Here is a 72,089-nt window from a genome sequence, read left to right as displayed (position 1 = left end):
GTGTGTCAGCCTGATGGAACCATCCTTTCGAACAAACTGGGTTAACATGTCGGACCAGAAAACGTTGAGATGCAGCTGCACATTTAAAGTGGTCTGAACTTTGAATCTCAACACGAGGTAGAGACGATAAACTCACCTCTCGGACAATCACTGGTACGGCTGATTTGCTGTCCTAATTAAAGTATCTTCGAAAGCAAATTTAAGTGGGACCATTCTACTAACGTTACTCTGCTCAAACCATCGTATTACGTTACTCTCACCACCCCACTGGGAACCATCGACCTGGCTGGCTAGCCTATCTTCAAAGAAGCATCTTCAGGAGTGAATGGAAGAATAATCAATTGTAGTTCTGTTCAGGACTACACGACAAGTCACCAGATACTGGACAACTACAGAGAAGAACAACAGTAGAAGACTTGTTGGAACCATTTTGGGACAATCAGAGCCTTACAAGCGTGCCACGTAAAGGCCCAACCCCCTTTCCAAGGCCCTGTCCACCGAGAGAGATCCTGCATTTCATGTAAATACATTCATGATTTCTTGCTCAAAGAGGGTGGTGGTTCGTGTACAAAGTATATGATTACTATAAGTGAGAGTAGTTTCTAAATGTACCAAAGTTAAGTGTCTTTGTCCATCTTTGCCCCCCACCCCTCCATCTCTTTTATAACAAGCAGACATGTTGTTGTCGTTCCGCTAGGGACCTGTTTTAACGTATTAAGTGGGTATGTTTATCCTGTGTTACCATTTAATTAGCTAGTAAATAAATATTTAAACCAACTTGTGTTGTACTGAATAAGTAAGGCTCTGGTTTTTGCAGATGCAAGGAGGTTACGACTGTTCAGAATGATGATATGATACGAGGTTATGGTTAATAAATTGACTGTTTATAGACTTGACAGGTAAAGACCTTTAGAGTTTAATTCGGGAGATGGTAACTCTTTAAAGAACCACTCTCGTGGTGCCCCAGATCCTAGTGAGTTCATTGTTACACGATTAATTGAATAGGGTAACAATTAAACATATTTAGGTAATTAGATAAATAACAGTATTCAGATTGATGTTAAAGTCAAGCCATGACAATATCTACCCACTCTGCTACACCCCTTGGTCAGGTAAAGAGCGACTGAGTGCTTCCACATGTTGGTCCTCAGGCATGTGTGAACAACATTACCCCCCAACGCTCCAAAGAAAAAAACACTCACGCAAACACGCACGCACGCAGGCGCACACATACACACACACACACACACACATACGCACACACACGCACACTTCTCAGGAACCAAACTCACCTTAGGATCAAGGGTCACTGCAAAGCTTACTGGGAAATTAGGCTGCAACTGCACCAGATTCTCTTCACACTTCCACATCTGTCACTGGAGCGCGCGCACACACACACACACACACACACACACACACACACACACACACACACACACACACACACACACACACACACACACACACACACACACACACACACACACACACACACACACACACACAGAGAGTTGAGGACCAGAGTGGAGCCTTACATTCTGTCGTTAAGGACCACAGCTGCAACTCCAATGTTCTTCTGTTGGAGAGAAGAAAAGGGTTCTGGGTTCCAACAATAATGAGCAGAATAATAAGGGCTTCATATTCCCAGCATGCTGCTGTGTTTCTGCCCTCCAGTCTCCCTCCAGGGGATCATAGCTCTACTCAGCCTGACAGTCAGGAACTGAAATCAATAAGCTTCATGGAACCTTCATGAACCAACCTCTGACCATGGAGCAGGTGCTCTGTGTGTGTGTGTGTGTGGCCGTGCATACTTGTGTGCGTACCTGCTTGTGTAACATACATGTGAAATGTGTGTGTGTTTCCAGGTTTGAGAGGAGCGCCAGGTTACTCCCTGGAACAGGCCCACCACCTGCCCATAGAGATGGACCCTCTGATTGGTGAGTGTAACCCTGAGTCCAGGCCAGACCATTGTACTGAATACTAACTAAGTTATCCCTCTGATTGGTGAGTGTAACCCTGAGGCCAGGCCAGGCCAGGCCATTGTACTGAATACTAACTAAGTTATCCCTCTGATTGGTGAGTGTAACCCTGAGTCCAGGCCAGACCATTGTACTGAATACTAACTAAGTTATCCCTCTGATTGGTGAGTGTAACCCTGAGTCCAGGCCAGACCATTGTACTGAATACTAACTAAGTTATCCCTCTGATTGGGTGTAGCCAACAACTCTGGGAGTAACAAGCGTCAGATCACAGACCTGGTGGATCAGAGCATCCAGATCAATACACTCTGCTTCGTGGTTACCGCCGACAACCGCTACATCCTGGTCTGTGGCTTCTGGGACAAGAGTTTCAGAGTCTACTCTACCGAGACAGGTAATACTACCATGGTACTACTAGCTACTATAGTACCACCATAATACTAATACTATACTACTACTATATTACACTGTACTACTTCCACACAGTAGGCCTAGACACAAAGGTTTAAATCATAATACTGTCTCTGTGCAGATAAGCTGACCCAGATAATAGTACAGACCGTATAATACACCTACCTTATTACTACTGTATGTCTACATTACTTTATATTGCTCTCTCTGTCCTGCAGGTAAGCTGACCCAGATAGTGTTTGGACACTGGGACGTGGTGACGTGTCTGGCCAGGTCAGAGAGCTACATCGGGGGAGACTGCTATATCGTGTCAGGGTCCAGAGACGCTACTCTGCTACTGTGGTACTGGAGTGGACGACACCACATCATAGGAGACAACCCCAACAACAGTAAGTCAGAACACACACTCACATGTACACACACACACACAAACAGACAGAGACAGACATACACAAACAGACACACACACACAGTGTAACAGTCCTGTCCATGAGCTGAAGCCAGTAGTTGCCCTCTGTCCAAGGGTAGAGAGAGGAAGCTCTTCATATCAGCTCAAATGAATTACAGCACCTCATTGCGGAGCTGTAGTTCATCAAGGTAGATTATTATATTAATAGAAGTATTCTTTGATCAGCAGTGAAAATTCTGGTTTCCACTCTTATGGAATGATGGACAGAGACAGGGAGCAGGGCTGGCGCCAGAATGAATCAGTTGGACTGCCATTTGATTTCTATAGGCGGGCCCGTTTTTTTCTTCAAATGTTGTTAATGGGTGTTATAATAAAGACCATAGGCAGCTTGTGAGTTTCAAGTTTGGGGAAGTTTACAAGTTATCTTATGTTTTCTACCTATCTGTGTGCCAGTTATTTAAAAAAAATGTATGCGCATTTTTGTGGAACACTTTCACGTCAATAATACCTATTTAGTTTCTCAAAATTATTGTCATGTGGTTAATCATAAAAATCTTAATTAAAATGCAAAAAATCTCAACGTCAACAGTGAAGAGGCGACTCCGGGATGTTGGCCGGTGTCTGTGTTCTTTTGTCCATCATAATCTTTTCTTTTTATTGACCAGTCTGACATATGGCTTTTTCTTTGCAACTCAGCCTGGAAGGCCAGCATCCCGGAGTCGCCTCTTCACTGTTGACGTTGAGACTGGTGTTTTGCGGGTACTATTTAATGAATCTGCCAGTTGAGGACTTGTGAGGGATCTGTTTCTCAAACTAGACGCTCTAATGTACTTGTCCTCTTGCTCAGTTGTGCACCGGGGCCTCCCACTCCTCTTTCTATTCTGGTTAGAGCCAGTTTGCGCTATTCTGTGAAGGGAGTAGTACCCAGCGTTGTACGAGATCTTCAGTTTCTTGTCAATTTCTCACATGGAATAGCCTTCATTTCTCAGAACAAGAATAGACTGACCAGTTTCAGATAAAAGTTATTTGTTTCTGGCCCTTTTGAGCCTGTAATCGAACCCACAAATGCTGATGCTCGTCTAGTCTAAAGAAGGCCAGTTTTATTGCTTCTTTAATCAGAAAACAGTTTTCAGCTGTGCTAACATAATTGCAAAAGGGTTTTCAATTAGCCTTTTAAAATGATAAACTTGGATTAGCTAACACAATGTGCCATTGGAACACAGGAGTGATGGTTGCTGATAATGGGCCTCTTGTACGCATGTATGTAGATATTCCGTAAAAAATCGGCCGCTTCCAGCTGCAATAGTCATTTACAACACTAACAATGTCTACACTGTATTTCTGATCCATTTGATGTTATTTTAATGGACAAAAATGTGCTTTTCTTTAAAAAACAAGGACATTTCTAAGTGACCCCAAACTTTTGAACAGTGTGTATGTAATGTTGAATTGATAAAAATCAACAATCAAAGGGCAAACAATTCACACAATGAAACAATGAATGTGCAAGATTTGGCAAGAGACAGCAGAGCACATTCTGTAGAGTTTAGTGCATGGCCCTTCTTCTTGTACTCAAGACACATTATCTAAACACATTTGAAATGCTTTTCACTCACAGACACAACTCAATGTTCACCTAGGCCTATAGCCACGCACGCTGCACGAATTCTGGCTTCGCAAATAAGCATAGGCTATTTAAAAAGAAGGAGCCAATGATCCTCTGTGGCTAAGTCAAGCTCTCTGGTAAAGTCTTTTGAATGATTTTATTTAGACAGGAGTAATTATATAATTTTGGCAAAACATCAATTTACGTTAGGGGAAGCCAGCATCCGAACAGTGCACTGTGCACCCGCCAACTTTCCTTTCTAATTTTCAAGTGGCTGAAACCAGAGATCTGTATATAATGCCTTTCAACAAGTTTAGGTCTGCATATTGTGCCCATAGAAACGCATTGGGCGTATTCCTCGCTGCAGAAACTAGCGGGCGAAACAGCGACACTCTGTCTTACTATGTGTAGCCCATGTATCTGATGCTGTCTGTCCAGAAAAAGTATAACATACCATACTCCCTTTGCCCAGACAGCGTTAGATACATGGTCTACACATACAGAGACAGAGGGGTGCTGTTTTGCTCACTCGCACGCTTTATCTGAGATTAATGCATTTTCTGTCGGTGCGCATCTCAGTGAAATAAATGATCATTATTTCAATATTTTATTTGGATGGGCAAGGGCGGGCCAGGCCCCCTAGGGCCCCCACATAACGCCGGCCCTGACAGGGAGATGCATCTACTGTATATGCACCTATATGTGTGTTACCTGCGTTCCAGTAAAATACTCCAGATGTCTTGCTATTCAGCTCCAGAGTGTGATTTGATTTCTGCTGCTCTTCTCACTTAGTTCCTCATACTCACTAATTATCTGTGTTCAAAACAACCACTTCACCGTTTGTCTGACTTAGACACAATAACAGTGTGTGTGCGTGCGTGTGTGTGCGTGCGTGTGTGTGTGTGCGCGTGTGTGTGCGCGTGCGCGTACGTGTGTGTGTGTGTGTGTGTGTAAGAGTGTTTGTGTGCGTGTTCGTATATATAATGTATTTGTGTGTACTGTGCATGAACTGGTGTCACATGGGGCTGTGGTTGAGGTGAGTGTTTTTCTCATTATCTTTACTGAAGATAATTAAGAATTTCAGCTTGGTTTGTTCCAATTAATAGAGGGTGCCGCAGCACTATACTGCAGGAGAAAACACTCCCATGGTACACACACACACACACACACACACACACACACACACACACACACACACACACACACACACACACACACACACACACACACACACACACACACACACACACACACACACATGGCTTACTGTACTGTGCACCTTCCCTAGCAAAGGAAGGTTTCTTCTATGGAGAGAACTTCAACTAATCATATTCCATATCAATCAAACCAGGATGTTTGATATCAGTTTTCTTCACTACAGATGAAACACATAGTACCCGTCAAAAGTTTGGACACACCTACTCATTCAAGGGTTTTTCTTTATTTTAACTTTTTTCTAAATTGTAAAATAATAGTGTAGACATCAAAAATATGAAATAACACATATGGAGTCATGTAGTAAACAAAAAAGTGTTAAAATATATTTTAGATTTTAGATTCTTCAAAGTAGCCACCCTTTGCCTTGATAACAGCTTTGCACACTCTTGGTATTCTCTCAACCAGCTTCACCTGGAATGCTTTTCCAACAGTCTTGAAGGAGTTCCCACATATAATGAGCACTTGTTGGCTGCTTTTCCTTCACTCTGCTGTCCAACTCATCACAAACCATCTCAATTGGGTTGAGGTCAGGTGATTGTGGAGGCAAGGTCATCTGATGCAGCACTCCATCACTCTCCTTCTTGGTCAAATAACCCTTACCCATCCTGGAGGTGTGTTTTGGGTCATTGTCCTGTTGAAAAACAAATGATAGTCCCACTAAGCGCAAACCAGATGGGAAGGCGTATCAGTGCAGAATGCTGTTGTAGCCATGCTGGTTAAGTATGCCTTGAATTCTAAATAAATCACTGACAGTGTCACCAGCAAAGCACCATCTCACCTTCTCCTCCATGCTTCATGGCGGGAACCACACATGCGGAGATCATCCGTTCACCTACTCTGCATCTCACAAAGACACAGCGGTTGGAACCAAAAATCTCCAATTTGGACTCATCACACCAAAAGACAGATTTCCACCAGTCTCTTCTTCTTATTGGTGTCCTTTAGTAGTGGTTTCTTTGCAGCAATTCGACCATGAAGGCCTGACTCACGCAGTCTCCTCTGAACAGTTGATGCTGAGATGTGTCTGTTTCTTGAACTCTGTGAAGCATTTATTTGGGCTGCAATTTCTGAGGCTGGTAACTCTAATGAACTTATCCTCTGCTGCAGCAGAGTTAACTCTGTGTCTTCCTTTCCTGTGGCGGTCCTCATGAGAGCCAGTTTCATCATAGCGCTTGATGGTTTTTGCGACTGCACTTGAAGAAACGTTCAAAGTTCTTGACATTTTTGCTGACCTTCATGTCTTAAAGTAATGATGGACTGTCGTTTCTCTTTGCTTATTTGAGCTGTTCTTACCATAATATGGACTTGGTCTTTTACCAAATAGGACTCTCTTCTGTATACCACCCCTACCTTGTTACAACACAAGTGATTGGCTCAAACGCATTAAGAAGGAAAGAAATTCCACAAATGAACTTTTAACAAGGCACACCTGTTTAAGTGAAATGCATTCCAGGTGACTACCTCATGAAGCTTTTTCTGAGAATGCCAAGAGTGTGCAAAGCTGTCATCAAGGCAAAGGGTGGCTACTTTGAAGTAAAAATATATTTTGATTTGGTTACTACATGATTCCATATGTGTTATTTCATAGTTTTAATGTCTTCACTATTATTATACAATGTAGAAAATAGTAAAAAAAACAAGAAAAGAAAAACCCTTGAACGAGTATGCGTGTCCAAACCTTTGACTGGTACTGTATATGAGCTATTTAGTTGTATTATTAATAAAGCACTTAATCATAATTTATGATACAATTTTAAGATGAACAATAATACTTTTTGTCAGACTTCAGTTCACAGCAATCTAGGTAGGAGAGTATTATATGATTCAATTTTGACAGAGTTGAAGATGTTGTAACCGTTGGCAGGAAGAGAACAGTGCCCTCTAATGTACATCAGCCTGCATGTGTCCTTAACACCTCAGGCCTCATTTATCAAGGTCCATGCCCAGTCAGCGCACAGAACAGGCTAAACCTGGCCAGCGCCAGTTTTCCCACAAAGGTGTTTTATCAACATTTATCAATGTTGAACTTGATGGGAAACTTTGCTTATCTCCATGCAAATCTCAGATCATGAGTATTCACCACGTCTAGTGGTTGATCAACTGTATTGCAAGCAAATATTGTTCTTTTGAGGAAAATGGAGGCGTTTGATACACAGGAATGATAATAATGGTAGGCTAATAAAAACATTGAAACATGTGCCTAATGATGGAACAGATGCATTTGCCATTGGTAAGGAGATCTCATGTAGACTGTGTTTCCTTTTATTCCCGCTACACAACAAATATTAGGCTACCATTTATCCATTGCTCAGAATTTAGTGAGAAATGTACGCATTCTTGATAAATAAAAATAACTTACAGCTCAATCCCCCGCCTGCCTCTCAGGCCGAGCTCGGCCCATACCACTGCAATGTGAGACAGGGTGGGGAGGTTGTGTTGGCTAGCTGGGGGGGGGGCTCAGTGTAGGCTGACTGAATCTTTTGTAGGGCAGGTGAGCTGAATGAGTCCGTGGTCTCTCTGGAGGCCTCACGCTGTCCTGGGACTGACAGGTCTGCTCTGGTCCTACCCTCTAAGGGACTGGAGAAGAGAGAGGGGTGAAAGGGAGGAGAGGGGAGAAGAAAGAGGGATGAGAGGAGAGAGGAAGGAAAGGACATATGGGGTGAGAGGAGAGAGGGGTGGAAGGGAGTAGAAGGGAGGAGAGGAGAGAGGGACGAGAAGGGGAGAGACTCCAGGTGTCCAGGACCTCCCTTCACTAGCCTCTCCCCCAGCCGTCATCAATCATGGGACAGTGTGAGGGGAGGGTGGTTGGGGAAGGGGATGATCTGCCGTCACAACATTTTTATGACAATTAACCAGGACCTCGCTGGCAGCAGCTGGGTGAGTGTCACTCACAATGTCTGTGGTCAGTTATTTATCAACATAACAACACATTTGAGTCCTGATGAATGCTCTTATTTCAGACAGTTCTTAGTTCATTACATTCTTCTCAGTCGCTCCTAATAAGTGCATCCTCCAGTGCAGTGCACTCTGTTTCAACGATCCCAAGCCATGGTATGTTGTTCTTAATAAAACCCAACTGTTATGTTGTGTTCCAGGTGACTACCCGGCACCGCGAGCTGTGCTGACCGGCCATGACCATGAGGTGGTGTGTGTCTCTGTGTGTGCCGAGCTGGGACTGGTCATCAGTGGAGCCAAAGGTCAGCAGAGACAGCCTGAGTCCCAAATGGCACTCTATTCCCTGTGTAATGCACTTCTTTTGACCAGGGCCCATATGTCTCTGTTCCAAAGTAGTGCACTACAGTATAATCACCTTCATCTAATAATAATGATTAATCTTGTTTATAAAGTACTTTTCTCGCACCCAAGGCACTATAGAAAGAAGTACTATAAAATTGAAGTCACAGTATTTAAAAAAACATACACTATATAAAAAAAGTATGTGGACACTCCTTCAGATTAGTGGATTTGGCTATGTCAGCCACACACGTTGCTGACAGATGTATAAAATCGAGCACACAGCCATGCAATCTCCATAGATAAACACTGGCAGTAGAATGGTATTCCTGAAGGACTTTTAACGCGGCACAGTTGTAGGATGCCACTTTTTCAACAAGTCAGTTCGTCAAATTTCTGCCCTGCTAGAGCCGCCCCGGTCAACTGTAAGTGCTGTTATTGTGAAGTGGAAACGTCTAGGAGCAACAACGGCTCTTCTGCAAAGTGGTAGGCCACACAATCTCACAGAACGGAACCGCCGAGTGCTGAAGCGTGTAGTGCGTAAAAATTGTCTCTCCTCGGTTGCAACAATCACTACTGAGTTCCAAACTACCTCTGGAAACAATGTCAGCACAATAACCTTTTGTCGGGAGCTTCATGAAATGGGTTTCCATGGCCGTGCAGCCATATACAAGCCTAAGATCCCCATGTGCAATGCCAAGTGACGGCTGGAGTGGTGTGAAGCTCACCGCCATTGGACTCTGGAGCAGTGGAAACGTGTTACACGCTTCAGCACTTGGCAGTCCCTTTCAACGTGTGTGGCTGAAATAGCTGAAATAGCCCAATCCACTAATTTGAAAGTGTGTCCACATACTTTTGTTTATATAGTGTATGTGAGTTGGCTGATAGGATTATAATGTCACATGCCACAGTACATAGTTGAGTTATCTCAGTTGGGAGTGGAATGTTGAGTATCTCAGGAGTGGAATGTTGAGAAACATTCTTGAAATAGTGTGTGTGCACGCGTCCATGCGTGTTAGTGTGTAACTCTATCTTGCTCTCCCTCCAGAGGGGCCATGTCTGGTCCACACTATAACAGGGGACCTGTTGCGGGCCCTGGAGGGCCCAGATAACTGCCTGTGTCCCCGCCTCATATCTGTGTCCAGCGAGGGCCACTGTATCATCTGCTATGAGAGAGGACTCTTCTGTAACTTCAGCATCAACGGGAAACTACTGGCTCAGATGCAGGTCAACGACTCAACACGGGTACGACCACAGACACAATATGTACCTGGTAAAAGTCTATACACGCCTTGCACAGTCTTCACATTTTACTGTCTTAAAATTAAATATAAAAAAGGGATTCAATTGGGGGGGTTTCCACCGATCTACAGAACCTACTCCACATTTTCAAAGTGAAAGAATTATAGAACATTCTCCAAATGAATAATAATATATATATATATATATATATATATTTAAATTAAGATATCTTGATTGCATTCTTGATTGCATATGTCTTCACACCCCTTGGTGGAAGCACCTTTGGCAGCCGTTATAGCTGTGAATCATTTTGAATGAGATTCTACTGACTTTGCACAACATATAGGGCAATATATATATATATATATATATATATATATATATATATATATATATATATATATATACAAATTCAGTAGAATCTCATTCAAAATGATTATATATATATATATATATACAAAGTCAGTAGAATCTCATTCAAAATGATTATATATATATATAAAAATCTAAATTGTTCAAGCTCAGTAAATTGTGTTTGTAATCATTGCTGGACAGCAGTATTCAAACTTAGTGCACTACATAGGGACTAGGGTCTAAATATCTAAAGTAGTTTTCTACATAGGGCCTAGGCTGTGATTTGAGTTAGATGATGTCGTTATTATTATTTATTTTTATGTTATTTATTTTATTTATTATTATATAATTATTATGATGTGCTCCCTAGGCCATTATGCTGAGTAGTGATGGCCAGAACCTGGTGACGGGTGGAGACAACGGGGTAGTGGAGGTGTGGCAGGCCTGTGACTTCAAACAACTCTACATCTACCCAGGCTGTGATGCTGGTGTCCGCGCCATGGACCTCTCTCACGACCAGAGGTTAGTCCTGTTAGTCCACCTAGTCAGGTTGCCTCTACAACAGGATCGTGTGTGTGTGTGTGTGTGTGTGTGTGTGTGTGTGTGTGTGTGTGTGTGTGTGTGTGTGTGGTGTGCACGTGCATGGTAGAGCGGTATGTAGGCTGTAACACTGAAAGGGCCTGTGTGTTTCATGCTTGTCAGGGTACATTTGGGGAAACGGAACGTTTGCAGTTCAGTGAGCTTTGTTTTCTTTAAATAGAACCGGTTGCCATAGAGACAACAAAATTGCAGTGAAAGGTTCTGAAAGCACACTTGCCTTGGAGCAATACACAAGCGTCACTTTCCTCACACACACATACATGCACACACCAGACACACACCACACACACACTCACTCACTCACACACATACACACACACACCTATTGTGTTCATGTTAGTAATGTAATGGGTCATATAGAGGTACATTGTATGTCTACATTGTGTTGATGAGCATACTGTATTGTGTGTGTGTCCCCTCCCCCAGGACTCTCATCACTGGCATGGCATCCGGCAGCATTGTGGCGTTCAACATCGACTTCAACCGGTGGCACTACGAGCACCAGAACAGATACTGAGGGTTACAGAGACAGAGAGGCAGTACAACATGGCTGCTGGTTTGGAGGACACCTGGACACTACTGTTAACCAACTATACAGGTTAGCTGCTGTTAACTACCTATACAAGTTAGCTAACTACGGTATAAGAGTTAACTAATGTTAACTAACCTTACAGGTCAACTACAAGTTAACTACAGGTTAACTAACTAACCATAAACTGTTTACCAGATTAGTAATACAGTGTAGGAATACAGTGGGGTCTGCAATTATTGACACCCTTGATGAAGATGAACAATAATGACTGTATAAAATAAATAATTCAAAAACGGAGCTATATTATATGCTCCCAAAAATGTGAGAATTATTTTATGTTAATACAATTGCTTAGAGAAAGAGATTTTATTTAACAAGTAAAAAACTATTCTCAAAAAGGTAGGAGTGAAAATTAAAGATCCCTAAAGATTCTTATAAATAACGTTGTAGTATTTGGTACCATATTCATAGCATGCATTGACTACATCAAGCTTAGGATTCTACAAACTTGTTGGATGCATTTGCAGTTTGTTTAGGTTGTGTTTCTGATAGATATAGAATGGTAAAAATGAATGGTAAATAATGTATTCTGTCATTTTGGAGTCACTTTTATTGTAAATAAAAATATGATAAGTTTCTAAACACTTCGTAATTAATGTGCATGCTACCATGATTCCAGATAATCTTGAGTGAATAATGATGAGTGGGAAAGTTACAGAGGGTCAAAGATCATCCCCAAGACATGCTAACCTCTCACCATTACCAATAACATGGGAGGTTAGAATGTCTTGGGGTATGATCTTTGACCTGTTATAATCTGAAGTACCCAAAAGGGCCACTAGATGTTGTGTGATAGATTACATAAAATCCTTAAAAGATACCAAAATGCTGGTAGTTTATTGGTAAACTTCAAACATTTCCAGTAATACCCTCCCTTTGCAACCTACATTTAAAATATATATATATATATTACTTGTTAAACAAAATCCCTTTCTCTGAGAAATTTAATTATTATAAAATAATATCTATATTTTTATTATACAATATAGCTCAGTATTTGAATTATTTATTTTATACAGTTATTTTTGCTCATATTTATCAAGGGTGTCAATAATTTCAGACCCCACTGTATATACTAAGGTCTAGAGAGAGACAGGTTAAAATATAGGTTATAAGACGTGGAGAAAAAGCACTTCAATTGATGATCTTAGAAGAAGAGGTCAGTTATAGTGCTACAGTGACAGTTTCTTTCAACACTGATTCAAAAAAATGAATGTACGATTTTATTCAACTGGTCATATTTAAAACTGTGAAAAATACAATAAACAAACCTACGGTTAATAACGTTTATACAACATTTGTATGTCAAATACATATCAAACTTGGGACACTTTTCTAGGAAAAAGGAAAAACTGTTGTATATAAGGGTGATGTAAAGAGTTTATTTCCAGAAAAGATTTGAAAAGAACAAGACGCCCCCATTTAGTCTCCATTTTGACAGTTGAACCATAATTCTATGTTCCAAACCGTGACATGACTCTCTCACATCATATCTTAGTGTGCGTCCAAAATGGTACCCTATTCCCTTTACAGTGCGCAACATTTGATCAGGACCCATAGGGCTCTGGTCAAAAGAAATGCACTATAAAGGGATTAGCATGCCATTTGGGACGTAGATTAGTTGGTTAGTAATAATAACAGATAGTTGGTCTCCCATCACAGTAGTCTATTGATGCAATGTAGGTGTCAAAAACAACAAATTGTTCTATGTTAATTTGATAATGTGTTTACATGTCTGTAAGGGCAATTTCAGAACTCTGCGTACTGTGTGAAATGTGTCCATTGTAATTGTAATTTGTTTCTTAATCACGTTTCACATTATCAGCAGGAAATAACAATCCTTGTAATGATTTCCATCCCATTTGTTGTTCGGTAACTATTTTATTTATATTTCAACAAAGGCAAAGATTTAAAATTACTTTGATCTACTTTTAAAATTACTACCACAGGCTAGTCAGGTTTAGTCGTCATGGTTTGTATTTCCAGCTAATGGATTGATAAGGAAGGCAGTGCAAGACGTCAGTTGTAGAAACTCTGGATGATAACTATGGTAACTCAATATGAAAACTATCAATATCATGAGTTTATTAAGCCTGCAATCCAGACCTGTTTTGTACTACCATTCCACTCATTGTACTCTGTGTCATATGCCAAACATGACATGATATTTGGCATGGCAAGTTGTGGAAAGGAATGGAATGTTAGCGCAAACAGACTGATACCCAGGCTAAATGAAAGGTTGGGGCATGTAGCTAACCTAACCAAGAACAGGCTATAGTCATTCCAAAATTATTCTTAACTATATTGAATAAACAGAACATTTTACAACAATGTTAAATATACCATGTGTGAGTTGACAGTAAGATGAAAAGGAAAAAAAGAAATGACAATATGCTAAGAGTTTGGGTTTGCATTGTAATGGTACAGACAGCAGCCTAGCTAAACCAGGGGATCTGCATGCAGAGACCTACAGTGGCTGTAGGATGGAAAAGCTATCTTACTTTACTGGTTTGATTCATAATAACAATCAATATGAATTTGACATTCTGAGTTTATTTAGAATATTTGACAAATATTTGTGTAAGGAGGATTTTGCTAAATAAATGCATTTTATTTGTGTTGACATTAGCACTGCAATTTGAGTCGTTTTTTTAAATAACATTTCTTATTGCTTTCAAAAACTTTTTTTGATTTGTATGTAATATATTTTGTTGATATAAGTATATCATATGATTTTATAAGTTATTTGTATTTACCTGTTGTTTTTTGCATATGTTGCCATTTCTGAGGTATTTACCTTGTGTTTGTTTGAAGCTGTTTTACATTAAGCTCTGCCAATATATACAGATTGATAAACTGTGCAATATAAAATTGGTTTCCTTTTTGTTGTATTTATAATAAAAATAAATAAAGCAAGCTCTTATGCAAGTGAATTGTCCATTCTTTCTAGCAGTCTGAACATAACTACTACTATGTTTTCCTAATAGTCTGGCATATAGAATAGAGAATGTATATGTATTTTACTTATAAACCTATGCACTAAAAGTTATCTCAAGAGTGGAAGCTCAACGTGCTGAAATGTTTATTGTGTTTCTTGTTGTTTTACTACTAACTTCTGGATCTGGTACAGATTATCCTATACTGCCATCTACTGACTGGATGTTGTTATTGCTGCTGCTGTGGCTGCTGTTTGTAAATCCCTGATTGTTCTACTGTACTCCCCCTGGAACGACGCAGCACAATGACCAGGCTCTCAGATTGAGGAAGTGATTTATTCACAGGTTTGGCTTGCTGATGACCACAGTTAAAGGGTTGCTTCTTCAGGAACAAAGACCATTCACTAACATCGTCAGGAACAAAGACCATTCACTAACATCGTCAGGAACAAAGACGTGCTACTGGTGATGAATCCCAATCAAATTGGCTTGAAATGTAGTCACTGAATCTTATATATTATCGGGTAAAAATGCATATTTTGCACAGTAACATACTTTCAATCAGTACCTTTTCTTTCTCTCACAACAGAAATTTGGTAACAAATGTCTTTTGGACAATTACATTCAACAGATAGATACAGTCAACTCACTGTCCTTCTCCCTCTAGACCTGCCAACTCACTGTGCTTCTCTCTCTTGACCTGTCAACTCACTGTCCTTCTCCCTCTAGACCTGTCAACTCACTGTCCTTCTCCCTCTAGACCTGTCAGCTCACTGTCCTTCTCTCTAGACCTGTCAACTCACTGTCCTTCTCCCTCTAGACCTGTCAACTCACTGTCCTTCTCCCTCTAGACCTGTCAACTCACTGTCCTTCTCCCTCTAGACCTGTCAACTCACTGTGCTTCTCTCTCTTGACCTGTCAACTCACTGTCCTTCTCCCTCTAGACCTGTCAACTCACTGTCCTTCTCCCTCTAGACCTGTCAGCTCACTGTCCTTCTCCCTCTAGACCTGTCAACTCACTGTCCTTCTCCCTCTAGACCTGTCAACTCACTGTCCTTCTCCCTCTAGACCTGTCAGCTCACTGTCCTTCTCTCTAGACCTGTCAACTCACTGTCCTTCTCTCTAGACCTGTCAACTCACTGTCCTTCTCCCTCTAGACCTGCCAACTCACTGTGCTTCTCTCTCTTGACCTGTCAGCTCACTGTCCTTCTCTCTAGACCTGTCAACTCACTGTCCTTCTCCCTCTAGACCTGCCAACTCACTGTCCTTCTCCCTCTTGACCTGTCAGCTCACTGTCCTTCTCTCTAGACCTGTCAACTCACTGTCCTTCTCTCTAGACCTGCCAACTCACTGTGCTTCTCTCTCTTGACCTGTCAGCTCACTGTCCTTCTCTCTTGACCTGTCAACTCACTGTCCTTCTCCCTCTAGACCTGCCAACTCACTGTCCTTCTCCCTCTAGACCTGTCAACTCACTGTCCTTCTCCCTCTAGACCTGTCAACTCACTGTCCTTCTCCCTCTAGACCTGTCAGCTCACTGTCCTTCTCCCTCTAGACCTGTCAACTCACTGTCCTTCTCCCTCTAGACCTGCCAACTCACTGTGCTTCTCTCTCTTGACCTGTCAGCTCACTGTCCTTCTCCCTCTAGACCTGTCAACTCACTGTCCTTCTCCCTCTAGACCTGTCAGCTCACTGTCCTTCTCCCTCTAGACCTGTCAGCTCACTGTCCTTCTCCCTCTAGACCTGTCAGCTCACTGTCCTTCTCCCTGAAGACCTGTCAACTCACTGTCCTTCTCTCTAGACCTGTCAACTCACTGTCCTTCTCCCTCTAGACCTGCCAACTCACTGTGCTTCTCTCTCTTGACCTGTCAGCTCACTGTCCTTCTCTCTCTAGACCTGCCAACTCACTGTCCTTCTCCCTGAAGACCTGTCAATTCACTGCGATTCTCTCTCTAGACCTGTCAACTCACTGTGCTTCTCTCTCTAGACCTGTCAACTCACTGTCCTTCTCTCTCTAGACCTGCCAACTCACTGTCCTTCTCCCTGAAGACCTGTCAATTCACTGCGATTCTCTCTCTAGACCTGTCAACTCACTGTGCTTCTCTCTCTAGACCTGTCAACTCACTGTTCTTCTCCCTCTAGACCTGTCAACTCACTGTGCTTCTCTCTCTAGACCTGTCAACTCACTGTCCTTCTCCCTCTAGACCTGTCAACTCACTGTCCTTCTCCCTCTAGACCTGCCAACTCACTGTGCTTCTCTCTCTAGACCTGTCAACTCACTGTCCTTCTCCCTCTAGACCTGTCAACTCACTGTGCTTCTCTCTCTAGACCTGCCAACTCACTGTGCTTCTCTCTCTAGACCTGTCAACTCACTGTGCTTCTCTCTCTAGACCTGCCAACTCACTGTTTTGTTCTAAACAGAATCATTATTATATCTGTTCCATTCCATTGTTTTGACCAGCAAAATAAAGTTCTGAACCGGTTTGAACCCCCAAAAAAGTAACAGTTTATATCGATCCTTTCTGTTCCTTTTTAAATCTCTGAAATCCTTTTTTTATTTTTATTTAGCTCGACATTAAATTACTTCACCAATCTGTGCAGATATAGCAGCTTGATATGGAGCGGGCAAGCCATAGTTGTTTACATGTATTAGACAGTAGAGCGTGAGATGCAACTGAAATTTTGCATGTTGGGAGAGAGTGAGAGAGGGTGGAGGAGGAGGCTTGCCTTGAAGCATTGGGCATCTTGTTATGACATGCATTATCTGAATTAGGACCAGATTCTGATGCTGGTTTTCGGTTCTGTTCCCTGAACCAGTTCCAACCCCTGGCTTACACACAGCAAGCTGAAAATTCAGGCGGCACTTAAAGCAGCTGCCATGACACCTCTGTTCTGACATACACACATACATGTACGGATTATTTATGGTTAACGATCGCTTTAAAAAGTCTATGTGCTGTCTAATGTTGGTAAGAGATCCAGAACCTAATTGCACTTGATCTATTGTGCTCAGGCCAGGAATTGTACTTTAACTAGGTAATTATTTCACTATCAACATATTGACATATTAACTGAAACAAGGCCATTTTTTTACCAAAATAAAAAGCCATGAAAATGTCCATTAATACTTTACCCAATACACAACCCTTTCCATAGTCCATTAAATGAGGACTTTTCATGAACTGGCACACTGGCTTAACAGTCATGGACAAAAATATATTCCATAAACCACTCCATATGGTATAGCAGAATGCCTGGATAGCTTCTAGCTCCCTTCTCTGGTCCTCTGTAGTGTGTAATATATTATATCTACAGCAGCACCAAGAACTGGAGAATAGCTCAACGCTAGATAGTTAGATAGATGACTGGGCAGGGACGCAGCCATGGGTGGGCCTGGGAGGGCATAGGCCCACCCATATGGGAGACTGGCCCACCCACTGGGGAGCAAGGCCCAGACAATCAGAATGAGTTTTTCCCTACAAAAGGGCTTTATTATAAACAGAAATACTCCTCAGTTTCATCAGCTGGTCTCAGATGATCCCGCAGGTGAAGAAGCCGCATGTGGAGGTCCTGGGCTGGCGTGGTTACATGTGGTCTGCGGCTGTGAGGCCGGTTGGACGTACTGCCAAATTCTCTAAAACGACATTGGAGGCATCTTATTGTAGAGAAATGAACATTCAATTATCTGGCAACAGCTCTGGTGGACATTCCTGCAGTCAGCATGCCAATTGCACGCTCCATCAACTTGAGCCATCTGTGGCATTGTGTTGTATGACAAAACTGCACATTTAGGAGTGGCCTTTTATTGTCCCCAGCACAAGGTGTGCCTGTATAATGATCATGCGGTTTAATCGGCTTCTTGATATGCCACACCTGTCAGGTGGATGGATTATCTTGGCAAAGGATAAATGTTCACTAACAGGGATGTAAACAAATTTGGCAACAACATTTTAGAGAAATAAGCTTTTTATGCGTATAGAAAACGTCTGTAATCTTTTATTTCAGCTCATGAAACATGGGACCAACACTTAACATGTGGCGTTTATATTTTTGTTCAGTATTCATACATTATATCTTCACATTACAGGTGTCATACAGCATGTCTTATTGAATGTTCTGAATCTGAGATTACATCTTTTCACTTGGAAGTGTTTTTCTACAGAATTAACTGAACAAGTTGTAATGAATTGGATGCTATATCACTTCACTGAAATAGATAACTGACTGGATGCATACATTTTCAAAATGAATAATAAATGTTTTTTAATTTATATAGCGCTTTTCAAGGACCCAAAGTCATTACTATTATCATTATTATTTTTCAAAATGTATGTTTAATCACAGAAATACTTAACATGCCCTATTCAGTGCGTATGAGGTCCTGTCAAGTTAAATGGAAGATTTTGATCTGTAGGTTTACGTAGCTGTTGTGTTAGCAGGTTGGTTGCCCTGCAGTACTCATCTCCCAACACCAGGGGACTTCAGCGGACGAGTAGTCAGTGTTTGCTGAAAAAAGGCTTAACTTCTGTATGTCTGTGTGGTGTCTTAGAAAAGATAAGCAGATACAGATTCTCTGCCTTAGTAACATCTCAGGGCCAGAGCAGAACCCATCCAGAATACACCTTTAACCTTGACCCTAACCTCTAACCTTTAACCCTAACTGATTTCTGTGTATGGCTCTGACCCCAGTGAATCTTACAATCTGACAATGTAGTCGGAATGGCAAATCAATGTTTAAGTAATTGGCAGGCATCTTGACGGACTGTCGTCGTGAATACAGGGACATGGGTTAGTGTTAGTACAGGGATACGTGCCCCCTGTCCTTCCTCGTTCTCTTTCCATCCTCCTCTCCCCTTTCTCTTCCCTCGGGGTCTAGAAGTCTAGAAGGGGGAGGTGGGGGAGCGGACGGTGTCAGCGGAGCTAGGGGAGGTGGGGGAGGGGCTGGGGGGAGTAATCGTCTGACTCTGAAGTGAAGTCAGCGGGAGAAAGGGCAGGGTTGTTGGAGCTGTGGGTGGAGCTTTGGCTGGCGCTAGTGGGGAAGCCAGTTGGTTGGGGATGGGGCTGGAGGCGGGGGCGGGGCTTCAATATCACATCCTGCTGGTGTCTTAGTCTGAAAACCTTCCGCTCCTTATCAAGAGGGGTGGTCTGAAAGGGAGAGAGGAGAGAGGGAAAGATGAGAGAGGAAGGAGAGAAGAGAGAAGGGGGAGCGAGAGGAGAGAGAAAGAGAACAAAGAGAGAGAGAGAGAGAGATAGGGGGAGAGAGGGGCAAAGAGAGAGAATCAGGAGCGAGGAGAGAGGCAGAGAAAGAGAGAAGAGGGAGAGAGGTAGAGAGAGGGAGATGAGGTAGAAGAGGACATGCATTAGATGTCAGAGTTACATGTGAAGAACCTAATGTTTTGGGCTGTACACATTCTGAACAGTCCTAAACACCTACACAGCCTTGGTGATGGTAGGTAACAACATCTCCACCCCGCTGATCCTCAACACTCAGCCCTCTCCTGTACTCCCTGTTCACCCATGACTGCATGGCCATGTATACCTCCAACTCAATCATCAAGGTTGCAGACGACACTACAGTGGTAGGCTTGATTACCAACAACGACGAGACAGCCTACAGGGAGGAGGTGAGGGCCCTCGGAGTGTGGTGTCAGGAAAATAACCTCACACTCAATGTCAACAAAACAAAGGAGATGATCGTGGACTTCAGGAAACAGCAGAGGGAGCAGCCCCCTATCCACATTGACGGGTCAGTAGTGGAGAGGGTGGAGAGTTTTAAGTTCCTCGGCGTACACATCACGGACAAACTGAAATGGTCCACCCACACAGACTGTGTGGTGAAGAAGGCGCAGCAGCACCTCTTCAACCTCAGGAGGCTGAAGAAATTCGGCTTGTCACCAAAAACACACAAACTTTTACAGATGCACAATCGAGAGCATCCTGTCGGGCTGTAACACCCCCTGGTACGGCAACTGCTCCGTCCACAACCGTAAGGCTCTCCAGAGGGTAGTGAGGTCTGCCCAACACATCACCGGGGGCAAACTACCTGCCCTCCAGGACACCTATACCACCTGATGTCACAGGAAGGCCAAAAAGATCATCAAGGACAACAACCACCCGAGCCACTGCCTGTTCACCCCGCTATCATCCAGAAGGCGAGGTCAGTACAGGTGCATCAAAGCGGGGACCGAGAGACTGAAAAACAGCTTTTGTCTCAAGGCCATCAGACTGTTAAACAGCGATCACTAACATAGAGTGGCTGCTGCCAACATACTGACTCAAATCTCAAGCCACTTTAATAATGAAAAATGTATGTAATAAATGTATCACTAGTCACTTTAAACAATGCCACTTTATATAATGTTTACATACCATACATTACACATCTCATATGTATATACTGTACTATATACCATCTACTGCATCTTGCCTATGCTTTTCGGCCATCGCTCATCCATATATTTATATGTACATATTCTTATTCATTCCTTTACACTTGTGTGTATAAGGTAGCTGTTGTGAAATTGTTAGATTAGATTACTGCATGGTCGGAACTAGAAGCACAAGCATTTCGCTACACTCGCATTAACATCTGCTAACCATGTGTATGTGAGAAATACATTTGATTTGATTTGAGTAAGAATGACTAAGATGGATCCTTACTGTGATAACAGACACTCCAGCAGTGGTGCTGCAGGCTTTAGGACCAGTGTTGAAGTGTTTCTTAATCTTCCCAGCGACAGACAGCTGCTGGTCGTTCACTAAACGGCCATCATCCTGGAACGCAAACAGAACCTGGTCAACACACACACACACACACACACACACACACACACACACACACACACACACACACACACACACACACACACACACACACACACACACACACACACACACACACACACACACACACACACACACACACACACACACACACACACACACACACAATATGTATGTTCTATGTACTAAGTTCTAGTTACTCACATTGACCCAGGGGTGATCCAGAACCAGCAGAGCTGTGTATCTCTGTTCCACCTTCACCTGCAGCATCCCTGTGATCAGCTCCTATCAATCAAACAACTTTTTATTTTTATTTTTTTTATTAACATTTTTTTGTCACTAAGTGAAGGGATTAAACCACAGACCAACCTTAGCAGTGACAGACACGTTGTCCCAGGACGGTGAAGGGAAGTCTAGTTGTCCCGTTAGAATCTGGTCCAACAGAATCTCCTGGTCCTCACTGCTCCTTGACAAAAACAACAGCAAGTCTCATGTCATTATCGTCTATCTGGGTATGCTGAAATATTATGGCCGGGATTCAATGCAAGGCGCGTTATAGCGCAACAGACTAAAACTGACTTTAAAAGGTGATTTACGCTTCAGCCAACATGAGAAGATTTTACTATGAATGTGATCTCCGCAAATGTCTGGGAAAATGCCTTTAAACAGCTTATTGTCGGTAGTCTAGTGCATTGAGCTAGAGAGTGCCTGGGATTGAATCCTGGCCTATGACAAATAAAACATAGAGCAGCACAGACCCACTGAAGGGTTATAATGGTATTGTCTAGCTAGGTATCATAGAGCAGCACAGACCCACTGAAGGGTTATAATGGTATTGTCTAGCTAGGTATCATAGAGCAGCACAGACCCACTGAAGGGTTATAATGGTATTGTCTAGGTAGGTATCATAGAGCAGCACAGACCCACTGAAGGGTTATAATGGTATTGTCTAGCTAGGTATCATAGAGCAGCACAGACCCACTGAAGGGTTATAATGGTATTGTCTAGCTAGGTATCATAGAGCAGCACAGACCCACTGAAGGGTTATAATGGTATTGTCTAGCTAGGTATCATAGAGCAGCACAGACCCACTGAAGGGTTATAATGGTATTGTCTAGCTAGGTATCATAGAGCAGCACAGACCCACTGAAGGGTTATAATGGTATTGTCTAGCTAGGTATCATAGAGCAGCACAGACCCACTGAAGGGTTATAATGGTATTGTCTAGCTAGGTATCATAGAGCAGCACAGACCCACTGAAGGGTTATAATGGTATTGTCTAGTTAGGTATCATAGAGCAGCACAGACCCACTGAAGGGTTATAATGGTATTGTCTAGGTAGGTATCATAGAGCAGCACAGACCCACTGAAGGGTTATAATGGTATTGTCTAGGTAGGTATCATAGAGCAGCACAGACCCACTGAAGGGTTATAATGGTATTGTCTAGGTAGGTATCATAGAGCAGCACAGACCCACTGAAGGGTTATAATGGTATTGTCTAGGTAGGTATCATAGAGCAGCACAGACCCACTGAAGGGTTATAATGGTATTGTCTAGCTAGGTATCATAGAGCAGCACAGACCCACTGAAGGGTTATAATGGTATTGTCTAGCTAGGTATCATAGAGCAGCACAGACCCACTGAAGGGTTATAATGGTATTGTCTAGCTAGGTATCATAGAGCAGCACAGACCCACTGAAGGGTTATAATGGTATTGTCTAGGTAGGTATCATAGAGCAGCACAGACCCACTGAAGGGAGGGTAGCCACACAGCAGGATGTATGTGATTACTCCAGCTGCCCAGATATCAACCTTCAGCCCGTACCTGCCAGGGGACAACACACACACACACACATACACACACACACCTGTCAGATGAGAATACACATGGCTGTTAGAGGACAACACACAAACCCTTGTCACACACCTGTCACACATAGACGTACCCTGTCTCAGCGATGATCTCAGGTGCTACATAGGTGGGGGTGCCACAGACCAGGTAGAGGAGTCCATCCACCAGGCTAGCCAAGCCAAAGTCTCCCAACTTCAGAGACTTACTACCATCCTGATGCTCATACACCTGGGACACACAGTGAAGCATAGGCCGGACTTTTAAAAGTAATTCATGGTTGAGTCGACATGTGTAGCGTTTACCATAAATGCGATCTTCCAGAACGTCAGGCATTTAAAAGGTGCATTGAATGGTGTGCCGCATTACATTATACCACACCTTGCATTGAAACCCGGCTATTTATAGTTTTACTCATTCAAGGGTTTTTCTTTATTTTTACTATGTTCTACATTGTATGTTAAACAAATTAAAATACATTTTATATGTGCGATTCTTCAAATAGCCACCCGTTGACTTGATGACAGCTTTGCACACTCTTGGCATTCTCCCAACTAGCTTCATGAGGTAGTCACCTGGAATGCAATTAAATTAACAGGTGTGCCTTTTTTAAAGTTAATTTGTGGAATTTCTTTCCTTGTCAATGCGTTTCAGCCAACTTGACCGTTGGGGGGGGGTATACAGAAGATATTTGGTAAAAGACCAAGTCCATATTATGTCAAGAACAGCTCAAATAAGCAAGGAGAAATGACAGTCCATCATTCATTTAAGACATGAAGGTCAGTTAATACGGAAACTAGAACTTTTAAAATTTCTTCAAATGCAGTCGCAAAAACCATCAAGCGCTATTATTATGAAACTGGCTCTCATGAGGTCCGCCCAGGAAAGGAAGACCCAGTGTTACCTCTACTGCAGAGTATAAGTTCATTAGAGTTACCAGTCTGCTTCACAGAGTTCAAGTAACAGACACATCTCAACATCAACTGTTCAGAGGAGACTATGAATCAGGCCTTCATGGTCGAATTGCTGCAAAGAAGGACACCATTAAGAAGAAGAGACTTGTTTGGGCCAAGAAACATGAGCAATGGACATTAGACCGGTGGAAATTTGTCCTTTGGTCTGGAGTCCAAATTGGAGATTTTTGGTTCATGTCTTTGTGAGATGCGGTGTGGGTGAGCGGATGATCTCCGCATGTGTATTTCCCACCGTAAAGCATGGAGGAGGAGGTGTTATGGTCTGGGGGTGCTTTGCTGGTGACACTGTGATTTATATAGAATTCAAGGCACACTTAACCAGCATGGCTACCACAGCATTCTGCAGCAAAAGGCCATCCCATCTGGTTTGGGCTTAGTGGGACTATCATTTGTTTTTCAACAGGACAATGAGCCAACACACCTCCAGGCTGCGTAAGGGCTATTTTACCAAGAAGGAGAGTGATGGAGTGCTGCATCAGATGACCTGGCATCCACAATCACCCGACCTCAACCAAATTGAGATGGTTTGGGATGAGTCGGACCGCAGAGTGAAGGAAAAGCAGCTAAGTGCTCAGTATATGTGGGAACTCCTTCAAGACCGTTGGAAAAGCATTCCAGGTGAAGCTGGTTGAGAGAATGCCAAGAGTGTGCAAAGCTGTCATCAAGGCAAAGGGTGGCTACAATGAAGAATCTCAAATATAACATATATTTTGATTTGTTTAACACTTTTTTGGTTACTACATGATTCCATATGTGTTTTTTCATAGTTTTGATGTCTTCACTATTATTCTACAATATAAAAATAAAGAAAAACCCTTGAATGAGTAGGTATTCTAAAACGTTTGACCGGTAGTGTATATACATAAATAAACAAACACACAAAAAGAACATGTACACACACACACTCACCAGCAGGTTCTCAGGTTTGATGTCTCTGTGTACGATGTTGAGGCTGTGCAGGTACTTGATGGCACTGGCCAGGTTATAAATCATCCCACTTGCATCTCTCTCTGTGTATTTATTAGAGGAGGTGATGGAATCAAATAGGTCACCCCCCTGTGGACCATACACACATTACACCTCACAACACGAAGAGTTGTAATGTACAGTGTTGACCTGCATGACTCCATCCATAACAGGGTGTAATCTATGAAACACCTGACCAGGTACAGCTCATCTTGACCAGCTTGTCCGAGTCTGGTGTAGCGGTCTAAGCTCCGGACCAATCAGCCGACTGTCTGTGCCCTTTCCTCTCTGTTTCCCTCTCTAAACCTGTCTCCAAATCTATTCTGTTCGTCTAACTGTTCTGTCAACTCACCTTGACCAGCTCCATGACCAGGTAGAGCTCGCTGTAGGTGTCCATTTCCTCGATCAGCAGGACAATGTTGGGATGTTTGACACGACGAAGGATGGACACCTCGTTCTGGATCATGTGTTCCTGGGGAATAACATCAAGGAACGGTCAAGTTACAGATGTTAATAGTAGCTTAATAGTACTGTAGTGCAGGTAATAATAATATAATACTACTACTACTACTACTACTATCAAACTACTGGAGACCCTGCAGTCATTTTCAATAGGGGGAGAAGACATGAGGAAACATTCAGTGACTTAACGGTCAGCTACTGTGAGCTGAGCTCGATAACCGATCGGAAGAGGTAGGGTCTCACTAGCTAGCTTTGACATCCTGCTGGATAGGCTATTAGCGAACGTGACATATTTCGAAGATACACCCACAAAAAGAGAGCTCTGCGATTCCCTAATACTCTGTATCTTTCGGTATAACTGGGCCGAGACAGGAGTAGTTCTCACCTTTCCCCGACATTTGACTTTGTTGATGATCTTCAGGGCGTATTCTCTGCCGGTACATCTCTCCACACACTCTCTGACCACAGCAAAGGTACCGTCACCTAAAGTCCTCCCCACCTTGTACCTCTCAGCGATGGACGGAGGGACGGAGGGACATTCATCACTCAGCAGGTTCAGCTCCGCTATCAAACCAGGCAAACAGGAGAGTTCGGTCATGTCTGCTACTGCACTCTCCATTCCACAGTCCCCAGATTAATAAGAGCTAGATTCAATCAGTATGGCGGAAGATCAGCGCTATAGCCCAATATAAATGTAAAAGTAATTTCCAATTGAGCCGACAAATGCAGCATTTACCATAAATTCAGTCTCCTCGAACGTGGGAACATTGCCTTTAAATATCAGTAACGCTATAGCGCTGAACTTCCGCGATAAGGATTGCATCTAGGCCTAAATCTCTGTACAATAGGCACCCTATCCCCTATACAGTGCACTACTTTTACTTACTTTGTTTACTGACTTTTTCTGCACTGGTCAAAACAGTTCACTATAAAGGGAATAGGCTGCAATTTGGGACACAACCAATGCCTTCTAGAGCATGCTCAATGGAAAAGCTGCCCTTAAACATGTATACAGTACGTCCTCTCAACTACCTTCACTTCCTGCTCCGTCTCCCTCATCCATGGAGCTACACACCTTGGTGGAGGCTAGAGACAGGGATGAGCCACTGTGTTGGGACCCCTGAGGCACGGAGAGATCATAAATGCTTTTTGAACACATGGATGTTGACAGTTTGGGCATCTATAGACTATCTATAGGGGACTATCTAAATGGGACTATATATAGGGGGCCATCTATGGGGGACTATATATAGGGGACTATGAATAGGGCACTATCAATAGGGGACTACATATAGGGGATTATATATAGGGGACTATATATAGGGGACTATATATAACTGAAAGATTGCGAGATCAAATCCCCGAGCTGACAATGTAAAAATCTGTTGTTCTGCCCCTGAACAAGGCAGTTAACCCACTATTCCTAGGCTGTCATTGTAAATAAGAATTTGTTCTTAACTGACTTGCCTAGTTAAATAAAGGTTAATAGGGAACTATATATATAGAGGACTAAATATAGGGAACGTCTATAGGGGACCATATAAATATAGGGAATGTCTATAGGTGACTATCTACAGGGGACCATCTATTGGAGGCTATGGACTCTGTTCAATCAGATCCATTTTAGCCGACATCCACATAGCTTTGTTTTGGCGGTGTCAGAGGTGAAACTGATTTAGAGCTGTGAAATCCACAAGCTCCTGGAATTATACCTAAAGCAAACATTGCCATTGGCTGCACAGAGTCGCATTAAGAGAAATCCCATGCAGCCTTGTTTACAAGTTCAAACACTGGAATGTGACATGTAATCTATACCTTGATTAGGCTGATAGAAATCCTCATTATTTTGTTTAATGATTTTCAAATTGTAGGCTATAGACTACACTTTCTCGTTCTGAACTTCTAATGGGAGTGGGACGGGTGTGACTTTGTGACAATGATCAAGAGCAGCAGCTCACCGATTTGACAGCTCCAATGCAGTTATACCTCCGACACCGCCCAAAACATTAGCTATGTGGTGTCAGCTATCGCCGGTTAACACTTGATCTGATTGAATCTAGGCCTATGTTAAAGTGTTGTGGTTATATTAGTAACGCATTGTGTGGTCCTACCCTGTGTCGTCGGAGGCTTGCAGGACTGGTAGGCGAGGGGCTGGGGGACTTCCCAGATCGAGGAGTCGACAGCTGACTGCCTACCGTCCCATTGGCTACAGTACAGACACAAGAGGTTAGAGGTTAGAGAAAAACACTCCTCACTCAGTTGGCTGCTGATAAGAAGGATAAATACATTGCTAAAAAAGTTGTTGATTCTGCAGATTAATTACTTATGCACGCACGCACAAAAACACATACACACTCACAGGGCCATACCTGAGCCTGAGCTTCGGCGTGAGCCTCCTCCTCTGGGTGAGCCTCCTCCTCTGGGAGAGCCTCCTCCTCTGGGTGAGCCTCCTCCTCTGGGTGAGCCTCCTCCTCTGGGTGAGTAGCGTCCCAGCAGAGAGGAGATCCGACCGTATGACGTCGACTTCACCACCCTACACTCTGGAGGGAGAGGACAGTCAGATACCACACAAACACGTAAAAATCTACAGTAGACACACACACTAATTACTCCAATGACATTCTAATTTAAATGTTATGGTACTGTTATTATAATTATCTCACCACTCTCATCTAAGAGGAAGTCATCTTGGTAGCGAAACTTCTCTGGACCACAGGCCATAAAGATGTCATCGTCACCAAAGAAGTCCTGAAGGCATGTCACCTGGAACAGACAGACAGCTAGACACTGTCAGTCACCTGGAACAAGGACACCACAAACAACTAGTCTTCACCCCCTCTCCTCACCAACTCTCCCCCTTCCTGCTATCACCCTCCCAGCCTCACCCTCTCCTCTCTCTCCACTCCCCACTTCTCCTACCTCCTCACCCCTCCCCCATATCCCTTCTCCTCTCTCCCTGATCCCCCCTCCCCACCTCCTTTCCTGCTCCCCGTCTTCACCCTCCCTGCCTTCTCCTCCTTCCTCCTCCCATACAGTCATATAGGCCTACAGCCTTAATGCATGTACAAGAAAATACTGACTCATAGCTACAACATTACCACTGGAATTAAATGCCTCCCACTCAGAGACAGGCTTTTCCAGAGACAGGTGGTTTCATAGACAGACTTTTTCAGAAACAAGCTACTGACAGACTATACAAGAAACAAGCTACTGACAGGCTGTAGGGTGGATAACAGCGTTGGCCATTAACCAAAAGGTTGCTGGTTCAAATCCCGGAGCAGACTAGCTGAAAAATCAGTTGATGTGCCCTTAAGCAAGTCACTTAAACCCAATTAAGAGTGTCTGCTAAATTACTTAAATCTAATGTTTTAAAGAAAGGCTATTGGCAGGCTGTTTCAGGCTACTGACAAGCTGTTTCAGAGAGAGGCTAGTATCTGTCTTAGATCTGTTCATTCATTATTGAGAGACATTAGACAGACTGCTACAGTATGTCAAGCAGGAATGTCCATTATCAGAGATGCGTGTGGAGGGGAGAGGGAATGTGTTCATATCAATAACATGTACAAGTAGTCATCAGGTTGAATATGATTACAGTAGCAATCAGTAACAGAATGTCAATGTAACTCTGCAGTAACACTAATCAATGTCTGAAATGAGCTTATAACCAGGATGTAAATCACACTGGGTGTTTATGAAGCACTGAGAAGTTCCAGCTGGCTGCTATATTACTACAACTGCATCCCAAATGGAAAGTAGTGCACTATATTGGGAATAGGGTGTCATTTGGGACATAGCCTGCAGCTGCAAGTGGAGGAGATGAATTATAAATGGCTTCAGATGGGAAGTCTGTCGCTCCATTACTGTTCTGTAGCAGCTCCCTAACCCACAGTTACTGTGGAGTCAGACACTTAGCAACACTACACTACATGAAGCAACGCACCATTCACCACTCTGCTGACACTACTCACGTTAGTCCAGTGTTCTCAGCTGCAAGTTGTTGTATTTTCACCTCAGACAGATCACATCAACAGGTCAACTTCACAGCTGATGTTCAGAAAACAAATGAGTGCAAGGCTGGGATTCAATCTGTATAACACTGTCAACAATTAGGTTTTTAAATGCTACATCACCATGCTTGCAGATATTGCATTTGTGGTAAACACTGTATATGTCGGCTCAATTAGAAATTGCCTTTAAATGGCACATTGTCGACAGCTGTTGCTTTACTGTGCAGTAATAGCACAGTAATAAGAAAGCAATAACACAGTTCTAACAGTAATTACACAACAGTATCATCTGACCTGTCCATCCATGTTAGGAGACGAGAGGTGCTGAAGCCAAACATCAACAGACAATAAGCCTCAGGCAACAGTGACATCTCTACCACAGCTGTGAGGCGCGGGCGCGTGTGTGTGTGTGGGGGTATACGTCCATGAGTTTGTGTTTGTCTGCCGATTGATTTCACAATCACCAATGAGAGGCCAAGTCAAGGTAAACAGGCACACAAACACATGCCAAACAGTGAAACACGAGTCAGATAGTTGCAGATCACATAGTTGCCAAGCCCAAACCTGATACCTACTGTATAGAATTGTACAGTGTAGCCCAACCCTGATACCCACTGTATAGAACTGTACTCTATAGCCCTACCATGTTACTAAATGTATAGAACTGTACTGTATGGTCCAACCCTGATACCCACTGAATAGAACTGTACTTTATAGCCCAACCCTGATACCCACTGTATAGAACTGTACACTATAGCCCAACCCTTATACCCACTCTATAGAACTGTACTCTATAGCCCTACCATGTTATTAAATGTATAGAACAGTACTGTGTAGCCCAACCCTGATACCCACTGTATAGAACTGTACTCTGTAGCCCAACCCTGATACCCACTGTATAGAACTGCACTCTTAGCCCGAACTTGTTTCTCACTGTTATGAACTGTACTGTATAGCCCAACACTTATACCCATCGTATAGAACTGTACTCTATAGCCCAACCCTGATACCCACTGTATAAAACTGTACTGTATGGTCCAACCCTGATACCCACAGTATAGAACTGTACTGTAAAGCCCAACCCTGATACCCACAGTATAAAACTGTACTGTATAGCCCAACCCTGATACCCAATGTATAGAACTGTACTCTATAGCCCAACCTTTTTAACCAATGTATAGAACTGTACTGAACGGTCCAACCCTGATACCCACTGTATTGAACTGTGCTCTATAGCCAAACCCTGCTACCCACTGCATAGAACTGCACTCTATAGCCCAACCCTGAATCCCAATGTATAGAACTGTACTTTGTAGCCCAACCCTGATACCCACTGTATAGAACTGTACTGTATAGCCCAACCCTGATACCCACTGAATAGAACTGTACTGTGTAGCCCAACCCTGATACCCACTGTATAGAACTGTACTCTATAGCCCAACCCTGTTACCCACTGTATAGAACTGTACTGTATAGCCCAACCCTGATACCCAATGTATAGAACTGTACTGAACGGTCCAACCCTGATACCCACTGTATTGAACTGTGCTCTATAGCCAAACCCTGTTACCCACTGCATAGAACTGTACTGTATAGCCCAACCCTGATACCCACTGAATAGAACTGTACTCTATAGCCAAACCCTGATACCCACTGAATAGAACTGTACTCTATAGCCAAACCCTGTAACCTACTTTATAGAACTGTACTTTATAGCCCAACCCTGAATCCCAATGTATAGAACTGTACTGTGTAGCCCAACCCTGATACCCACTGTATAGAACTGCACTCTATAGCCCAACCCTGATACCCACTGAATAGAACTGTACTGTATTGCCCAACCCTGTTACCCACTGTATAGAACTGTACTGTATAGCCCAACCCTGTTACCCACTGTATAGAACTGTACTGTGCAGCCCAACCCTGATATCCATTGTATAGAACTGTACTGTGTAGCCCAACCCTGATACCCACTGTATAGAACTGCACTCTATAGCCCAACCCTGATACCCACTGAATATAACTGTACTGTATTGCCCAACCCTGTTACCCACTGTATAGAACTGTACTGTATAGCCCAACCCTGTTACCCACTGTATAGAACTGTACTGTGCAGCCCAACCCTGATATCCATTGTATAGAACTGTACTGTATAGCCCAACCCTGATACCCACTGTATAGAACTGTACTGTATAGCCCAACCCTGTTACCCACTGTATAGAACTGTACTGTATAGCCCAACCCTGATATTTTTAATTCTTTTAACATTTATTTAACTAGGCAAGTCAGTTAAGAGCCTAATCTTTCCAAGATGGCATAGCAGTCAGACGTCCTTTGTCCTCCTCTTGTCGTGTCCCGTATATATATATATTTACATATTTTCTTCGCATATCTTTTTATATATTTTTTTCTAAAAACTCAACCTCAAAACATTCTCCTGCAACCCACCTCACCAATTAAAAAAAAAAGTATTATTTATCTCAAATCTGAAATCCACAACATGAAGCTAGCCAGAGGTTAGCCAGAGGTTGGCCAGTTCACTGGCTAACGTTGGAGTTCAGCTAGCCATGGTTGGCGGTCATCAGCTATCCCTTAGCTTGAAAAGCTATCGCCAGTTTTGTACAGCGCGACTCAGACCAGAGCATACTGGACCTATTTTCTCTCCATATCCCTGGATTTCTACCGCAGGCTCTGGACATTTACACCTGGATCTTGCAGCTAGCTAGCTGCTACCCGAGTGACTATTGGCTAACGTCGGTCCCGGAGCTAACATCAATTATTCCGGAGCTAGCCAGCTGAAGAGTTCCATCAGCCACTCCTGGGCTACAATCACCTATCCGGACCCGTTTTACTGCCGATGCGGAGCCCCATCGGGCCTTCACGACTGGACTACCGACGTTATCTGCCCGAGGGAGTTATCCAACTGTCCCCTCCGTCGCGACGTAACCTGAACGCCCATCTGCGCCCGCTAATCGTTAGCTGTCTTATCGGCTGCTAACTGAATAGGTCTATCGAACAATTTTCTTGGGCCACTACAACTATAACTATTTTGCAATTTGGACACGGAACCCCACTAATCTACAGACGGAAATGCACGAGGTGGCTAAAAACAGACATCCCTCCATCTTCTGCCAGCTTGCTACCTATGGCCCGGCTAGCTGTCTGAATGTCACTGGACCCTTAAGATCACTCGGCTAAGCATGCCTCTCCTTAATGTCAATATGCCTTGTCCATTGCTGTTCTGGTTAGTGTTTATTGGCTTATTTCACTGTAGAGCCTCTAGCCCTGCTCATTATACCTTATACAACCTTTCAGTTCCACCACCCACACATGCTATGACATCTTCTGGTTTCAATGATGTTTCTAGAGACAATATCTCTCTTATTATCACTCAATGCCTAGGTTTACCTCCACTGTATTCACATCCTACCATACCTTTGTCTGTACATTATACCTTGAAGCTATTTTATCGCCCCCAGAAACCTGCTCCTTTTACTCTCTATTCCGGACGTCATAGACGACCAATTCTCATAGCTTTTAGCCGTACCCTTATCCTACTCCTCCTCTGTTCCTCTGGTAATGTAGAGGTGAATCCAGGCCCTGCAGTACCTAGCTCCACTCCTATTCCCCAGGCGCTCTCTTTTGATGACTTCTGTAACCGTAATAGCCTTGGTTTCATGCATGTTAACATTAGAAGCCTCCTCCCTAAGTTTGTTTTATTCACTGCTTTAGCACACTCTGCCAACCCGGATGTCCTAGCCGTGTCTGAATCCTGGCTTAGGAAGTCCACCAAAAACTCTGAAATCTTCATCCCTAACTACAACATTTTTAGACAAGATAGAACGGCCAAAGGGGGCGGTGTTGCAATCTACTGCAGAGATAGCCTGCAGAGTTCTGTCCTACTATCCAGGTCTGTACCCAAACAATTTGAACTTCTACTTTTAAAAATCCATCTCTCTAAAAACAAGTCTCTCACCGTTGCCGCCTGCTATAGACCACCCTCTGCCCCCAGCTGTGCTCTGGACACCATATGTGAACTGATTGCCCCCCATCTATCTTCAGAGCTCGTGCTGCTAGGTGACCTAAACTGGGACATGCTTAACACCCCAGCCATCCTACAATCTAAGCTTGATGCCCTCAATCTCACACAAATTATCAATGAACCTACCAGGTACCACCCCAAAGCCGTAAACACGGGCACCCTCATAGATATCATCCTAACCAACTTGCCCTCTAAATACACCTCTGCTGTTTTCAACCGAGATCTCAGCGATCACTGCCTCATTGCCTGCATCCGTAATGGGTCAGCGGTCAAATGACCTCCACTCATCACTGTTAAACGCTCCCTGAAACATTTCAGCGAGCAAGCCTTTCTAATCGACCTAGCCCAGGTATCCTGGAAGGATATTGACCTCATCCCGTCAGTAGAGGATGGCTGGTTATTTTTTTAAATGCCTTCCTCTCCATCTTAAATAAGCATGCCCCATTCAAGAAATTTAGAACCAGGAACAGATATAGCCCTTGGTTCTCTCCAGACCTGACTGCCCTTAACCAACACCAAAAAAATCCTGTGGCATTCTGCATTAGCATCGAACAGCCCCCGTGATATGCAACTTTTCAAGGAAGTTAGAAACCAATATACACAGGCAGTTAGAAAAGCCAAGGCTAGCTTTTTCAAGCAGAAATTTGCTTCCTGCAACACAAACTCAAAAAAGTTCTGGGACACTGTAAAGTTCATGGAGAATAAGAACACCTCCTCCCAGCTGCCCACTGCACTGAGGATAGGAAACTCTGTCACCAACCGATAAATCCACTATAATTGAAAATTTCAATAAGCATTTTTCTACGGCTGGCCATTTTTTCCACCTGGCTACCCCTACCGCGGTCAACAGCACTGCACCCCCCACAGCTACTCGCCCAAGCCTTCCCCATTTCTCCTTCTCCCAAATCCAGTCAGCTGATGTTCAGAAAGAGCTGCAAAATCTGGACCCATACAAATCAGCCGGGCTAGACAATCTGGACCCTTTCTTTCTAAAATGATCTGTCGAAATTGTTGCAACCCCTATTACTAGCCTGTTCAACCTCTCTTTCATGTCGTCTGAGATTCGCAAAGATTGGAAAGCAGCTGCTGTCATCCCCCTCTTCAAAGGAGGGGACACTCTTGACCCAAACTGCTACAGACCTATATCTATCCTACCCTGCCTTTCTAAGGTCTTCGAAAGCCAAGTCAACAAACAGATTACCGACCATTTCAAATCCCACCGCACCTTCTCCGCTATGCAATCTGGTTTCAGAGCTGGTCATAGGTGCACCTCAGCCACGCTCAAGGTCCTAAACGATATCGTAACCGCCACCGATAAGAAACAATACTATGCTGCCGTATTCATTGACCTGGCCAAGGCTTTCGACTCTGTCAATCACCACATCCTCATCGGCAGACTCAATAGCCTTGGTTTCTCAAATGATTGCCTCGCCTGGTTCACCAACTACTTCTCTGATAGAGTTCAATGTGTCAAATCGGATGGACTGTTGTCCGGGCCTCTGGTAGTCTCTATGGGGGTGCCACAGGGTTCAAATCTTGGGCCAACTCTTTTCTCTGTATACATCAATGATGTCGCTCTTGCTGCTGGTGAGTCTCTGATCCACCTCTACGCATACGACACCATTCTGTATACCTCTGGCCCTTCTTTGGACACTGTGTTAACAACCCTCCAGACGAGCTTCAATGCCATACAACTCTCCTTCCGTGGCCTCCAACTGCTCCTAAATACAAGTAAAACTAAATGCATGCTCTTCAATCGATCGCTGCCTGCACCTGCCCGCCCGTCCAGCATCACTACTCTGGACGGTTCTGACCTAGAATATGTGGACAACTACAAATACCTAGGTGTCTGGTTAGACTGTAAGCTCTCCTTCCAGACTCACATTAAACATCTCCAATCCAAAGTTAAATCTAGAATTGGCTTCCTATTTCACAACATAGCATCCTTCACTCATGCTGCCAAACATACCCCTCGTAAAATTGACCATCCTATCGATCCTCGACTTCGGCGATGTCATTTACAAAATAGCCTCCAATACCCTACTCAATAAACTGGATGCAGTCTATCACAGTGCCATCCGTTTTGTCACCAAAGCCCCATATACTACCCACCACTGCGACCTGTACGCTCTCGTTGGCTGGCCCTCGCTTCATACTCGTCGCCAAACCCACTGTCTCCAGGTCATCTACAAGACCCTGCTAGGTAAAGTCCCCCCTTTTCGCCGCTCACTGGTCACCATAGCAGCACCCACCTGTAGCACGCGCTCCTGCAGGTATATCTCTCTGGTCACCCCCAAAGCCAATTCCTCCTTTAGCCGTCTCTCCTTCCAGTTCTCTGCTGCCAATGACTGGAACGAACTACAAAAATCTCTGAAACTGGAAACACTTATCTCCCTCACTAGCTTTAAGCACCAGCTGTCAGAGCAGCTCACAGATCACTGCACCTGTACATAGCCCATCTATAATTTAGCCCAAACACCTACTGTATTTATTCATTTAGCTCCTTTGCACCCCATTATTTATATTTCTACTTTGCACTTTCTTCCACTACAAATCTACCATTCCAGTGTTTTACTTGCTATATTGTATTTACTTTGCCACCATGGCCTTTTTTGCCTTTACCTCCCTTATCTCACCTCATTTGCTCACATTGTATATAGACTTATTTTTCTACTGTATTATTGACTGTATGTTTGTTTTACTCCATGTGTAACTCTGTGTTGTTGTATGTGTCGAACTGCTTTGCTTTATCTTGGCCAGGTCGCAATTGTAAATGAGAACTTGTTCTCAACTTGCCTACCTGGTTAAATAAAGGTGAAATAAATAAATAAATAAATAAAGAACAAATTCTTATTTTCAATGACGGCCTAGGAACAGTGGGTTAAGTGCCTTGTTCAGGGGCAGAACGTCAGATTTGTACCTTATCAGCTCGGGGATTCGATCTTGCAACCTTTCGGTTATTAGTCCAACGCTCTAACCACTAGGCTACGCTGTATAGCCCAACCCTGACACCCAATGTATAGAACTGTACTGTATAGCCCAACCCTGATATCCACTGTATAGAACTGTATTGTATAGCCCAAATCCGTTACCATATAGAACTGTACTGTATAGCCCAACCCTGATACCCATTGTATAGAACTGTACTGTATAGCCAACCCTGTTACCCACTGTATAGAACTGTACTGTATAGCCCAACCCTGATACCCACTGTATAGAACTGTACTGTATAGCCCAACCCTGCTACCCACTGTATAGAACTGTATTGTATAGCCCAAACCCGTTACTTACCATATAGAACTGTACTTTATAGCCCAAACCTGTTACCCACTGTATAGAACTGTACTGTATAGCCCAACCCTGAAATCCATTAGTTTCACTTAGTAGCACAGAGAGCATATTAGCCTCATAAATCATCAACTGGAGAAACAATGATATTGAACCGGAAGTGTGTGACTGGAGAACTCTTGTCAATACTTTCTAATTCTACCATCATTATTTAATGAGACAGTGAAGTTAAACTGAACCGGATGAACAGGGTGAACCGCAGACACTACAGATGAATCCCTGAATGCATTTAATCTGCATGATATTGATGATGGAATATACAGCTACTATCTCCGGTCATATCTGGGCCATAGAGTACCCTGCACCATGCTCTAGCCTTCCTTGATAGCACTGACATACACACTGTTCTGCAACACTGAGCCACACAGACAACATTCCCACTGCACCACTCTGCCGCAGAGGCTGTTCCTTAGCAACCAGCCCAGGCAACCAGATCACCATAGAAACGGTCCAGGAGAGAAAAAAGAAAAACTACATCAGAGTTTCTTTGATAGAACCAATATAAAAGAGGAGAGACTGACTATTAATAGGCCTATCACAACTAAACATCATGATTCCCAACTCTACTTGCCTCTGAATCACTTCTCCTTTTTACTCTCTCTAGTAATCCTGTATTCAGGACTCTGTATTAAAGGTCTGTGTTCATGGGATTTAAACCATATAGTCATCTGGTCATAAAGGCTATACTTCAAAAATATTTAAAGGTCATTCATTGTGAAAATGTCTCAGTGAAACTGTGCTCCTGAAACGCCTACTGACTGGGTTAATAAAGGATGATAACACAGCAGACTGAGTCCCAGAAACCTACCTCTAATTGCCTTATAGCCCATCCCTCTGAGTCTGTGGGGAAAGTTAAGCCTGAGAACCAGGCAGTAAATTCACTAGTACAACCGTAATTCATAACCTACCAGCTTCCCGTCCACGGTGTACAGTCTCTTGACGACCCCAGAGTCCAGCTTGATGGCGTCTGTGATGTCAGAGAGAACCTGTTCAAAGGAGTGGGCAGTCTTCTTGTTGAGGAGGATGCGGATGGCCTTACGAGGCTTCACCCCGCTGCGGATGATGGTGACCAGTTTGGGCCGAATGAAGTCCTTACTCTCCCTGGTCTCCGGGGCCCCAGCCTTGGCACTGCCCAGGGATGGGGGGCCATGTGCAGAGGCAGCCGCAGCTGTCTTCACCCCAACTGACCAGTTGGGGTTGACATTCTTAGTGTAGTCCAGCTTCTTGTATGACTCTATGGAGCCACACACATAGCTCTCTCCTGCAGGTAGGAGACAGAGACAGAGATAGGCCTACATGGTCACAGCAACCATAGACTCACATCACTGAATGCACCACATAATGACACAGCTATGACATTTAGATTATAGAGTTTACAGACCTATTGGAAATATACTATATGCCTACTACATAGGCCTACTGGAGCAGGTCACTCATTGTACAGTGGGAAACCTAGAAAAATGCACAACTTATTTTGTTCTCAGACTTCTACTGTCCCAACACTTAGGGTTAGCTGCTCAATACTGTCCCCTCCCTTAGGGTTAGCTGCTCAATACTGTCCCCTCCCTTAGGGTTAGCTGCTCAATACTGTCCCCTCCCTTAGGGTTAGCTGCTCAATACCGTCCCATCCCTTAGGGTTAGCTGCTCAATACCGTCCCATCCCTTTAGGGTTAGCTGCTCAATACTGTCCCATCCCTTAGGGTTAGCTGCTCAATACTGTCCCATCCCTTAGGGTTAGCTGCTCAATACCGTCCCATCCCTTAGGGTTAGCTGCTCAATACCGTCCCATCCCTTTAGGGTTAGCTGCTCAATACTGTCCCATCCCTTAGGGTTAGCTGCTCAATACTGTCCCATCCCTTAGGGTTAGCTGCTCAATACTGTCCCATTCCTTTAGGGTTAGCTGCTCAATACTGTCCCATCCCTTAGGGTTAGCTGCTCAATACTGTCCCATCCCTTAGGGTTAGCTGCTCAATACCGTCCCATCCCTTAGGGTTAGCTGCTCAATACTGTACCGTCGCTTAGGGTTAGCTGCTCAATACTGTCCCATCCTTTAGGGTTAGCTGCTCAATACCGTCCCATCCCTTAGGGTTAGCTGCTCAATACTGTCCCATCCCTTAGGGTTAGCTGCTCAATACTGTACCATCACTTAGGGTTAGCTGCTCAATACTGTCCCATCCCTTTAGGGTTAGCTGCTCAATACCGTCCCATCCCTTAGAGTTAGCTGCTCAATACCGTCCCATCCCTTAGGGTTAGCTGCTCAATACTGTACCGTCGCTTAGGGTTAGCTGCTCAATACTGTCCCATCCTTTAGGGTTAGCTGCTCAATACTGTCCCATCCCTTAGGGTTAGCTGCTCAATACCGTCCCATCCCTTAGGGTTAGCTGCTCAATACTGTCCCATCCCTTTAGGGTTAGCTGCTCAATACTGTCCCATCCCTTAGGGTTAGCTGCTCAATACTGTCCCATCCCTTAGGGTTAGCTGCTCAATACCGTCCCATCCCTTAGGGTTAGCTGCTCAATACTGTACCGTCGCTTAGGGTTAGCTGCTCAATACTGTCCCATCCTTTAGGGTTAGCTGCTCAATACCGTCCCATCCCTTAGGGTTAGCTGCTCAATACTGTCCCATCCCTTAGGGTTAGGTGCTCAATACTGTACCATCACTTAGGGTTAGCTGCTCAATACTGTCCCATCCCTTTAGGGTTAGCTGCTCAATACTGTCCCATCCCTTAGAGTTAGCTGCTCAATACTGTCCCCTCCCTTAGAGTTAGCTGCTCAATACCGTCCCATCCCTTAGGGTTAGCTGCTCAATACTGTACCATCGCTTAGGGTTAGCTGCTCAATACCGTCCCATCCCTTAGGTTTAGCTGCTCAATACTGTACCATCGCTTAAGGTTAGCTGCTCAATACTGTCCCATCCTTTAGGGTTAGCTGCTCAATACTGTCCCATCCCTTAGGGTTAGCTGCTCAATACCGTCCCATCCCTTAGGGTTAGCTGCTCAATACTGTCCCATCCCTTTAGGGTTAGCTGCTCAATACTGTCCCATCCCTTAGGGTTAGCTGCTCAATACTGTCCCATCCCTTAGGGTTAGCTGCTCAATACCGTCCCATCCCTTAGGGTTAGCTGCTCAATACTGTACCGTCGCTTAGGGTTAGCTGCTCAATACTGTCCCATCCTTTAGGGTTAGCTGCTCAATACCGTCCCATCCCTTAGGGTTAGCTGCTCAATACTGTCCCATCCCTTAGGGTTAGCTGCTCAATACTGTACCATCACTTAGGGTTAGCTGCTCAATACTGTCCCATCCCTTTAGGGTTAGCTGCTCAATACTGTCCCATCCCTTAGAGTTAGCTGCTCAATACTGTCCCCTCCCTTAGAGTTAGCTGCTCAATACCGTCCCATCCCTTAGGGTTAGCTGCTCAATACTGTACCGTCGCTTAGGGTTAGCTGCTCAATACTGTCCCATCCTTTAGGGTTAGCTGCTCAATACTGTCCCATCCCTTAGGGTTAGCTGTTCAATACCGTCCCATCCCTTAGGGTTAGCTGCTCAATACCGTCCCATCCCTTAGGGTTAGCTGCTCAATACTGTACCATCGCTTAGGGTTAGCTGCTCAATACCGTCCCATCCCTTAGGTTTAGCTGCTCAATACTGTACCATCGCTTAAGGTTAGCTGCTCAATACTGTCCCATCCCTTAGGCTTAGCTTCTCAATACTGTCTCATACCATCCCTTAGGGTTAGCTGCTGAATACTGTCTCATCCCAACCCTTAGGGTTAGCTGCTCAATACTGTCTCATCCCAACCCTTAGGGTAGGGTTAAGGTTAAGGGTTAGCTTACCTTCCTCCAGCTGCTCCATGCCGGATATTCTCTTGGTCCCGTCGATAGAGTAGATGGTCCGGACCCCCTGGGGCAGGTTCACATTATCTGACAGGGAGCGGGTCAGATCGGCCAACAGGGCGTCTATAGACCGGAACCTGTCCTGGGAAATAGCGTAGACAATCCCTTTGAAGTAGCGGTCTCCATTGCGATAAAAGCGGACCTTCTTGGCCTTCTTCTCCGAGGCTAGAGACTGCAGTGTCCGGGTCCTGTACAGACTACAGTGGGCGCTGTGAGTGGGGCTCGGCAGCCCGTTGTTCCTGGAGCCTCTGCGGGTGTTTCTCTGGGCTTTCTCCCGTTCGTCAAAGTGCTCCAGCTCCATGACTGTTGTGATGTTACACAGAAAGAGACAAATCAGGGAGGGGAAGATTATAGATGAGAACATTTAAACCTCAAGCAACTTATTTTCCTTTGCAGAATAAATAAGTCATCCTTTAGTTTTAGTTGAATGTCATATAGGCCTACTGGAGAGAGTAGAATCAATTGGATTTCTGCATGAACTCTGTGGTCGTGACCGACATTCAGTGGTGCTGAAAGGACAGCGCCGCAGGTGCGGATCTCCTAGCAGCTAGCAAGTCTGACAGGTAGTCTATAGCGGTGGCAGTAGTCAGATTGAACTCCGCGGTGCTGAACGGATGGTGCTGCTAGCTAGCCAGATAGAATTCTCCTGCTTGTGGGCAGTTTGTCACATACTGAATATTAGCTCTTTCTGAGGCACATAAACGTCTGATTGGAGGCTATAGCACGCTCACACATGTCATGCTCTTTAGTTTCGTCCACCGCCCAATTAGCACTGTGATTCTAATCAAATGTAACGTTTGTTTTGATCATATTAATTTTTGACAACATAACCCCAGCTGTTGTTAAATGACACATTATGGCATATTAAAACATGTTTTGGGCAAATAACTACTTACCTTTAATTGAAGTCGGATGCAGTCAACCGTGTCAGTGTTTAGCAATTGCATATATCAGCTTTCCAATAGGCTGTGTCAGTGCTGATATGTGTAGTATGATGGCCCGCCTGAGCGGCAGAAGAAGCATCCGCCCCTTTGCTGCTCTGTGATTGAGCAAGTGTGAGCAGCACGAGCTGCAGCTGGTGTCTGTCTCGAGCAGTGATTTCCATTTGGCCGTCACTCATTGACATGCAGGCCTTCCAAGGGAAGCACCAAGCATCTCACCTCGCTAACACGCTCCCTTCTCTCTCATATTCTCTCCACCCCTCTAGATGCGCTGAAACAAGGGGCGTGGCGCAGGCGGTCATTACTCTACTAGTCCCCCAGTGCACTAACTGCACAGGGGCGAAAATCTGATATCAACTTTGGAGGGGACAATTACATGAAATTTTCTCAAGAGCAATTCCTGAGGGGGAATTTACCATTGTTGTAATACTACGTTGTAATATGGTAAATGTATATTGAGGAACCAAAGAAATAAGGTGTTTGCCGTACTCCTAACTACCGGTACCCAAAACTACACAACTAATCACAACAGCAATACCATTGCCTTTAACAAATCTTAGTTCAGTCACCAGTTTAAGTTGAGAGTGGGGGTATCCATGGCATTTTCCAATTATGTTCCTATTTTACTAGTCAAAAAAATTGAGAACCTTTCATAATGTTGCCAAACAAAGACTCAACAAACTTACCTGAGACTCCCTGTCTCTGCCAGTCTGTCCCTGCATATCTGTCCCCAACTAAGGAACTGGCAGTGGATCAAACCATTGTGAGCAAAGGGTGGGGGGGGCGCAATCTTTTGAAACTTAAAAACGAGCTATTAAGTGTCTATAATCAGCACAATTGCTTTCATTGCGTATTAGTAATATTATTTAAATGAGATAGTTATGTTTACAGTGATATATTGGGGGGGGACAAATCATATTTTTCCCAGGATGGGGGGGTCGTGTCCCCCCCGTCCCCCCTGGGATTTCCGCCCCTGTAACTGCACTGACAGACACGAGGCTTTTCAGCAACATGCTTGTTCATAACGCAGATAGACAAAATTAGTGCACTAGGGAATAGTTTGCCATTTGGTAAGCAGACATGAGACAGCATGGGCATCTGTATGCTGGTGCTGAGGAGGATGTCTAGCAGTGTCTGCAGTAGTGTACTATACTGCATGCACAAACACAGGATGACCAAACATGTCTGTAACAACCTAATAATGATTAAGCTGTACACACACACACAGATATACAGTTGAAGTCGGAAGTTTACATATACCTCAGCCAAATACATTTAAACTCAGTTTTCACAATTCCTGACATTTAATCCTAGTAAAAATTCCCTGTTTTAGGTCAGTTAGGATCCACTTTATTTTAAGAATGTGATATGTCAGAAAAATTGTAGAGAGAATGATTTATTTCAGATTTTATTTCTTTCATCACATTCCCAGTGGGTCAGAAGTTTACATACACTCAATTAGTATTTGGTAGCATTGCATTTCAATTGTTTAACTTGGGTCAAATGTTTCGGGTAGCCTTCCACAAGCTTCCCACAATAAGTTGGGTGAATTTTGGCCCATTCCTCCTGACAGAGCTGGTGTAACTGAGTCAGGTTTGTAGGCCCCCTTGCTCGCATACACTTTTTCAGTTCTGCCCACAAATTTTCTATGGGATTGAGGTCAGGGCTTTGTGATGGCCACTCCAATACCTTGACTTTGTTGTCCTTAAGCCATTTTGCCACAACTTTGGAAGTATGCTTGGGGTCATTGTCCATTTGGAAGACCCATTTGCGACCAAGCTTTAACTTCCTCACTGATGTCTTGAGATTTTGCTTCAATATATCCACATAATTTTCCTGCCTAATGATGCCATCTATTTTGTGAAGTGCACCAGTCCCTCCTGTAGCAAAGCACCCCCACAACATGATGCTGCTGGACTTTTCGCAACAAAGTACGTTAATCTCTAAGAGACAGAACGCGTCTCCTTCCTGAGCGGTATGACGGCTGCATGGTCCCATGGTGTTTATACTTGCGTACTATTGTTTGTACAGATAAAAGTGGTACCTTCAGGCATTTGGAAATTGCTGTCAAGGATGAACCAGACTTGTGGAGGTTTACATCTGGAGGTCTTGGCTGATTTATTTTTATTTTCCCATGATGTCAAGCAAAGAGGCACTGAGTTTGAAGGTAGGCCTTGAAATACATCCACAGGTATACCTCCAATTGACTCAAATGATGCCATTTAGCATATCAGAAGCTTCTAAAGACATGACATCATTTTCTGGAATTTTCCAAGCTGTTTAAAGGCACAGTCAACTTAGTGTATGTAAACTTCTGACCCACTGAAATTGTGATACAGTGAATTTTAAGTGAAATAGTCAAACAATTGTTGGAAAAATTACTTGTGTCATGCACAAAGTAGATGTCCTAACCGAATTGCCAAAACTATAGTTTGTTAACAAGAAATGTGTGGAGTGGTTGAAAAAGGAGTTTAATGACTCCAGCCTAATTTTGTGTACCCTTCCGACTTCAACTGTGTGTGTATATATATATATATATATATATATATATATATATATATATATATATATATATATATATATATATATATATATATATATATCACACATATATAACACATGTCTAACTCAGGAGGTAGTGGTGTAGGGAGAAAGAGAGCTGTAATGTTGAGTTAGACAACATTACAGCTCTGTCTCCCTACACCACTATCTCCAGAGTTAGACAACATTACAACTCTCTGTCTCCCTGCACCATTACCTCCTGAGTTAGACAACATTACAGCTCTGTCTCCCTACACCACTATCTCCAGAGTTAGACATTACAGCTCTCTGTCTCTCTGCACCATTACCTCCTGAGTTAGACAACATTACAGCTGGAGGAATAAGGTTTTGACGCGTCAGTCCTATATCTTGGAGAGATAAGAAAGCTTAGGAAATATACTGTATATATATACTGCTCAAAAAAATAAAGGGAACACTTAAACAACACACCCTAGATCTGAATGAAAGAAATAATCTTATTAAATACTTTTTTCTTTACATAGTTGAATGTGCTGACAACAAACCACACAAAAATAATCAATGGAAATCCAATGTATCAACCCATGGAGGTCTGGATTTGGAGTCACACTCAAAATTAAAGTGGAAAACCACACTACAGGCTGATCCAACTTTGATGTAATGTCCTTAAAACAAGTCAAAATGAGGCTCAGTAGTGTGTGTGGCCTCCACGTGCCTGTATGACCTCCCTACAATGCCTGGGCATGCTCCTGATGAGGTGGCGGATGGTCTCCTGAGGGATCTCCTCCCAGACCTGGACTAAAGCATCTGTGGTGCAACGTGGCATTGGTGGATGGAGCGAGACATGATGTCCCAGATGTGCTCAATTGGATTCAGGTCTGGGGAACGGGCGGGCCATTCCATAGCATCAATGCCTTCCTCTTGCAGGAACTGCTGACACACTCCAGCCACATGAGGTCTAGCATTGTCTTGCATTAGGAGGAACCCAGCATATGGGCCAACTGCACCAGCATATGGTCTCACAAGGGGTCTGAGGATCTCATCTCGGTACCTAATGGCAGTGAAGCTACCTCTGGCGAGCACACGGAGGGCTGTGCGGCCCCCCAAAGAAATGCCACAACACACCATGATTGACCCACCGCCAAACCGGTCATGCTGGAGGATGTTGCAGGCAGCAGAACGTTCTCCACGGTGTCTCCAGACTCTGTCACATCTGTCACGTGCTCAGTGTGAACCTGCTTTCATCTGTGAAGAGCACAGGGCGCCAGTGGCGAATTTACCAATCTTGGTGTTCTCTGGCAAATGCCAAACGTCCTGCACGGTGTTGGGCTGTAAGCACAACCCCCACCTGTGGACGTCGGGCCCTCATACCACCCTCATGGTGTCTGTTTCTGACCGTTTGAGCAGACACATGCACATTTGTGGCCTGCTGGAGGTCATTTTGCAGGGCTCTGGCAGTGCTTCTCCTGCTCCTCCTTGCACAAAGGCGGAGGTAGCGGTCCTGCTGCTGGGTTGTTGCCCTCCTACGGCCTCCTCCACGTCTCCTGATGTACTGGCCTGTCTCCTGGTAGCGCCTCCATGCTCTGGACACTACGCTGACAGACACAGTAAACCTTCTTGCCACAGCTCGCATTGATGTGCCATCCTGGATGAGCTGCACTACCTGAGCCACTTGTGTGGGTTGTAGACTCCGTCTCATGCTACCACTAGAGTAAAAGCACCGGCAGCATTCAAAAGTGACCAAAACATCAGCCAGGAAGCATAGGAACTGAGAAGTGGTCTGTGGTCCCCACCTGCAGAACCACTCCTTTATTGGGGGTGTCTTGCTAATTGCCTATAATTCCCACCTGTTGTCTATTCCATTTGCACAACAGCATGTGAAATTTATTGTCAATCAGTGTTGCTTCCTAAGTGGACAGTTTGATTTCACAGAAGTGTGATTGACTTGGAGTTACATTGTGTTGTTTAAGTGTTCCCTTTATTTTTTTGAGCAGTGTATTTTTGGGAGACACATATTTAATCCCTTATTTTTGTTGGCACAAAACCACCTCCATACTTCAATTAATTTGTATGGGTTACCTTCAGACGAGTCCCATGACACGTGTGGGGGACGTAGAGAAAAACAGAGAACATCCTCGTGTTCCTAAGAGTCTCATCTTTCAATAGAGTGGTCACAGGCCAAACTGTTTATAGGCCAAACTGTTTATAGGCCAAACTGTTGGGACGCTACAGATGGTTTCGTGAGAAGACCAATTTTCGGGATGTCTCATGGTCTGACAAACACTGCTGTAGCTCGGCCGCCTTCCACCGCAGATGCGGAAGGCCGACATAGACGAATGCGGTGGATTGAGACGCAGCCCATTCAAATTTGCAGATATATTTACCTGAAACTGACAGATTTTGAAAGTAATTTTTTTATTATGTTAATTTGATTGACGCATGGGTGGGTCAATACTCTTAAGGATTAATAACTAATAAAACATGAAAACAACAAATGATAAAATGTCTCGAGACGTTTTAAGACGGATGTCTCAAGACAATGAATTTCCAAGAGGTGTTCATAGACTGTCTTAACCAAGTCTTCATTTTCTAAGACGTCTTCATTTATAAGCCTTAAGATGTCTTAAAACATGGATTAAGATGTCTCAAGACATGGATTAAGATGCCTCAAGACATGGATAAAGATGTCTCAAGACATGGATTAAGATGTCTCAAGACAGCGAGCTGACAGAGATTTTTCACCGAGTTGGGCCTCTCTCTTCGTCTTCCTTTCTGTAATGGCTGGGTATATAGGTTACTCGTGGGCGTAGTTTTGCGTCAAGTTTGGTATGGATAAAAAGGATGCCTGCCAGGCAGGCAGAAACTCCATCGCACCAAAACAGGCTGAAATTTCAGGTAGTCTTTTCAAACAGCGCTTACAATAAAAGGGCATTATCGTAATCATTTTCACAATTTCACATTATTATTCCAACCCTGTGGAGATATATATATAAAACAAAGATAAAATCCCGTTTTTGACTGCACTGGGCCTTTAAATTCTGTGAACAAACAAAATATGAAACACAGTCTCATTTCAAGAATGAATTTTGACTTGTTTGTTTCAGTGTTAAAATCAAATATGAGATTATAGCATCTATGGATCCTCTCAAACTTTTCATTCTTAAGTGGTGGACCGGTGGTGTGTGACGTGTAGCCTGTAGTTTAATTTTGAGCAGAAGAAAATTCACTCTGCTCTTTATCAAAAACCTGAAAGATACAGGGTAGCGTTCAGCGCTCCAACTCACTGTAGCTAGCCATCTCTGTCTTGATCACAAATTTATAAAACACGCAACTCAAATATGTAAATCATTAACATAATATAGAGGTAGGGCTTGAACCACAAACAACTCTAATACAGTGATATGACATTATGTGATTGAGGAGTAATACAGTCTAATAATAATAATAATAGTAGCCTAATCATCACCATTATGCATAAACAATTCAAAGTACATTTCGATTGAATGTGATTCAACTAATTCAAATGTGAATGAGCTCCTTTGCATTCAGGATAAATCACTTGGATAACGTGCTGCAAAACGCTTGAAAATGATCCTATTTCACCAACTTGATTCCCAGGTAATTTGAGTGGTATCTGCATGAAAATTCTCCTTTATGCTAGTTAAACATAAATGCATTTCTGAATATGATATATTATGCTTAAGCCAAATACCTTTGGCCCATATTTCATCGAATGTGATAGCCGAGTCCGGCCTGGTTGCCAGTCTCTTCAGCTATTACATGCCACTCCTTGCGCTCCGTGTCATTTGTCAAGACAGGGAGTAGAAGAGGATTGTTACAGAGACTGGTACCCAGACTAAGTTGGGTCTATTATGAAGCAGAAATGCCCAGACAGATGACATGCTCTATCCAAGCCGATGATATACAACACGTTCTTCTATAGCTTTTTATTACATACCAGATGTTTGGTTAGTCATCAGACCATGTGACTATTTGTTCACATAGGGCCACAGAAGCACAGAGCCATTATTCGGAAAATCACAACAACTTTGTGAGAATGCTGATGTGTATTTAATGTCTGCATGAGATTTCAAGTTCACACAAAAAAAAAACAGTCTGCCTTCACTTTACTCTGAAGGGGAAATATTACTGAAGACAATTGACATTGAATAAACATCAGCATCAGCCCAAGGTAAATAATGAGTGGTAGGCAGCATTACAAGTTAAATACAGTATGTTGACAACATAACACATACGGCGACACTAATCATAAACACACACTCAAATTGTGCCGAAAATGTTAATGTATTTATATCTGTAATTTTTCCATCATTATTTCAGATGTCATAGTTAAAAACAATTGTCCAAATGTTAATGACATTGAATATAATTCTCTTTACATCACATGAAAAAAAATAATAGTTTGTCCTTTCATAGAAAATTAATATCACAGCTTTAAAAAGTAATAATCAGATACCAAGTTGAAAGGATAGGTTATAGCTTCTCAAAGATAATGAACTGGACCACAGGACGATACAGTAGCGTGGGCTTGCTATCTGTAAGGTGGCTGCATTGGCCTATGGGTACAGTAGCATACAGCCTGTAGTAACTGGTTATTAAGGCAAACTAAGCAAACCATGGACCATTCTCAAACCAGTTCAAAACTCCACTGCTTCTACGTTTGGATTGACTCTTTCCTCTGCACTACAAAGTCATATGACAAGAGCATACCTTAGAGACCCTTGTTCCATCTTATATAGTACCCTCAACAGCTATACAACTATTCCTGTGCATGCTTGGGTTTCGTCTTGTTTCACACATTAACATTATTTCATTGATTAAATGAACCCAAACATGTATTCCTATAGCACATAGTTAGCATGCTGCTGGGTTTCTTCCCCCCATACGCCTTGACTTTCAGATAAGGGTTGCACATTTCTAGCAACTTTCCCAGGTTTTCCAGAAATCCTGGTTGGAACTTCCAGGAATCAGGAGTGAATGAATCTTGAAACCCAGAACCCAATGCTGGCCTCGGGTTAGGGGTGGGGAAAGAGACTAGGTGGGAATAAGCAGAACATCCAGATTCCTCCAACCAGAATTTCTGGAAAACCTGGGGATTTTGGGACAGTTACCAGAATTGTGCAACTCTACCTCAGTTACACCTTTACTTCCAGATACATTGAACTGTGGACAGTGTTACTACAGTACTACTGCAGTAATACTACTTTTACTACAATAGGTCAACAGCAGTAATCTTGAAACAAACAGTTCCATCTGAAATTTAAACAAGAATCCTGCTTTCAGTTTATATTTATATCACCTATGTGACTTTTTAAATTCCGGTGTCCTCTTCTCACCAACACTGAACACCAATAAGTTAGCGATTATACATCAGCCTACCTACATACAACGTCCATCTTAGTTATTATATTTGACATTATTATAATGTCATTATACCATTCATTATGAGGATTAAAGTGCTTAACAGTTGTATCAAACCCTAGTAACATTTCTAGAGGCTATTAGTCAACTAAAGCATTCATGTATAGATAGATTTCTTTATAGAAGAACACAAATCGTGTTTTAATTAAAGCTCTAAAGGAAAGAGAGGAAGAGGACATGGTGTGCGTCCCAAATGACACCCAATTCCCTTTGTAGTGCACTATAAATCAGGAATAGGGTGCCATTTTGGAAGCAAACCCAGCCAGCCTCTACTCTCTAGGCACTTGGGTAGATCTGAAAGAATAGGATATGTTTAATCAATATGGTAGTACCTCTGCCTTTCCCTATGACAGACTAGGCAGGTAGAAGTTGCCATTTTGCTCACACCTATCCAGTCCTCTCATATCTACACCAGTGCTCTGTTGGTAAGGGCTATGGTAAGTGTGATGGGGTTAGGGGTTGACTGTCCCAAATTTCACCCTATTCTCTATATTTTGTCTGGTCAAAAGTAGTTGACAATATGGAATAGGGTGCCATTTGGGATGTAGACTTGTTCCCGGATGGAGCCTATTTGTCCCGTTTCTCTACTTGTTTCTGGTTAGTATTAGGGTCCCGTAGCTGGTAGTCCTCCAGGATGGCCACGGCCGTCTGTTTGCCAGTCTTCTTCACCGCAGCTTTGATGCCCAGGTTGTCAATGTTGAAGGCGGTGACGCCCATGTTAATGGCTGAGTTCACAGCATGGTCTGTGGCCTGGCCGGCTGCCGCCCCATACCTTATAATAACACACAACCAACTGTTGAGAGGGGGAGGGCTGGAGGAAGGAGGGCAATTACAGGGAACAGCAAGGACAGCAACAACATGCACAAAGCCACCACCCATGCAGAGCATGAATTCAGAATTATTCAAGTTGTCTGACTATTCATAAATCTAAATATACAACTGATTATATTGTGGGGCTGGTGACTGCACTTATTTCTACAGATAATATACATCAATTCAATAAGTGCATCAATTCATACTATGATTATGTATTAGGAATAGTTATATTGTTTTCAATAAAGTCAGGAAAAAGAGTTGGTTAGTTAGAAACCAGAGAAATCAGTGTCAGCCACATGTTGAATTACAGGTGCATAACCGAGTAGGATAGAAGAGTAGCCTGTTTAGAGAGTAGAGATGAATCTAGCAGCTATATATTCAGACCACCCAGAAACAGAGGCTAAGCCTTGGTCATGCTGCTCCTTATTAAGGAGGGTTCATTAAAGGCTGGCTTTAAATACATGTCTTCTTGTCATTAGGAGGGTCTAAGATGTTTTGTAGACCCCTAAATCTGAAAAATAAGTGGAAGAGGGAAATGTACAGTAAGTGCTTGCTTGTTTTTGCTTATAAAAACACAAGTAAGTGTTTGCAAGATACACTGCAAAAACCTGGTTTAGCAAAACCTGGTCCAGAAAGCAAAAGAACAGACATACACATCTGAGCTGGGTGGACAGGAGCAAATGTAAAGTCAAGCAAGCAGTACTGCCAATCAGACATGATGAATGAGTTGAGCACAGAACACATTCGGCTGGTAGCCTAGCGGTTAGAGCTTTGGGCCAGTAACCGAAAGGTCCCTGGTTCAATTACACAAGCAGACAAGGTGAAAAATCTGTCGATGTGCCCTTGAACAAGGCACTTAACCCTAATTTGCTCCATGAGCGCCACACTACTATATCTGACCTTATAAAATAACACATTTCACTTCACCTATCTGGTGTATGTAACAATACAACAGCTTTACTTATTTTGACATGGATGCATCTCAAATGGCACCCCATTCCCTATTTAGTGCACTACTTTTGACCAGGACCCATAGGCTCATCGAGTGCCATTTGAGACGCAGCCATGTTGAATGAGAAGACTACAGACAACACATGTTGGTTGAAGTGTACAGAGAAAGACCTACTTATGCTTGACAGTGTTGACGGTTTCTGAGGCAACGGAGACGGTGATGTTCTTTGCTGCTACTTCCAAACCAGTCCACATGGTAGCGAAGCCTTCAGGTAGAAACACAGGAACCACAACAACGACTAGACAGTTGGTAGAATAGGGGGCACATCATCCATGTGAACCATCCTTAAGGACAAGACAGACCAATATGAACGACGGCCATGAGTAGCGGGTGGCCGTCGTATAGCCTCTGGCCACCGAACATCGGCCGCCATTATCTCTTCATTTCCCCTGAATCTCCACTGTTCGTTGACACCCAGCAGGTGATCTACTGCGCACTGCCAACGTTCGTGTTGTTCTGTCTTGTCCTATACAATGAGTAGTCTAGTGACTATAACAACCACAACAGTGACTATGTGTACCTTGAACGCCGCTAGCAGCCACCACCATGGCTCCATCGATGTTGGATCGTCCATCTTTGTCTTTCTTCATGGACTCCGGGACCAACTTGCCTCCATGTTTCTTCACGTGGGGAGCTAGCTCTCTACCCACACACCCTGCCACCATACACACACCGTCCACTACAAACACACCCCGTCAGAACACAACACGCACCCTGTCATAACATAATACACACTACCATACACACACACCCCCCATCATAGCACAAAACACAAACATCATAACACAACCAGTCATAACACAACACACACCAGTCATAACACAACCATCCACAACCAACCAGACAGTCAACTCCTTCCAACACCGCAACCAATCAGACAGTCAACTCCTTCCAACACCGCAACCAATCAGACAGTCAACTCCTTCCAACACCGCCACCAATCAGACAGTCAACTCCTTCCAACACCGCAACCAATCAGACAGTCAACTCCTTCCAACACCGCAACCAATCAGACAGTCAACTCCTTCCAACACCAGAACTAATCAGACACTCAGCTGCTTCTCACCAAGGAACTGGCTGACGCGGACAGCGCCCCCGGTGGCCTGTTTGGCTACATGCAATCCCTTGGAGACAGAGGGGCTGATGTGGGCTGGCTTGTCCTCGGGGGTGATGTGCTCCCGCAGTTTGGATGCCCCCTTCTGGATGGCTATGCCAGTGAACTCAGCCCCCTTCACCAGGCCCCAGCTCAGCCACGATGCCCCTGGATGGAAAAAACACAGTAGGTGTGAGTGAAACACAGCATACATTCCCTAACCTTAACCCCTGCAGCCTCGGGTTAGGATGCCATTGGTTAAGGTTAGCGTTGTTGGGGTTAGGGCCCTGGGTCTGACCTGTGAGGATGCCGCTGGCCACTTTCTCGCTCCACTCTGGCAGGTTCTTCTCCTCCTCCTCCTCTGCTGCTGCAGGGGCCTCCTCTTCCTCGAGGGGAGCGATGGACACCTTCTGGCTCAGGTTGATGCTGTCTGCTGCCTCATTTGGAGCCTGCAGCAGCAGGACTTGTATTAATATGGTGCTTTGAAACAGCGGTTTTATGACACCTGGTGGTGTACATGTACAGCATTGGCAGAAGAACACTGAAGTTTGATTAACTATGCTTCGTTGTCATGGTCCTCTTACAACGAATACAGGACTGGATAGCCTAGCTGGAGCTTAGCAGACCCTGCCTCATGGTAACCTCCTGGTAACTTCCAAGTGCCTTACCCTAACTCTCCTAGTCACATCATAGCAACCTCCTAGTAGTAGCCTCCTGCTACCCTAGGGTGCCTCTTCTCCCTCTATCCCCATCCTGATCACAACGTCTCATTCTTCTCTAAACAAAGACATGGTCACCAGACACATTTCAGATGTCTCCTTGCTTGAGGAAAACAGACAGAGGGGCATTGTTCTAACACCATCATTGCTATTCTCAACAAGACACAACCTCCTAAATGTACATATATTCAATATGTATTCATGAAAAGCCTACTTGTTTATTGCATTCCATCCCAGAAGCAGCTGTCCATGTGAGAGGTAGTTTATCAGCAACATGTCCTCAGTTAGAACCTGGCTGAATACTGTTGCTCGGAGACAGAACCCCCATCTGACTCCATTACTGTAGTGACTACTGAGGCTGTGTTGTGTTCTAGCCAGATAAGAGCATTAGCACACATTAATGCTCTTCATCTGCCTGACGTTCTAAATTCCCCTAACTGCTGAGGCCAGGCGTATTCAGGGAGCAAGCAGTGCAGTAGAGCCTTTAGTGTATGTATCCCAAATGGCACCTACATCGTGCACTACTTGGGAACAGGTCCCATAGAGCTCTGGTTAAAAGTAGTGTACTATGTAGGGAATAGGGTGCCATTTGGGACGCATAGAAATTTATTGCCTCAACCCACAGTGTCTGCCCTATACCCTCAGTATCTGCCCTAGACATTGAGAAGGCCCAAGACCCACAGGTGAAGTAGAGCGCCTTACAGCAGCAAGCAGTCATTTTCACACCAGAATAGAGCAGCATTTACATCATTAGTAACATCAGAAATATGGACAAATCAAATATTGACCAATCAGACTGAATCGTTATTGAGGCTAGAGAGAGCAGAATAGCTCATGTTAATCTACTACTGCATTAAATCTAGGCTGTCCGAAATGGAACACTATTCTGTATGCTGTCCACTATTTTGACCAGGCTCTGTTCAAAGGTAGGGAATTATGCAGAAAATAGGGTTCCATTTTGGGATAAATCCCTAATTTGAATCTTACATTCCACTGGGATCATTGGCTGGGAATTAAGAAAACAAAGATCAACGCTTGGGAATGGCGTCAAACTGTCGCTGTTTCTGAATCTGAACTGCTGATTAAGAATGGATGTAGGCAACCCTGTCATTCTTTTCATCCAGGGTCCATAACCTTCTGCAAAAGGACACTTGTCATGTTGTGGTGTGGCAATGACTCTACACCTGAAATCAGCAAAAATGCATCAGGCAGAGAGACACGTTTATAATTCTATTACTATTATTTATCCTTGGACCACCAGACACCTTCATATGGGCCAGTCAAAGAGCAGGACCCTATGGGCCATGGTCAAATGTAGTGCACTATATAGGGAATAGAGCGCCATTTGAGACACAGCCTCAGCAGCTCACCTGCACCCTGAGGTCTGTCATCTGGGACAGCAGGTCCTGGAACAGCTGTCTGTCTTCTACAGGCAGTTCAGAGGACAGCACAACGCCCACGTAGGACCACGGGGCGGACGCCATCATGTCTGGGAACATGAACACCCCTGTGTTACACAGCAGGACGGGGGAGTCAGTGGCCATCAGCGGGTACAGCCAATCACACACCTGGAATACATGAACAGTATAACACATCACACACCTGGAACACATCTGGAACAGTACAGCCAATCACACAAGACAGTACAGGGCGTTTATACGGAAGGACTAACCTAACCCCCCCAGACCAGGCTTAATGGGATATTCCACAATGACAAGTCGACCCCAACCCCACGATACAGTACCGTTAACTCACTGTGAAGACAAACACATCAAGTGGGCTGTTACTATCTCTGACACTCCCACCTAGCCATACAGCTGTTGATTACATTCAGGCCTTGGTGAAACATGAGTAAGAGTTGTATTATTTCCATTTCTTATCTTATCACCAGTCTCAGTACATGTTTACACACTTCAGGTGCATGTGTGCTAAATACTACGGTCTGACATAAACGTTCTGTCATTTAATTCTACAGTGCATCAACGGGCCATTCAGTGACATTAGTCCTTTAGTCTGAGTTGGTCCAGTGCTGAGGTGTGGAAAGCATGGGGACAGTATTACCACTGTCCTACTCACTGCAGACACACAGCGTGGGGTGTGTGTGTGTGTCTGTGTGATTGTGTTATCTATCTCCGGCTCTGTTCAAAGACTAGTGGTGCTGGTATAATATTCTGTTCATGTGGCAGGCAGCAGACAGACAGCAGCAGCATAGAGCCAGAGGTTATCTTGTCATGACACCACAGGGGCGGGGAAACCAAAGAGGGAAACCGTCCGGCTATAATCTGTATCAACTAGGCCTACATTCCTACATACAGGAAAAGACAGGGAATATTCAACACCCCGTCTGTCTCTTTGCTGCAACTAGTTGTGACACATATTAGGGCCACTGAGTAACTAATCGCATGATGTAGGACACAGATCATTAGTTAGCCTATCCCACATATACACGAGCCCAACCCTATTCTAAAACACCAACCACACACACACACACACAAACACCTCTGTATAACAGAGAGTTTATGAGCAGAGGCAGAGCAAATCACTGATGATGAAATCGTGTTAGAGTGCACAACGGACACAGAGAGAGAGATCAAAGAAACAGATACCAAGAACCCTGTGATTTCATCATACACTGAAATGCTGAGGTACAATAAGTGTTGACACTATATTAAGGGCACTGTAAATGGCAACACCCACAGTAGACAGTGACTATAATGCATCACCCCACCCCCCCACATCCCTCTTACCTGCAGGAAGGCTGGGGGCCGGTTGGGCACTCTCTCTGACTGCTGGCTGGTGAACTTGACCATCCGCAGGTACCCTGGGTAGGAGGGAGCGCTGACCTGGCCGTCAGGTGTGACAAAGAATATCTGCACCCCGTGAGGCAGAAAGAAGAGTTCCTCTCCATCCTCCCCCAGGCTCTGAGGAGAGGGGGACATGTGGCTGTAGAACTCCTCTCCCACCAGCGACATTTCTCCAGACTCTGTCCCATAGGAGATAGTCAGGTGGCCGTCAGCCGCCTGGGAAGAGTAGGCTGGGGGCAGCTCGCCAGGCACCACAGACTGTCTAGTGGGAGAAAGAGGCAGGGAGGGAAACACACTGCCTCCCACAGCTCCACCCTGGCGGTTAGACATCAGCAGCTCAGGTGGAGACGGCCGCTCTGGTTTCTCCTTCTCCAGTTTGGGGTAGAGGTTTGAGTTAGAGGCATCTAGAGGTGGTGGGAACTCAGGGTCTGGGCTGGTCTCCAGGGCCGCCAACCGAGTGGTGATGTTGTTCAGAGTCTCCTGCATCTTGTGCTGCATCTGGCGGGCTGACTCCCAGGAGCTGCCAACACACTCGTCCCCCTGTGAGGGCACACTGATGGCCCTGAGGAGGTGCTGGCGACCCTGTGTGTACTGGGCCAGGGCCTGGGCCTTGTGGCCAGCTTCATCCTCTGTCAGGCCTCTGTTGATGCACTCAAAGGCCTTCTCATAGCCATCTTTGATCACTTGCAGCCTGGCTCTGTCAAAGGCATCTTGATTGGCTTCCTCCATCCTGCAAAGACAAGAAAATGCATCCATCTGATGAGATATCTCTACAAGGATCTGTTCACACCACAAGTAGCAATCTAACTGGCAAAGGTTAAATGATATGAATGAATTACCAATAGCTAGCTAAATTCAAGGAAGCAACAGTTGAGAATCTCAACAACAGCTAACTATTTAGCTAGCATAGCTCTTTACATTAATTTTGCATAAGGTGGCTGGCAGTAAAAGGCAAGCAATACCATTACTGTAACTAGCTAGCTAGGTTTGTAACGACAGTATCTTATTAGTTATCAGGTAATAACGTCTAAATCCTCTGTTTGGATAGCAAGCAAGCCAATTAGTTAGCTAGTTGTGTGTACTTCACCCTTGGGGTGTCGGTAGCTAGCTAGCTATCATGAAAACAAACAGAAACTTGAGACATTTTGTCAATCAAAAGCCATCTAATCTGATAAATCATTACCCGCTAACGTTAGACGAGAAGCTCCTGTCAAGTGAATGAGGTGATCAACGTCTGACGTCTGTCTTTTTAGCAGTCTGAGCTAGATTTCAAGCTTTTCTATCAAGGGAAGGCTCTGTGTCATGCGCCTCCAACAACCATGTTTGGATAATCAACAAAAGAAAATGTAGCGAGAACGAGATCCCCGACCCTCAAAGAGTTGAACTGGTGGAATTCTGGAACAGTTTTGTAATCTTCTGTGTTAATACGTCTTTTCTACGGCGAAGTATAAGAGACAAACAGTTCAAAGTCATAAAGTAAGTCACGATAAGACTGTTGAGAGCCAGAGGAGGGCGCTGTTGCTCTTTCCTGACAGAAGGGCTACAGATTTATCCACTTTGCCCCAGTCTGACAAAGTGAGAGCAAAGAGAATCTGATGGGGGCATAGCTGCGTGAAGGAGTGCCCCCAGAAAAAAAAAGTATTTTTGTCTGCTCATACAGGAGTAATAAAGGCCTAGTGCACTAATTTAGTGAGTTTTTTTAATTCTACATTTTACATTAAACATGTATTCTTTAATTGTTATTTATCATGGGATGCTGCAGCACCCTCAGCACCCTTCCTTCCAGCGGCTATGCATGAATTATTGAGTGTTAGTGTTAGTTTTACACTTAAGACATAACTGTAAAAAAATTGAATTTGTCTCTTGTATAATAAATTCTATACATTAGTTTATACTGGATTAAGTGTACATTTTTGTTAACTGTAATTTAGGTACCAACACTCCATCTTGTGCCAATCTCAGTTCTTGGTTTCAATAGTTTATTTTTTCTAAGAGATTATCAATTGGATAGGCTTTCTGCAAGGTTTTGTATATCTTACCTATCATATGAGTATCCTTTTCTGACTCAAATAGGATTCCCTCAACATTGCTCTGATGTCCAAAAGATTTCAGGTCGAAATTTGGTGATATAAAACTTGCAAGTTGTATGTATTTGAACATGTCTACAATGGTCAGTCCAAAATGGCATTTTAATTCTGTCATGTAAGTAATTGTATTTCCTATTACCAAGTCATTTACAATTTCTATACCTTTAGTCTACTATGTGGGCCAATTTACTGTTGAACTCTGACAGTTACTTTACAATAGTGGCAGGGCTCTAGACTTTTTTTCCCCAGTGCTAAGTAAGACAACTGAGGTGTTAGTTTCTAAGTCAAAAAGTAAGCTATTTCATATAACATATTCAGGGAATGCATGATTTATATTTTGACGTGCAACCTGTCAAAATAAGATCCAGAATGATCTGAATTATTATCTTTGTGCATATTGGCCTAGGCGCGCATAAATGGTACATCATTCCCTTTTTATGCACTTTTCTCTCTATGCATATTCTGACCTTGAACTTAAGCATGAGAATAGCAAGCTTTTCACCTGCTATTCGTTTTGGGTGGAGATGGAATAAATTAAGGTGTGGCTGAGGTGTGTCTACAGATATGCTGTATTCTGACCTTTACTTAATTCCCTCATAATTCCACCACCTTTACGCGCAAGGAAACCGTGAATAAGGTCTAGCGAACCTAGCGGTTTCAAGTACTTTGTTTTTTCCGTTAGAAATAACACCATTCTCTATTTACTGTCATTTATAACTTGATAAGAGCTAGGTAAATTAGTCATTGCTTGGATAAGAAAATTGTAAATATAAATGACAGTCATATGGCAGCAAACTGAAACATATCAACATATTTCCCACAGTAAAGTTTATGAAATGCTGTGCCATTATGCAAAATGTAAATTGTACAGCCTTTTAACTTACAGGGATGGTCACTCTTGAATGTCTTAATTATAGGATACCCAACTTTCTGCTTCCTATTTCTATCATGTTAAATATTAGCCACTATCAGTATCGACCATCAGTAGGCCTAATAACAACACGTATTGATTCAACTGCAAATGTACTGTTAGTTCCCTTCAATTGGTATAGCCAACGTTATCATTCCATTTAATTACATTGTTTTATTTACCTTAATTTGCTTCCTCTGTAAACACAGTCACAGTCATGTGGTTGTTGCTGAGGATTATTAGCAACAATTAATAATATTTTTTTTAAATGACATGCAGGCTAATTAAATCGTTACGGAGCAGAGTGCAGACCAAGCTATAATAGTTTGAACCCGACGGATGGCGCAATACTTGGCTGTGTCATCACACAGTTCCATGGTTAGTGCAGGCAATAGACGAGGGTATAGCCCAGACCCGGCGCCAGGATAAAGTGATTAAGGGGGCAGTTTGGGGGTTCTTGCATTGGAATTATATTGAATTATACTTATATAATCACGCCATACCACAATAAACATAAAGTTCAAATGCAGAGACTCCGAGTTCATTGAGTGCTTTTGAAATCTGTAGCCTCTGAATCAGCACAATGGACAGCTAGCCTGTTCTGGTATTCAATATAGGCTACAAGATAGATAGGGCAATTCACCTATTACAAACAGCCTAACTGAATGCAGCCGTACACACAGCTGTCTTACCAAAATAATGCAAACTGAATGCAGAAAGTAGTAGCGTAGTTATCCATGCATGCAAACACAAATACTGAACAGCAGTTTGGCTTAGAATCCCGACACAACTGCGAATGCTAACGAATGCAAACAGATCAAAACAGCGGTACCAAGGAGTAGGCCTATTAAACAAAATATCAGATCGATAAAGGCATGAGACAATCTATATTTAGGCTAGTTACATTAACAATAAACAAAAAGGCGAATGGAGATCCAAATAACCAAAACAGCCTACAGCCAACTACAGTGAGAAGCAGCCATGCACAGCTGTCTTGCCAAATAAATAGGCCAATACAGGCCCGCTTCAAACATGGAAAATCATCCCACTCGCTCATGAGTTCAGCAACACGTTGTGATATGGCACAATACCCTTCTGTGAATCAAATTCAACCCACATAATCAATTAAGCAATGCCAGCCTACCATAAACACGTTTCCAACACGTATAGTTCCATTTACAGCAACGAAAACCAATAGGCTACATTTTATTATAGTTTTCTTTGTAGCCTATCTACAGTGCCTTCTGAAAGTATTCAGACCTGTTGACAGACCCTTTACTCAGTACTTTGTTGAGGCACCTTTGGCAGGGATTACAGCCTCAAGTCTTCTTGGGTATGACGTTACAAGCTCTGCAGATCCTCTCCAGCTCTGTCAGGTTGGATGGGGAGTGTCGCAGCACAGCTATTTTCAGGTCTCTCCAGAGATGTTCTATCGGGTTCAAATCCGGACTCTGGCAGGGCCACTCAAGGACATTCAGAGACTTGTGCCGAAGCCACTCCTGCGTTGTCTTGGCTGTGTGCTTAGGGTCATTGTCCTGTTGGAAGGTGAACCATTCCCCCAGTCTGAGGTCCTGAGCGCTCTGAAGCAAGTTGTCATCTAGGATCTCACTGTACTTTGCTCTGTTTATCTTTCCCTCGATCCTGACTAGTAGTATCCTAGTCCCTGCTGCCACCACCATGCTTCACCGTAGGGATGGTGCCAGGTTTCCTCTAGATGTAACACTTGGTATTCAGGCCAAAGAGTTCAATCTTGGTTTCATTAGACCAGAGAATCTTGTTTCTCATGGTCTGAGAGTCTTTAGGTGCCTTTTGGCAAACTCCAAGTGGGCTGTCATGGGTCTTTTACTGAGGAGTTGCCTCCGTCTGGCCACTCTATCATAAAGGCCTGATTGGTAGAATGCTGCAGAGATGGTTGTCCTTCTGGAAGGTTCTCCCATCTCCACAGAGGAACTCTGGAGCTCTGTCAGAGTGACCATCGGGTTGTTGATCACCTCCCTGACCAAGGCCCTTCTCCCCCGATTGATCAGTTTGGCCAGCTCTAGGAAGAGTCTTGTTGGTTCCAAACTTCTACCATTTAAGAATGATGGAGGCCACTGTGTTCTTGGGGACCTTCAATGCTACAGAAATGTTTTGGTACCATTCCCCAGATCTTTGCCTCGACACAATCCTGTCTCTGAGCTCTACGGACAATTCCTTCGACCTCCTGGCTTGGTTTTTGCTCTGACATGCACTGTCAACTGTGGGACCTTATATAGACAGGTTTGTGCCTTTCCAAATCATGTCCAATCAATTAATTTACCACAGGTGGACTCTAATCAAGTTGTAAAAACATCTCAAGGATAATCAATGGAAACAGGATGCACCTGAGCAGAATTTCAAGTCTCATAGCAAAGGGTCTGAATACTTATGTAAATAAGGTATTTAAGTTTTTTATTTGTAATACATTTGCAGAAATGCCTAGAAAGCTGTTTTCGTTTTGCCATTATGGGGTATTATGTGTAGATTGCTGAGTTGTTTAAAAAAAAATCTATTTTAGAACAAGCCTGTAACATAACAAAATGTGTAAAAACTTCAAGGGGTCTGAATACTTTCTGAAGGCATTGTATAAAGATGAGAGGGCCTGAGAGTAGGTGGCAGTATAGAGAGGGGCCTGAGGGACGAGGGGCCTGAGTGAAGAGGTCTGCAGATGGAGGACACTCAGTGTCTGGACCCATCTCTCTCTCCCTCAGGCCTCAGGGAAGAGCAACAGCTCTCATCAGACACAGTAAAAACATGCAGCTACAGTGCATAAAGAGAGGATGGAAAAAAACAGTTTCTTTCATGCAAGCCTGTGTAAGTGCAGTGTCCTGTAGATGTTTTGCGAGTGATTCAGTGCAGAAGGTAACACAGGGAAAGACGTTGCGGAAAAAATGAAAGAATAAAGCAAGCAAGGGGCTCTCGAGTGGCGCAGTAGTCGAAGGCACTGCATCTCAGTGCTAGAGGCGTCACTACAGACCCTGGTTCGATTCCAGGCTGTATCACAATCGGCCGTGAATGGGAGTCCCATAGGGTAGCGCACAATTGGCCCAGCGTCGTCGGGGTTAGGGTTTGGCAGGGGTAGGCCGTCATTATAAATAAGAATTTGTTCTTAACTGACTTACCTAGTTAAATAACGGTTCAATACAATAATTAAAAAAGGAAGTAAGGAAACATCACAGAGCTTGGAAACACTAAAAAAGGAAGGATCTGAAAGGGTCCTTGCTATCCGGGATCCTACCTCCCATTGAAGTTGACATTTTAAATGGTTAAGGAGAGGGTAAGGGTTAAGTTTAGGGTAGGGAGATCCCAAGAAACCGAGTTTGCACTTCCCGAGTTTGAGACACCCCGGAAGGGACATCAAAGCATTTTAATTGGTTAACAGCATTTGCCTTGTTGTGCACCGCCAAACCAGATACTTTATTTAGCTAGCTAAATTCATAGCATGGCTTGATTGATTTATATAGTTGGGTCAAGCGTACACGTGACACACTAGTTACATTAACTTACCGGTAGCTTAGGTGTTGTCAACTTTTCAATGGTGCGTCTTTCAGTTTCAACTTTAGCTTTGTCAGTTCGAGCTCACGAGAGCGAGGGTAAACAAGTTTAGTAACGAAACGGTGGGTCGATCTGCTAAGAAGACAACAGTCAGAAATGGCTATCGCCCACGTCGCTACAGAGTATGTGTTCAGGGATTTCCTCCTGAAGGAGCCGGGTCAGGGGAGGTACCGCGCCGTGCGCACTGAGCTAGCCGTGGACAAGATGGTGACATGCGTGGCGGTGGGACTCCCTCTCCTCCTCATCTCTCTAGCCTTCGCCCAGGAGGTCTCTGTGGGTGAGTAGGTCACGGGGGGGGGGGGGGGGGTACGTGTTTGCGATTAATTAATTATTAAATCATAAATGATGATGTAATTTAGTGATTATTATCTCTGTGTGTTTCTGTCTGTCTTCCAGGTGTTCAGATCAGCTGTTTCCCTCCAGCTAACTTTTCCAGGCTCAGGCCATGTACGTGGACTCCTACTGCTGGGCAGCCCTACACACTCACTCGAACACTACAGTTATGGCAACACAAGGTAACATATACACTTGCAGACTATCCGTAGGGCTACACAAGGACACACACAGGGAACTAATACTTAACCTTTCTCCTCTTGCTATCTCTCTTCTCTTTCCTCTCGCCTTTTGTGCACCCTCCTCTCTCCCTTTCCCCGCTCTCTCAGTTCTTCCCTTATATCCTGCTGTTGGTAGCAGTAATTATGTATAGTCCAGCAGTTTTCTGGGGTTTCTCTGCCTCTCCTCTGCTTCAGTCAGACCTCAGCTTCATCATAGAAGAGCTCGACCGCTGCTACAACCGTGCTGTCACTCTGGCTAAACGCATGGCCACTGCTGGGGAACACACAGACAGGTAGGCTGACTGGGTTGGATTCATTGGGCACCAAACAGACTGAAAGGCTGGAATGGAATTAATAGAATGTCATCAAATCAACTGTTATTTGTCACACGCGCCGAATACAACAGGTGTAGACCTTACCGTGAAAGGCTTACTTACAAGCCCTTAACCAACAATGCAGTTCAAGAAATAGAGTTAAGAAAATATTTACTAAGTAAACTTAAGTAAAAAGTAACACAAATAACAATAACGAGGCTATATACACGGGGTACCGGTACCAAGTCAATGTCTGGGGGTACAAGTTAGTCGAGGTAATTTGTCTATGTAGGTAGGGGTAAAATTTGCTCCCGAGTGGTGCAGCGATCTAAGGTACTGCATCTCAGTCCAGGAGGCGTCACTACAGTCCCTGGTTCGAATCCAGGCTGAATCACATCCGGCCGTGATTGGGAGTCCCATAGGGCGGCGCACAATTGGCCCAGCGTCATCCGGGTTTTGCCAGGGTAGGCCGTCATTGTAAATACAATTTATTAATTTCTTCTTAACTGACTTGCCTAGTTAAATAAAATAAAAGTGACCATGCATAGATGATAAACAGTGAGTAGCAGCAGTGTAAAAACAAAGGCGGGATGGGGGGGTGGTGTGTCAATGTAAATAGTCCGGGTGGCCATTTGATTCATTGTTCAGCAGTCTAATGGCTTGGGGTTAGAAGCAGTTAAGGACCCTTTTGGATCTAGACTTGGCACTCCGGTACCGCTTGCCGTGCGGTAGCAGAGAGAACACTCTATGACTTGGGTGACTGCAGTCTTGGGCAATTTTTTTGCAGCCTTCCTCTTACACTGCCTAGTATATAGGACCTGGATGGCAGGAAGCTTGGCCCCAGTGACGTACTGGGCCATACGCACTATCCTCTGTAGCTCTTTACGGTCGGATGCTGAGCAATTGCCATACCAGGCGGTGATGCAACTGGTCAGGATGCTCTCGGATGCAGCTGTAGAACTTTTTGAGGATCTAGGGACCCATGCCAACACTTTTCAGTCTCCTCAGGGGGAATAGGCTTTGTCGTGCCCTCTTCACAACTGTCGTAGTGTGTTTGGACCAAAATAGTTTGTTGGTGATGTGGACACCAAGGAACTGTCTTGCTCACGTTGAGGGAGAGGTTGTTGTCCTGGCACCACACGGCCAGGTCTCTGACCTCCTCCGTATAGGTTGTCTCATCATTGTTGGTGATCAGGCCTACCACTGTTGTCGTCAGCAAACTTAATGATGTTGTTGGAGTCGTGCTTGGCCACGCAGTCGTGAGTGAACAGGGAGTACAGGAGAGGACTAAGCACACACCCCTGAGGATCAGCGTGGCAAATGTGTTTTTGCCTATCCTTAGCACCTGGAGGCAGCCCGTCAGGAAGTCCAGGATCCAGTTGCAGAGGGAGGTGTTTAGTCCGAGGGTCCTTAGCTTAGTGATGAGCTTTGTGGGCACTATGGTGTTGAATGCTGAGCTGTAGTCAATGAATAGCATTCTCACATAAGTGTTCCTTTTGTCCAGGTTTGAAAGGGCAGTGTGGAGTGCAATAGAGATTGCATCATCTGTGGATCTGTTGGGGCGGTATGTGAATTGGAGGGCTTCTTGGGTTTCCGGGAAGGTGGTGTTGATGCGAGACATGACCAGCCTTTCAAAGCACTTCATGGCTACCGACGTGAGTGCTATGGGGTGGTAGTCATTTAGGCAGGTTACCTTCGCTTTCTTGGGCATAGGGACTATGGTGGTCTGCTTGAAACATGTAGGTATTACAGACTCGGTCAGGGAGAGGTTGAAAATGTAGGTGAAGACACTTGCCAGTTGGTCTGTGCATGCTCTGAGTACACGTCCTGGTAATTCATCTGTGAATGTTGACCTGTTTAAAGGTCTTGCTCACATCGGCTACGGAGAGCGTGATCACACAGACGTCTGGAACAGCTGTTGCTCTCATACATGCTTCAGTGTTGCTTGCCTCAAAGCGAGCATAAAAGGCATTTAGCTCGTCTGGTAGGCTCACGTTACTGGGCAGCTCAGGGCTGGTTTTCCCTTTGTAGTCCGTAATAGTTTGCAAGCCCTGCCACATCCGACGAGCGTCAGAGCCGGTGTAATACACATGGAGACCGTTTGAAGTGTTTGATACTGTTCCATTAATTCCACTCCAGACATTACTATGGGCCTGACCTCCACCACTGCTAACCCACTCTCTCACTCTCTCTCCCTCCCTATAGTGGTGCATCTGACCCTACTGAGGGGTGTTTCATGTAGCCAGTGGTGGAGCAGTATCTGCTGACCAAGAGGAGGAGTGCTGTTGTGGCGCTACCTGCTGTGCCGAGGCCTCAACCTGCTCACCTTGCTTTTGGCCTGTGTCTACCTGGGCTACTACCTCTGCCTCGCCTCCCTCACTGACCAGGTAACTAACCCTGACCCACTGACCAACTGGGTCTAGTCATAACTGACCCTAATTCATGTTGTGAGTTATCTGGCTAACTAATTGGTCCTAAATTGTGATCCTCCCCACAGTTCGGCTGTTCCCTACGCACCGGACTCCTGGCCAATGACACCTCGATCCCCGACCAATTACAGTGCAAGCTGGTCGACGTGGGCGTTTTCACTTTGCTAAGGTTTTTACGCCACCTTTTTAGCAAGTAATTGTTGTTGTTCCCTTTTTAAATTAAGTTGACTGGATTGTGATTTCAGCTTTGTTAACCTGCTGGTGTACGCCATGCTGGTTCCCGTGGTGATATACTCCGCTCTGCGCCCTTTCTTCCAATCACACACCTTATTCCTGAAGTTCTACCAATCACTGCCTACCACCGGTGTTCTGCCGCGCCCCCAGGGGCAATGGGATGACCTGACACTCTATTTCCTTTTCCTGGAAGAAAACCTCAGTGAGCTCAAGTCCTACAAGTACATGAAGGTGTGTGTATAGCTTTGTTATAGGTTTTGAATTTAAGTTTTTATTGTCGAATGCACAAGTACAGTGAATCTTGCTTGCACTTCCCTAACAATGCAGTAATGAGTATCAGTAGTGCTATAGAGAATAGTCAAGTAGAACAAAAACATAAGAAGAACGTAAGTAAGCTATATACAGTCAGTTGCAGGGTCAGTGCCAATACCACATTTACAATGTGCAGGGATTCTGGAGTGGTGGGGGTAGATATGTATAGGGGTAAAGACTAGGCATCAGGACATACAGTACCAGTCAAAACTTATTCAAGGGTTTTTTCTTTATTTTTATTTTTACTATTTTCTACATTGTAGAATACAAGTCAAGACATCAAAACTATGAAATAACGCATGGAATCATGTAGCAACCAAAAAATATATTTTACATTTGAGATTCTTCGAAGTAGCCACCCTTTGCCTTGATGACAGCTTTGCACACTCTTGGCATTCTCTCAACCAGCTTCATGGAGGTAGTCACCTGGAATGCATTTCAATTAACAGGTGTGCCTTAAAAGTTTATTTGGGGAATTTCTTTCCTTAATGTGTTTGAGCCAAGCAGTTGTGTTGTGACAAGACAGGTGGTATTCAGAAGATAACCCTATTTGGTAAAAGACCAAGTCCATATTATGGAATGAACAGCTCAAACGACCACCCCTCATCACTGTCAAACGCTCCCTAAAACACTTCAGCGAGCAGGCCTTTCTAACCGACCTGGCCCGGGTATCCTGGAAGGATATTGACCTCATCCCGTCAGTAGAGGATGCCTGGTTGCTCTTCAAAAGTGCTTTCCTCTGCATCTTAAATAAGCATGCCCCATTAAAAAAATGTAGAACTAAGAACAGATATAGCCCTTGGTTCACCCCAGACTTGACTGCCCTCGACCAGCATAAAAAAATCCTGTGGCGTTTTGCATTAGCGTCGAATAGCCCCCGCGATATGCAACTCTTCAGGGAAGTCAGGAACCAATATACTCAGTCAGTTAGGAAAGCTAAGGCTAGCTTTTTCAAACATAAATTTGCTTCCTGTAGCACTAATTCCAAAAAGTTTTGGGACACTAAAGTCCATGGAGAATAAGAGCACCTCTCAGCTGCCCACTGCACTGAGGATAGGAAACACTGTCACCACCGATAAATCTACGATAATTGATAATTTCAATAAGCTTTTTTCCATGGCTGGCCATGTTTCCACCTGGCTACCACTACCCCGGTACAATACCTCAGCACCCCCTGCAGCAACCCCCTGCAGCAACTTGCCCTTCACCCAAATTCAAACAGCTAATGTTCTGAAAGAGCTGCAAAATCTGGATCCCTACAAATCAGCTGGTTTATACAATCTGGACCCTCTCTTCCTAAAATTATCCTCAAATTGTTGCAACCCCTATTGCTAGCCTGTTCAACCTCTCTTTCGTATCATCTGAGATCCCCCAAAGATTGGAAAGCTGCCGCGGTCATCTCCCTCTTCAAAAACACCTTAGACCCAAACTGTTAGAGCTATATCCATCCTGCCCTGCCTTTCTAAAATCTTCGAAAGCCAAGTTAATAAACTATGCAATCTGGTTTCCGAGCTGGTCATGGGTGCACCTCAGCCACACTCAAGGTCCTAAATTATATCATAACCGGCATCGTTAAAAGACAGCACTGTGCAGACTTCTTCATTGACCTGGCCAAGGCTTTCGATTCTGTCAATCACCGCATTCTGATCGGCAGACTCAATAGCCATGGCTTCTCAAATGACTGCCTCACCTGGTTCACCAACTACTTCTCAGAGTTTAGTGTGTCAAATCGGAGGGCCTGATGTCCGGACCTCTGGCGGTCTTTATGGGGGTGCCACAGGGCTCAATTCTTGGGCCGACTCTTTTCTTTGTATATATCATCGATGTCGCTCTTGCTGCTGGTGAGTCTCTGAGCCACCTCTACGCAAACAACATCATTCTGTATACATCTGGCCCTTATTTGGACATTGTACTAACAAACCTCCAAACGAGCTTCAACGCCATACAACACTCCTTCCGTGGCCTCCAACTGCTTTTAAGTGCATGCTCTTCAACCGATCGCTACCTGCACCCTCCCGCCCGACTAGCATCACTACTCTGGACGGTTCTGACCTAGAATATGTGGACAACTACAAATACCTAGGTGTCTGGTTAGACTGTAAACTCTCCTTCCAGACTCACATTAAGAATCTCCAATCCAAAATTAAATCTGGAATCGGCTTCCTATTTCGCCTCAAAGCCTCCTTCACTCATGCCGCCAAACATACCCTCGTAAAACTGACTATCCTACCGATCCTTGACTTCGGCCATGTCATTTACAAAATAGCCCCCAACACCCTACATCCAGTTTGCCATCACAGCGCTGTCTGTTTTATCACCAAAGCCCCATATACAGTGGGGGGAAAAAGTATTTGATCCCCTGCTGATTTTGTACGTTTGTCCACTGATAAAGAAAGGATCAGTCTAATTTTAATGGTAGGTTTATTTGAACAGTGAGAGACAGAATAACAAAAAAAAAATCCAGAAAAACGCATGTCAAAAATGTTATAAATTGATTTGCATTTTAATGAGAGAAATAAGTATTTGACCCCCTCTCAATCAGAAAGATTTCTGGCTCCCAGGTGTCTTTTATACAGGTAATGAGCTGAGATTAGGAGCACACTCTTAAAGGGAGTGCTCCTAATCTCAGCTTGTTACCTGTATAAAAGACACCTGTCCACAGAAGCAATCAATCAATCAGATTCCAAACTCTCCACCATGTCCAAGACCAAAGAGCTCTCCAAGGATGTCAGGGACAAGATTGTAGACCTACACAAGGCCGGAATGGGCTACAAGACCATCGCCAAGCAGCTTGGTGAGAAGGTGACAACATTTGGTGCGATTATTCGCAAATGAAAGAAACACTAAATAACTGTCAATCTCCCTCGGCCTGGGGCTCTATGCAAGATCTCACCTCGTGGGGTTGCAATGATCATGAGAACGGTGAGGAATCAGCCCAGAACTACATGGGAGGATCTTGTCAATGATCTCAAGGCAGCTGGGACCATAGTCACCAAGAAAACAATTGGTTACACACTACGCCGTGAAGGACTGAAATCCTGCAGCGCCCGCAAGGTCCCCATGCTCAAGAATACATATGCATGCCCATCTGAAGTTGGCCAATGAACATCTGAATGATTCAGAGGACAACTGGTGAAAGTGTTGTGGTCAGATGAGACCAAAATGGAGCTCTTTGGCATCAACTCATCTCGCCGTGTTTGGAGGAGGAGGAATGCTGCCTATGACCCCAAGAACACCATCCCCACCGTCAAACATGGAGGTGGAAACATTATGCTTTGGTGGTGTTTTTCTGCTAAGGGGACAGGACAACTTCACCGCATCAAAGGGACGATGGACGGGGCCATGTACTGTCAAATCTTGGGTGAGAACATCCTTCCCTCAGCCAGGGCATTGAAAATGGGTCGTGGATGTGTATTCCAGCATGACAATGACCCAAAACACACGGCCAAGGCAACAAAGGAGTGGCTCAAGAAGAAGCACATTAAGGTCCTGGAGTGGCCTAGCCAGTCTCCAGACCTTAATCCCTGTGGAGGGAGCTGAAGGTTCGAGTTGCCAAATGTCAGCCTCGAAACCTTAATGACTTGGAGAAGGTCTGCAAAGAGGAATGGGACAAAATCCCTCCTGAGATGTGTGCGAACCTGGTGGCCAACTACAAGAAACGTCTGACCTCTGTGATTGCCAACAAGGGTTTTGCCACCAAGTACTAAGTCATGTTTTGCAGAGAGGTCAAATACTTATTTGCCTCATTAAAATGCAAATCATTTTATAACATTTTTGACATGCGTTTTTCTGGATTTTTTTGTTATTCTGTCTCTCACTGTTCAAATAAACCTACCATTAAAATTATAGACTGATCATCTCTTTGTAAGTTGGCAAACGTACAAAATCAGCAGGGGATCAAATACTTTTTTCCCCCACTGTACTACCCGCCACAGCGACCTCTATGCTCTCGTTGGCTGGCCCTCACTACATATCGGTCGCCAAACCCACTGGCTCCAGGTCATCTATAAGTCTTTGCTAGGTAAAGCCCCGCCTTATCTCAGCTCACTTGGGTCACCATAGCAACAACCACCCGTAGCACGCACTCCAGCAGGTATATTGCACTGGTCATCCCCAAAGCCAACACTTCCTTTGGCCGCCTTTCCTTCCAGTTCTCTGCTGCCAATGACTGGAACGAATTGCAAAAATCTCTGAAGCTGGAGTCTTATCTCCCTCTCTAACTTTAACTTACGACACCAATCGCATGGGGGCAGTATTGTCACTTTCGGATTAAATACGTGCCCATATTAAACTGCCTCCTACTCAAACTCAGAAGCTAGGATATGCATATTATTAGTAGATTTGGATAGAAAACACTCTGAAGTTTCTAAAACTGTTTGAATGATGTCTGTGAGTATAACAGAACTCATATGGCAGGCAAAAATCTGAGAAATCCTACCAGGAAGTAGAAAACTGATGCGTGGAGTCTTTTGAAGTCATTGCCTATCGAACACACAGTGACTAAGTATTCATTTTGCACTTCCTAAGGCTTCCACTAGATGTCAACAGTCTTTAGAAAGTTGTTTGAGGCTTCTATGATGAACAGAGACCGAACAAGAAGGTGGGGAAGTTGTTGACTCAGGGAAGGACATCAGTTCATTGGCGCGCATTCACACGAGAGGTAGCTGTGTTCCAAAACGTTTTTCAAGACACTGGAATTGTCCGGTTGGAATATTGCTGAAGTTTCACGTGATAAAGGCCCTAAAGATTGATGCTTTACAACGTTTGACATGTTTGAACAAACGTAAATATAACTTTTTTTTACTTTTCGTCGTGACATTTTCCGCGCGCTTCCTACATTTGGAGTAGCTAACTGAACGTGCGAACAACGAGCTATTTGGACATAAATTATGGCGTTTATCGAACAAAACAACATTTGTTGTGGACCTGGGATTCCTGGAAGTGCCTTCTGATGAAGATCATCAAAGGTAAGTGAATATTTCTAATGCAATTTATGATTTTAGACGACTCAAATAGCGGGTATCTGTATTGCCTAGTGTATTTTTCTGAGCGCAGTACTTAGATTATTGCAAAGTGTGCTTTCCTAGTGAAGCTTTTTTGAAATCTTTCACAGCGTTTGCATAAAGGAGATGTTCATCTATAATTCTTTGAATGACAGTTTAATATTTTATCAACATTTATTTTTGTAAATTGTTGTGCTGATTCACCGGCAGTATTTGAGGGAAAATATTTTCTGAACATCACGCGCCAATGTAAAATGCTGTTTTTAGATATAAATATGAACTTTATCGAACAAAAAATGCATGTATTGTGTAACATGTCCTAGGAGTGTCATCTGATGAAGATCGTCAAAGGTTAGTGCTTCATTTAGCTGTGTTTTGGGTATTTGTGATGCATCTAGTTGCTTGGAAAATGGCTGTGTGGTTAT

General features: G+C 43.9%; 2 protein-coding genes and 2 pseudogenes across 8 annotated transcripts in view; 2 read left to right on the top strand and 2 right to left on the bottom strand.

The window, feature by feature from the left end:
• Positions 1 to 14,573, top strand: part of LOC106580977 (neurobeachin) — a 344,141-nt gene extending 329,568 nt beyond the window's left edge. For all 3 annotated transcript variants that reach the window (XM_045703701.1, XM_045703700.1, XM_014162593.2), the window contains 7 exons: positions 1,866 to 1,937; positions 2,218 to 2,373; positions 2,609 to 2,779; positions 8,719 to 8,820; positions 9,906 to 10,102; positions 10,824 to 10,975; positions 11,480 to 14,573. In XM_045703701.1, coding sequence (XP_045559657.1) covers positions 1,866 to 1,937; positions 2,218 to 2,373; positions 2,609 to 2,779; positions 8,719 to 8,820; positions 9,906 to 10,102; positions 10,824 to 10,975; positions 11,480 to 11,570 — 941 coding nt within the window. In that variant the 3' untranslated portion in view covers positions 11,571 to 14,573. The remainder of the gene's footprint in view (positions 1 to 1,865; positions 1,938 to 2,217; positions 2,374 to 2,608; positions 2,780 to 8,718; positions 8,821 to 9,905; positions 10,103 to 10,823; positions 10,976 to 11,479) is intronic.
• Positions 14,574 to 18,579: 4,006 nt separating this feature from the next.
• On the bottom strand, positions 18,580 to 42,102 carry LOC106580976 (serine/threonine-protein kinase DCLK1-like; annotated as a pseudogene).
• A 6,192-nt stretch (positions 42,103 to 48,294) lies between these two features.
• Positions 48,295 to 63,028, bottom strand: LOC106580974 (spartin). 5 transcript variants are annotated; one of them, XM_014162581.2, is made up of 9 exons: positions 57,432 to 57,739; positions 56,192 to 56,978; positions 54,815 to 55,012; positions 53,024 to 53,174; positions 52,699 to 52,893; positions 52,153 to 52,311; positions 51,747 to 51,837; positions 51,082 to 51,131; positions 48,295 to 50,576 (listed from the first exon to the last, which is right to left on the bottom strand). In XM_014162581.2, exons 2-9 carry the CDS (start codon positions 56,975 to 56,977, stop codon positions 50,536 to 50,538), a joined length of 1,671 nt encoding a protein of 556 aa, XP_014018056.1. In that variant the 5' UTR covers position 56,978; positions 57,432 to 57,739; the 3' UTR covers positions 48,295 to 50,535. The 5 variants fall into 5 exon arrangements, with proteins under 5 accessions (XP_014018056.1, XP_014018053.1, XP_045559655.1 ...); XM_014162578.2 differs by lacking the exons at positions 51,082 to 51,131; positions 57,432 to 57,739 and adding an exon at positions 62,771 to 63,028; XM_045703699.1 differs by having other exon boundaries at positions 48,295 to 51,131.
• On the top strand, positions 62,915 to 66,824 carry LOC106580975 (pannexin-1-like; annotated as a pseudogene).
• The last annotated feature ends 5,265 nt before the right edge of the window (positions 66,825 to 72,089 follow it).

Source organism: Salmo salar, chromosome ssa20, assembly GCF_905237065.1.
Source record: "Salmo salar chromosome ssa20, Ssal_v3.1, whole genome shotgun sequence".
NCBI classification, from domain to species: Eukaryota; Metazoa; Chordata; class Actinopteri; order Salmoniformes; family Salmonidae; genus Salmo; species Salmo salar.
The sequence above is the reverse complement of the archived record's forward strand: the minus strand, read 5'-3'. Positions and strand labels throughout refer to the sequence as shown.

What these genes read in the sequence shown, in the direction of transcription:
- LOC106580974 (XM_014162578.2), bottom strand. Translation starts at nt 56,977, where the DNA reads ATGGAGGAAGCCAATCAAGATGCCTTTGACAGAGCCAGGCTGCAAGTG. An exon ending in GGCCAGCGGCATCCTCACAG is followed by an intron (nt 52,894 to 53,023) that starts GTCAGACCCAGG and finishes TTTTCCATCCAG; the next exon opens with GGGCATCGTGGCTGAGCTGG. An exon ending in GTCAACACTGTCAAGCATAA is followed by an intron (nt 50,577 to 51,746) that starts GTAGGTCTTTCT and finishes TGTTATTATAAG; the next exon opens with GTATGGGGCGGCAGCCGGCC.